Consider the following 72089-nt stretch of genomic DNA (forward strand, 5'->3'; position numbering starts at 1 on the left):
AACTTCCTTCATCTCTAAATACTTCTACCTTTTAAGAAAAGTTACTCTATGAATCCCATAAACTCTACAATAGAGTGATTTTCTAAATGCAGTCTCTCCTACTAACAGGATTTAAAATTTTTCCAAGCGTTTGTTTTTCAGCTTGTTGATGGTTAAATGGAGTCTCATGGCCTTTTCTGCCCGAGTTGGTTTTAAACCTCAATCCTCAGATCTCAGCCCCAGGAGTAGCTAGGATTTCAGTTGAAAAAGCCAAGTGAAGAGTATAAAGCTCAAAGTTCAAGTTCCTGTGCTAGCAAATAAAACCAAAATAACCTAAAATCCTCCTGTAATTATAGTTTAACTAGTTTTAAAACTTTTCAGGCCAAGTGATACAATCTGCCTTTAATTACCACAGCAGGGTGAGGAAGAGCAGGAATGGTAGGCAGATGCAAGGGGAAGCTGAAACTAGAATAAGTGCAGCATGACAGCTGTTGAAGCTGGGTGATGTGTGAGCGTTCACTATTTCCTTCATATTTGAAAAACTCTACAATAAAAAGAAGTGAATTTTTAAAAGCTTCTAAAACTTAACTGCAAAACAAATCCAAGTGGTCTACTGTTTGTGGTTTCTTTTTTTTTTTTTTAAGCTCAAATTAAAAGATGAATGATCTGGTCGAGAGTTTGGCCTAGTGGTAGAGTGCTTGCTTAGCATGCACGAAGACCTGGGTTCGATTCCTCAGGACCCCGCATACATAGCAAAAAAGCCGGAAGTGGTGCTGAGGCTCAAGTGGTAGAGCTCTAGCCTTGAAAAAGTCCAAGGACAGTGCTGAGGCCCTGAGCTCAAGCCCAAGACTGGCAAAAAAAAAAAAAAAAAGAATGATCTACCAGTAAATACTTAACAATTCAAAAGTTGTAGGAAAGACTATTATCGCCACCTACTGGACATTATGATTGACTGCTTGCTAGGGGGGGAATTTTTTTAACTGATGCTGGTCTCAAAGTCAGGATGGTTATATTACAGCCAGGGTTAAAATCGGTATATAAGTGTCCTCAAAGTGTAGAAATGTAGCCAACTTCATCATCATCATCACCTGGTTGGAAAAGCCAAGCTTCAAGGTCCACCAAACATTTCTGTGTAAAGACCAACATTTGTGTTTTGAAGGCTTCCAGTTTATTTGACTCAAACTAAAGTTTCAGAATCACTAGTATTTACTATAAAAATGTTAAGCTCTTGATTTGAACATGACTTAATCACTATTCTCTATGAAACATAATAAAAGTTTTGTATGAAGAATGATATATAGTACAATTCTACTATTTTTTCATAAGTATACCATTATAACATTTAACCATTGAGGGGGGCTGGGGGGGAAGAGTGGAGAGTAATTTACTGATAGATTAGTTAATAAGATTTTGGAATATTCCTGCCCAGAACAACTTTTTCACCTGCATTTTTGTATTTTGGTTTGTTCTTTTAGCCATATTTCAATAAAAATTTTTTGTTGTTGTTATGCCGGGTGCAGTGGCTCAGGCCTATAATCCTAGCTATTCAAGAGGCTGAGAGCTAAGAATCAAGGCTCAAAGCCAGCCTGGGGCACTAAAGTCCTTGAGTCTTGTATCTCCAATTATTCACTAGAAAATGGGAAGTGGTGCTGTGGCTCAAGAGATGGGTGGGAGCCTTGAGCTGAAGAGCTCAAGGACAGCACCCAGGCCCAGCGTTCAAGCCCCATAACTCATACAAAAATGTTAATTATGAATCCAGGATGATCATAAACCTGCTACAAATCCCAAGCTGACTTTCAATTTATGATCTTCTTGCTTCAGTCTTTCAAGTAGTTGGGATTACAGTCAGCTTGCTTCTGCCCTACTTGGTTAAATGTTAACTTTTGACTCTGGAATGCAATTTCTAGAAATAAAGAGGAAAATAAATTATGCTACAAATAGCATATAATAAAAATTATTATAACATATATAAAACATTAAAAATGAGGAAGAACTTGAAAGAGGTTAAATGCCCAAAAATTGGAGGAATAACAACATAAATGTAAACCTCAAGGATAGAATGCCACCAATAAAATGGTACTTTGTATATTAGATTTTTTTTTTTGCCAGTCCTGGGCTTAAACTCAGGGCCTGAGCACTGTCCTTGGATTTTTCTCAGGGCTAGAACTCTACCACTTGAGCCTCAGCACCACTTCTGGCTTTTTCTAAGTATGTGGTACCAAGGAATCAAACCCGGGTCTTCGTGCATACTAGGCAAGCACTCTACCAGTAGGCCAAACTCCCGGCCCATAGATTTTTAATAATACCTTTAGATTAGTATCTACACATGCTTTCCATTTCTTTCAAATGGAAACAACAAAGGAAAAATACTGAACTACTATTAGTCTGAGCAGTAAGATTGAGTTAATCATACCAGTGTTTATGTAACTGTAACAGCATATTATGTAGGTACTCACGCACAGGGAAATGCTGTTACTGTTTTATATGATGTACTGCTGTATTTGGTAAACAGCCTCTAATTTTTTTTATTAAAGAATTTATTAACATTGATTTTTACATCATATTTCAAGTGACAAGTTTAACAAACAAGTGTTCAAGAAGGGAATCTCTATATACAATCACTGGGACTTTGTTTTTAGAACTTAATCAAAATTAGGCTAAGAGTTGGTATGTCATAGAAACATATTAATTTATGAAATAAAACATTGTCTATAAAGTCACAGGTTTTTATGTCTATATAGTTACATTTATATTTCCATTACTATGCCCATAACATTGGGTATGCAAATATTGAGTCCTCGCTCTTGTACTCTTTGGATTTAATAGCCACATATTAAGGATACCATGCGCCTTTTGTTCCTTTGGTCTTGTCTCACTCAACTTGATTCGCTCTACATTCATCCACTTCCAGCCTCTAATTTTTGATTTTTCAATGGGAACAAAAACTTACTAGGGATGTTCACAGTTATTTGGACTTCCCAGACAAGTAAAATTTCAAAACCAATTTGGGAGACATACACACAACTTTCTAAATGTTCCTTACAAATGAGGGTTAGTAAAACTACATCAACTAATTTACTATTACTACTATTTTGTTTAAAAAGAAAAGAAAAGAAAAAAGATGGCCAGGAGTTTGGCCTAATAGTAGAATGCTTGCCTAGCATGCACAAAGGCCTGGGTTCGATTCCTCCGTACCACATACATAGAAAAAAGCCGGAAGTGGTGCTGAGGCTTAAGTGGTAGAACTCTAGCCTGGAGAAAGTCCAAGGCTAGCGCTCAAGCCCTGAGCACTGGTCTGGCCCAGGTCTGGCAAAAAAAGAAAAGAGCACTTAAATACTCAATGAAAAGCAGAAGACAGTCTTACAGTGAATAAAGCTATTCCCAAGAATGGACAATTGGCCATTACATGTGAAAATCATTTGTACCTTTCTTTATTTTTCATACACCAGTAAACACTTAAGGACCAAACCAGTTGGGAACAGCACTTGTTAGAAGACAACTTGTTAGCCTCATTCTTCAACCATGCAGTTTTTCTAGTTTCCTCATGGGATGTTTCACAGATATCACACATGCACTACATTCATTAACAAAGAAATCTAGGATCAAATGATCACAAATATGAAAGCACTACACCCAGGGTCTTGTATACATTTAGAAGCATAATAAGAAAAAATTATTACAAAATGTATTATCATTATAAGTTGATTTCTAAAAGAATATTACCCACCACATATTTTAATGTGGAGGTATTTTCTATATTCAAGCTGTCATAAATGGATTTATAATTCCTTAAACATCTTATGCATTAAAATACAGTCAGCTTGTGATACAACCTACAGTGCCACTTGCCCTGTAGGAACTGAGGGTACTTCTATACTCTCAGGTACTATGGCTCTCGAGAGAAAGTCACAAAGCTAGAGACTGTCACTGGATCTATAGTCTACCTTCTACCAATATGTAAAATCTGGATACTGGAAGAAGATGTGGCAGGATTTAAGAGAAATCCAGTCATAGAGAATTTTTTTTTTCTTAATCTTGAAATGAAAAACTTTCAGTGTTAGAATTCACTTTCACATGTAATGATCACGAAGTCACCAGACCCCAAATGTAGAAATGACAGTTTTATAATTTTATTTGTTGTTTCTTAATCCACTGAAAAGAATTTCAAATTTCAGCTCTTATAGGCAACTTCTTTGTCACATTTTTCTTTTTTTTTTTTGGTCAGGTATGTGGCTTGCACTCAGGGTCTAGGCTCGGTCCCTGATTTTTTCAAGTCTAGTGCTCTACTACTTTGGGCCATAGTTCCCCTCATTTTTGTGGTGGTTAACTGAAGATAAGAGTTTCACAGACTTTCCTGGTCTGGCTGATTTTGAATCGAGAACCTCGTATCTCAGCCTCCTGAGTAGCTAGGATTATAGGCGTGAGCTACCAGTGTCCAGCTTGTTGTGAGTTGCTTCAGCTTCAACTTCTTTAGGCTCTTTGTCACTTTCTTCAGCTTCAACTTCTTTAGGCTCTTTGCCACTTTCTTCAGCTTCAGCTTCTTTAGGCAACAGTGGATCAATCTTCAGCAGCAGGCCCTCACTTGTTGAACTACGAATGAAAGCACGCACCACAACAGGACCTGGGAACAAAGACAAGAGCCAACTCTGCTTACTCCACAGATTCCTGAGAATACTAATAATTTAACTTATAACAAAGGGAAGATAATCCCACCTCCAGAATAGAAAATAAATTACTTGTACTAGAGGTTTACCCTTAAAACTGAACACTCGCTAATATAATCCATTTCCTTCTCCCAAAAGATCAACTAGAATTCGTTTTATTGCATAGTCAACAGTGAAGAAGCAGGTGGTAATATTTACATTTGACAAAAATACCTAAAATATTTAAATTTAAGGGCTAAAATATTTTTATATGTAAACATATAAAATTTATATTTAAATATGTTGGCATTTAAGTATTAATTTTAATATTTACTTAAAACAGCCAACACAGAAGGTACTTTTAGATTACCAAAAGGCTGATAAAATTCTCTAAAAATTAGAAGTTTTTCATAAGAATTCATTGAAAATGGTAGATTTTATTTAAAATGCCAAAAAAAAGAGAATAGCTGTTTTGCTTAGGGGACTTTCGGTCCAACACTCCTCATATCTCACAGGATCCTCTATGGCAATCTTGTGTGACATACATATGAAGTCATACATATGAACTGACTACAAGCTATGGTCATATACTGAAGAAAATCATGAACAAGTTACTTAACCAACAGTGTTTTAAATTCCCAAGGAGAAGAAAGATAGCTTCATTATTTATTAACATAGTTATAAAACTAAGCCTGACAAAAGTTCTATCATGGTAAGCCCATAAGTGAAAAGACAATCATTCACAAGTAAGTTGATCTGAAGAAGGAATTTGAATGGTATATAATGCAATAATAAAGGCATTGGACTGGCTTGTAATCTAGTCTACTACACAGTTTACATATCTTGATTGGGTTTGCTCTTTCTCCATGTCTATAAGAAGTCAATGTCATAGCACTGGTGTCTCACTGCTATTATCCAGCTATCAGAAGGCTGAAATCTGAGGAAGCCAGGCAGATAAATCCAAGAAATTCTAATCTTCAATTAACCAATGTGGTATATACACACAATGCGATTGTATGCTTCCATCAGAAAGAATGATATTGTACCATTCATAAGGAAATGGAAAAACTTGGAAAAAATTATATTAAGTGAAATAAGCCATACCCAAAGAATAATGTAGAAATTTAGAAAGCTCAGAATATATACCTTATTAGTGATAGAGAAGTCCTTCTCTAAAAACTATGACTCATTAAAAAACTAGAAATCCTTCGGATAATTAAATTTTATTTATTTCTTGGAAATATTCTTACTATTGTACTTTCATGTTAACTTACTTTCTTAATTTTTTGCATTATTTTGGTAATCTATATCTGCACGCCACTTACCCAAATTCAGTGGTCTATGCCTACAGACTTCATTAATAACTGTTCTCAGATTGGCAGCTATCTGGTCATTTGACATGTCCAACTGAAAGAAAAGAATACATATAACATTAATGATAAAAGTAAAAAGAAATACAATTTGGACAATTCCATCAGTATTCTTCATAGTTGCTTTTCAAATATATACACAAATATACACAAACACACACACACACACACACACACACACACACACACACACAATTTGCCAGTCCTGGGGATTGAACTAAGGGCCTGGGCACTGTACCACTTGAGCCACAGCACTACTTCTGGCTTTTTCTGTGCATGTGGTATCAAAAAAATAGAATCCAGGGCTTTGTGCATGTTAAGCAAGCACTCTACCACTAGGCCATACTAGCCCTGATGCAATATTTAAGAGACTCTACTATGAAGACTTTCTAAAACTCCCTAACACTTCTTTTGCAATGCTACATTTACATGACTTTACATGTCAAGATTTCATTACCTTGAAGAACATATTTTATCAGAGTGCTTTAAAGTCCTTCCACTTGAAGTTCCCTAATTTCTAAATGTCTGTTCCAAAGCAAATCTTGGCTATACATACCATACCTCATATTCACTCCCCGTAATTAAATAAAGCAACCTGACTAAATGCACTCAGACATTACAGAGGCAATTTCATGATGCTGGGCTAATATTCTAATTTTTTGCTGGGTGCTCATGGCTCATACTTGTATTTCTAGCTACTCAGAAGGCTGAGATATAAGAATCTTAGTTCACAGCCAGCTGGGGCAGAAAAGTCCCCATGAGACTCATCTCCAAGTAACTACTCAAAAACCTGGAAGTGAGGCTGTGCCTCAAAGTGACAGAGCAAAAGGGCTTTGGGACAGCACCAAGGCCTTAAATTCAAGCTCTTCAACCAACCCCCCCCCAAAAAAAAAATCTAATTTTTCAAACACTCTAGGCAATACCAATCATACTGCAATTGATCAAAAACTATATATGATGAGCAGTCTTTTTTTTTTTTTTTTTGCCAGACCTGGACTTGAGCTCAGGACCTGAGGATGAGCAAGTCTTATTCATAAAAATACCCAAACCTTAAATTCTTTTAAAAAGTCCTGCTGTTTGTTAATCAAATCAGTGAATATTAGAATATTAGTCTTCTTAAATATACTAAATTCCATTATATTTTATGCAAATGTTTAGAGAATTTTATACTGTGCCAAATGAACCAATTTCTAATAATTCAATACAACTTGTAATAGTATAATTGGCAAAAAAAAAAGGTTTTGGGGGGGTTTGTTTTTGTTTTTATCATTTTTATCTTCTTACTTTATGTCATTCCACTGGTGGGGGTTTTCAGAGGTAAAAAAAAGTCAAAGTAAAGCTGAAGACATGGTACAAAACCAAGGCTGAAGTTATTATAGCTCAATGACAAAACACTTGTCTAGAATGTGCAAGGTTCTGAATTCAATCTCTAAATCTATCTCTAAATAAAAAAAAATCAAATCTCTAAATAAAACCAGCCCTTGTAAGATGATATATATATATATATATATAAACAAATGTTATTTTTCATGAACAAAACACATTTACTTAGGAGGCTGATATTAGAAGCATAACAGTCTGAGGCCAGCTTGAGTGAAAACTATACAAGATTCTTTCCCATGAAAAGAAGCTGAGTGAGGACATATGTCTGTCATCATATCTATGAAAGTAAGCCTAAGATAGGCAGATCACAGTTCAAGCATACACCAGGGTAGAAAGTGAAACTCTATCTCAGAAATAACCAGAGCAGAATAGTGTTGGGAGTTGTGGCACAGAAGAATGCCTACTTAGTTTGGTGGGAGAGTGGAGGAAGCTCCGGTCATGTGACTCACATCAACCACAGATACCATATATTCTTAACCTCTTGCAAACAATAATCCATTATTGGAGTTTTGTTTTAAAAAACAGTCACTCTCTACTTCCCCTGCCAACTACCATTCTACTTTCTATCTCTATGAATTTCGTTCCTCTAGCTACCTAATAAAAATGGAGTTTTTGGCCACATGCTGGTAGCCTGTGCATAGTAACCTAGCTACCCAAGAGTCTGAGATCTGAGGATCTCAGCTCAAAGCCAGTCTAGCTAGACAAAGCCAGACAAAGACATGGACTCTTATTTCCAATTAACCAACAAAAAGAGCAGTAGTCATGAGCAAAGAGAGTCCCAACACCAGCACAAATAAAAATAATGGAATAATTCATTTATCCTTGGATAATGGCTCATTTTACTTAATAGAATGACCTCAACATTCAATCATATTCTGGCACTCTTCAGAACTTTCATTCTTACACTTGTTACACCAATCTATGTATATCACATATATTGCATTCTGTTTATCCACTCTGCAGATGGACATTTAAAGTTGCTTCCACCTTTTGACTACTGACACAAAGTTGCTAAGAACATGGATATACTCATGTCTTCTTGGGTTTTTGCTTTCCATTCCTTTGGGCATATATCTAGAAGTAGAATTGCTGGATCATATGGTAACTTTGTTTAGTTTTTAAGGAACTCTCATATTTCCAGTGATGGTTACATAAATTTACATTCCCAACAACAATGCATGAGAGTTTCCAATTTGTATATATACTTACCACTACTTAATATTCTACATACTTGTATAAACAATGGTTATCCTAAATGATGTGAAGTATCTCACTGTGATTTTAATTTGCACTTTCCTAATGCCTTGATAATGAGTATCTCTTCATTTGTTTATTGGCCATTTATATATCTCCTTTGGAGAAATAATGGGTTCTGATGTTTTGCTCATTTTTAAAATTGAATTGCTTTTCTATTTCTGACTTGTAAAAGTTCTTTATATTCTAGCTGTGAATATATACGTACATATGTAATATTTTCTTTTCTTTTCTTTTTTTTTTTTTTTTGCCAGTCCTGGGCTTGAGCTTAGGGCCTGAACACTGTCCTTGGACTTTCTCAAGGCTAGAGCTCTACCACTTGAGCCTCAGCACCACTTCTGGCTTTTTTCTATGTATATGGTACCGAGGAATCGAACCCGGGTCTTCATGCATGCTAGGCAAGCACTTTAACCACTAGGCCAAACTCCCGGCCCCCATATGTAATATTTTCTTTGTACTCCATTCACAGTATCCTTTGAAGCACAAAAGTTTAAATCTTAATTAAATCCAACCTGTCTTTCTTTCTTCTTATGCCTATGCTTTTGAGTCAGATTTATCTAGCTAGTTCTATCTACCAACAATTCATATTTTTTATATTAGCATAGCATTTCATTGCACAGATGCACTAGGAACTTTTTTCTTCTATTCACATGCAAAAAGACAACAGGGTTTTTATCTCCTTGTAAATTTTAATAGGTTTATAGGTTGAGCATCTCTAATGTGAAAATCAAAAGTCCAACTGCTCCAAAAGCGAAAGGTTTTATCAACATTATTCCTAGAAGTCTCAGGTTTTGAAGCATTTCTGATTTTTAGATTAAGAAAGCTCATTTGGTAACATTTTTTTCAAATACCCCCAAATCTGAAAAAAACCAATACTTCAGGCTCTGTTTATATTTTTTAAATCATGTGTTCTATCAGTGATAACTATATTCTGAGTTGATGTAGTGGATTAATAAGCAAAGCTACATGTGTCACAAATGGTATGACCTTATTTATATCAGATAAAAGAGAAAAAGCATGTCATTTCTTGTTCCTTTATTTTCTAACTTATTTCCCCCCCTTATAATTCCTTCATTAATGACACCACTGTAGCGCAATGAAAATATGCAAAAGAAAAGTTAATCATTATATCGAAAGAATGAGGGAAAGAAGGGAAGTGGCAATGAGGTATAACCAAGGGTCCATCTTACCTAGCTGTTAACTGTGTCTCATGATTTAAACAATATTCCTTGCTAGCTCCTATTTCAACTTTTATACTCAATTGTTCTAAAATAAAGCCACAAATTATAGATCCTATAATATCTACATCTTATTGTTCAACGAAACTCCAACATAGTCACTTGTCCTGTTCTAACATGTTCACTAAAACTAATATAGTGATTTCAACACAAGGTTTTACTATGATTATATTCCCTTGCCCTGAACTTGTTTATTTTTGTTACAATATACTTTAGCTTTCACCAGCTGCCAGACTGACAATATTCTTGACTCAAAACAACACACTGTGACACAAGTAAAGCATACTTCATAGTGAGTGACACCTACAAATGGACCATGTCTACAACATTAAAAAGAAGGGGAAAGAACACTTCAAAATTGCTGAATCTCTATTAAGTAGCTCCAAGTTCCAAATTTATATTTTCAACTCAAGACAGGAAACTTACCAGTTAATTCAGGTCTTGTCATTATTTGTTTTGTTTTTTTTTTTCCTTTTTAGAAAATGAACTTATTAGCTAAGTGCCAGTGGTTCATGCCTATAATCCTAGCTACTCATGAAACTGAGATGTGAGGATCATGGTTCAAAGCCAGCCCAGGAAGAAAAGTTTGTGAGATTCTTATCTCCAATAAATTTCTCCAAAAAAAGCTGTAAGTAGAGCTGTGGTTAAGTGGTAGTGCTAGCCTTGGGCACAAAGAGGTTCAGGGGCGGTGCCCAAGCCCTGAGTTCAAATACCAGGACTAGCAAAAAAAAAAAAAAAAAAAAGAAAGAAACAATGGGGGATAGATGAGCTGGGGCTGGGAATGTAGCTTAGTGGTAGAGTACTTACATAAGGCCCTGGGTTCAATTTCTCAGTACCATATAAACAGAAAAGCCAGAGTGGAACTGTGGCTCAGGTGGTAGAGTACTAGCCTTGAGCACAAAGAGGCTCAGGGACAGTGTCCAGGCTCTGAGTTCAGGCCTAGGACTGGCAAAAAAGGAAAAAGAAAAAGAACACAAACTTATTAAAAGGCTAAGTAGCTCACTGGTAAAGCATTTATCTGACATATATATGGCTCTGGGATTGATCCCCAGCACCACAAAAAAGGAAGTTTCATTTGATTTACCAATACCATTTTGTTTACAAGTTTCAACATCAGGACATTCACATTACTATAAAGGGCTAAAGTTGTTTTAACTTCAATGTTATGACAACTTAATGTCAAGGTAGCTGAGTGTATAACGACACTTAGAGTATTTTAAAATAATGTTCCTTATAATTTCAATCATAGCTAGTAAATTTTAACTCCCAATTTATGTTATGCTTTAATTAAATTAGTAAAGTAAAATAATTAAGTAATAATTCTCAAAAGTTTTAAAGTAGAATAAAAGTATTTTAACAATATTTTATCCTGTTATTGACTTGATTTAATAGCATACCAGGAGAAATCTGTCCTGTGATATAAAAAAATAAATGGGAAAAGTAGGACAGTATTGGCTCACCAGGAGAATCAATGCTTCAGAATAAACTTACTAATGCTACTACTTTGAAATTGGTAAAAATTCACAACTGCAGCAAGTATATCTTAAAAATTTCATGACATAGTGAATGAAGTAAGATTACAGGAAAACATTTCAATACCTTTACAAATATATCTGTCAAAATATGTTTTAAGGGCCCGGAGTTTGGCTTAGTGATAAAGAGCTTGCCTAGCATGCATGAAGACCCGGGTTTGATTCTTCAGTACCACATACATAGGAAAAAGCCAGAAGTAGTGCTGTGGCTCAAGTGGTAGAGCTCTAGCTTTGTAAAAATCCAAGGACAGTGCTCAGGCCCTGAGCCCAAGCCCAGGACTGGCAAAAAACAAAAACAAAATATGTTTTAAAAAGGTTTAATACAAATAACTCATTTGTTCATTAAGAACCATTAACTAGAATTCTGTAGTTAAAATTCTATAATCAAAATTGTTACACATAATTGAAAAATGATTCTTTGATACACAGTTCACATTAATTTTTCCCTAAACAATTCTATTTTTGTATCTTTCTGATGTGGTAATGAGCAAGGAAGGAGAAAAGACAATGAAAGAGAAAAAAGATTCAGCAAAACAGAAAAGGAAAACTGCAAAAAGTTATTAAAAGGAAGAAAGAAAACCTAAACGTAAGTATCAAAAAACAAAGTACATATTATAAAAATTATTTTTTAATGTCAAATAACTCTCACAGAATACTGGAAACAAATGACTATTTTATAATCCAGATTAAATGCTTTAAAAAAAAGTAAAGCCAGCTCAAATGCGCATTATTACTACTCTTGAACTAAACCTCTTCTTTTCTCCCCTGTCTAGAAAATGTAGCCTGACTAGGTGTTTTGGTAGCCAACTCAAATAATGATAGGGAATAAAAGAAGTTTCTCGGGCCGGGAGTTTGGCCTAGTGGTTAAAGTGCTTGCCTAGCATGCATGAAGACCCGGGTTCGATTCCTCGGTACCACATATATAGAAAAAAGCCGGAAGTGGTGCTGAGGCTCAAGTGGTAGAGCTCTAGCCTTGAGAAAATCCAAGGACAGTGCTCAGGCCCTGAGCTCAAGCCCAGGACTGGCAAAAAAAAAAAAAAAAAAGAAGTTTCTCAAAATTTAATACACATGTATTTATTTAATCTTTCTGATCAACTCATCTTTCCTCCACTCCTGATACTACACCCCAGCAACCTACAGATCCTATGCATTAATCCCTTTAGTAGTCACCTGATAAACACTATGCACATGTCTATTCCATGAAGACGGAAAACTATTGTCTGTCTTGTTGATGAATATACCGTACTACATATATGTCTGACATACAGTATGCACTCAACAAGTATTCACTGAGTCTTAAATCTTTTTTTAATACAATCAGTTGTACTCAAGAAAAATATATGAATGCATATACACAAATACTTTGCATATACTTTGAAACAGTTCATAAAATCTTGGAGTCTACTGAAGCCCCATTAAAAGTTTAAGGATCTCTGAACAAAAAGTTTTTCTATTAAAATAATAGCAAGTCAATACTTTTATTACGTCCAATTATTCAGGAGTACTAATAATATGCATAATTCAATGATCTCCTATGTCAAAATAGTTGTGATAAACTCTGTGTACTTTATCTCTTCTCTCAAAATGTTTTCAGTATATACTAATTCTACCACCCAGAAGAAACAAATATCCCAATTCTTTTTTTATTTTTTATTGTAATTAATAAAAGGGTTACATGATATTTGCCATAGAGAAGGTGCATTTATTCACATACATTGATACCCTTTCACATGTCTTGGTACCCTTTACCCTCCCGCCGCACCGCGCTGCCCCCCGTCTTGGTTTTCCCCCCTTCCCTATCAAATTTCAAATAACCAAATACAAATAAATTCAATATATCAGATAACAAAGTGAGGTACTGTAACAATATGAGATACCCAAGGGACAGCAAAGGAGATGAGAGATAACATAGTACATTAAGGACAACAATCATTCATTATATGGCTTTTGTTTCAATATCCTGGAGGTCCTTTCAATTAGCTTCACACTATATGGCCTTATATATCAAGGTTTTGCTCTATTGCAGATCTCTGCTAGGAGAGCCCAAGGTTTCTACTGATTATGACAAATGAGGGAAACCATTGAGCCTATGTTCCTTTGAGTCTGGCTTACTTCACTTAATATGATTTTTTCTAAGTCTTTCCATTTCCTAACAAATGGGTTGATGTCGTTTTTTCTGACAGCAGCATAGAATTCCATTGTGTACAAATACCACATCTTGTTGATCCACTCATCAACTGAGGGACATCTGGGTTGGTTTCATATCTTTGATATGGTGAATAATGCTGCAATGAACATTATTGTGCTAGTGGATTTAGTATGCCCGAGATTCTGGATAGTTGTAAATGCCAAGTAGTGGAATTGCTGGGTCATAGGGGGAGCTCTATGTTTAGCGTTTTGAGGCACTGCCATACTGCTTTCCATAGTGGTTGAACGAGTTTGCACTCCCACCAACAGTGTAGTAGTGATCCCTCCTGGCCACATCCCCTCCAGCATCTGTTATTATTCGTTTTCCTGATCCTGGCCATTCTAACTGGAGTGAGGTGGAATCTTAAGAGTTGTTTTGATTTGCATTTCTTTTATGACCAGAGATGTTGAGCATTTCTTCATGTGTCTATAGGCCATTTTTGTTTCTTCTTCAGAGAAGACTCTCTTTAAGTCTTTGGCCCATTTTTTAATGGGATGGTTGTTACTTTGGAGATTAGTTTTGGAGTGATTCAATTTTTTGAGTTGTTGATATATTTTAGATATGAGGCCTTTGTCCATTGTTTGGTTGGTGAAGATCTTCTCCCACTCTGTAGGCTTCCTAATTAATTTACTAGCTATGTCCTTTGCCATACAAAAGCTCTGCAGTTTAATGCAGTCCCACTTATCCAGCCTTTCTCTTACTTGTTGTGATTTTTGGTCCTTATTAAGAAAGTTTCGACCGGTGCCAAGGAGGCCTAGTGTAGCTCCTATTCCTTCCTGTAAAGTTTTCAGTGTGTCAGCTTTTACCTCCAGGTCTTTGATCCATTTGGAGTTAATTCTAGTGCAGGGTGACAAAGAAGGATCCAACTTAGTTTTTTGCAGGTGCTTAACCAGTTCTGCCAGCACAACTTGTTGAAGAGGCTGTCTTTCTTCTATTCTATTTTTTTGGCTCCCTTGTCAAAGATTAGGTGGCCACAGGTCTGTGGTTTAATATCTGGGTCCTCAGTTCTATTCCATTGGTCTTCAGGCTTGTTCTTATGCCAGTACCAAGCTGAAAGTGTTTTTGCTATATGGGGTCTTTTATTATTCCATATGAAATTTTGAATTGCCTCTTCTATTTCTTTAAAGAATGCCATTGGGATCAAATAGCCCAATTCTATAATATATCAAACACTTTTCTTCCTCAGTGCCTCTGTACTTAATGCTCACTTTTCCCCAGTTAGCTCCACAACTTGTCCCTTTATCATTCAGCTTCCTTTTTAGCATCCTTAGAGAAGGCTTTACTGACCAAACCTGTCTAAAACAGCCACCCCAGCCCTACTCTGACACTTCTTAAATAAAATATTATCTATATTCCCAAATGGAAAGCAAAGCATTTCAGAACAAGGATTCGGTCTTTATTAGGAAGCGGTGTGCTTTCTAATAGGGAGAGGCTTAAAATAGGTGTGCACCCTTTGAGGACCACTAGGAAGATTCTTTTACTAGTTTTAGTGTACACTACTAAATGGAAGACAAAGGTTGTAAAGAGGGAGGAAAAACAAAACAAAAAAGAGGAAGAATGTAGAATATTTGTCTTGGATACAACAGAAGTATGTAGGGTTTTTTTTTCTTTTTTAAGCAAAAGGCATATTTTCTGCATTTATACATCAAGTACTTACTCAAAAAAAAAAAAAATCAAGCCCAGGTGCTCTCACAGCCAGCTGCCTATTTTCTCTGTTGCTGAACAATTTTCCTTTGTAGGGGACACAGCCTAACTAGAGTTATGGCTTTCTGAAGCAACAGATTCCAAGCAACATTTGATGTTTTGTTAGAATACCTTACCTGAAATGTTTTGACCTGGGTTAACTCCTCTTTAGATGTTCTTTTGAAAAGTACTATGAACACAAAAATTCCCAATGTTCTAAGATGAAATGAAGATAATGTCAAGACTTGTGGTTTCATTCTTTTAAAAAAAATTTTACTAAAAAGTTCTTGTTAAAACCTTTACTTGTGTGTAAACATATACTTGAAAAGAATTTCTTTGATTAAAGATTAGCTCTGGAAAAATGTTAATAACAAATACAGTAGTCTAGCACTCAACAGTTTTATGAAGGGCATTTTTATAGTGTGGAAAATTCTACCGAGTTGCTGTGCTTTTATAGAAAAACCCTTATTAAAAAAAAAAATGCTGTGGGCCAGGCACTGGTGGCTCATACCTATAATCCTAGCTACTCAGGAAGTTGAGATCTGAGGATTGTGGTTCAAAGCCAACCTGGATAAGAAAGTCCATGGACTCTTATTTCCAATTAACCATCAGAAAACAGGAAGTGGTGCAGTGGCTCAAGTGGCAGAGCGCCAGCCTTGAGCAAAGGAGCTCAGGGACAGGGCCCAGGCCCAGAGTTTAACCCCTATAAGTAACCCCCCCCAAAAAAGCCCTGAAACTAAGTAAACGCACAGTACACCCTTAAAGGATCTACTGAACACTATCAATGCAAATCTATTTTTTTCATATATTTTTTATTGTAATTAATAGAAGGGTTACATGATATTTGCCAGACACATGGTACATTAATTCCCATACATTGATACCCTTTCACATGTCTTGGTCCCCATTTCCCTCTCTCCCACCCCCACTCCTCATCTTGTTTTCCCCCGTTCCCTTTCCAATTTCAAATAAACAAATACAAGTATATCCGATATATCAGGTAACAAAGTGAGATACTGTAACAATCTCAATCTTTTTCTAAATTTTGTAATCCCATAGACTTTCTAATCAGAATTAATCTGAAAATCAAAATCTAAAACCCACTACTGGACACTTGTGACTCATGCTTGTAATCCTAGCTACTCAGGAGACGGAGAAAAGGGTTATCTCTAATGAGCAAAAGGCAGGAAATGGAAGTGTGGCTCAAGTGATAGAGTGATAGCCTTGAAAAAGATCTACACAAGAGCCCAAAGCTCTGAGTTCAAGCCGCAGAACCAGCAATAAATCAATAAGAAAATAAATAAGGAATTAAAATCTATTAAAAAAGAAAAACTAGGCATTGTATTGCTACTCAGGCAGCTGAGGACAGTGGTTCGAAGCCAGCCCAGGCAGGAAAGTCCACGAGACTCTTCATCTCCAATTAAACACCAGAAACCAGAAAGGAGTGCTATGGCTCAAAGTGGTAGAGGATTAGCATTGAGCATAAAAGCTCAGAGACAGCAGCACCAAGTTTTCCTTTAATTTACTATTCATGCCTTTTTAAATGCTTCTTACCACTAGCTCTAATATACCATTATTTTATTTTCTCCAACTGACCTCCTGTTCTCAGCAAATGAGACCTCAACTACAATGCTATCATGATTGTTAAGTATGTGAGGTAGTCAAAATTCACAAAGTGAGAGACAAAAAAAATGGAGAGAGAAGGAGAAAGAGGGAGGGGAGAGAGAGAAAGAAAAGGAGAGAGAAAGGAAGGATCAGAGGGAGGGAAGGAGGAAAAAAGACAGTATAGGAGAAAAGGAGGGAACTGCAATATGGCAGTTCCTCAAAAGACTAAACATAGAGCTCCCCTATGACCCAGCAATTCCACGACTTGGCATTTACCCAATTGTCCAGAAACAAGGACATACTAAATCCACTAGCAAAATGATGTTCATTGCAGCACTATTTACCATAGCAAAGATATGGAACCAACCTATATGTCCCTCAGTTGATGAGTGGATCAACAAGATGTGGTATTTGTACACAATGGAATTCTATGCTGCTGTCAGAAAGAATGACATCGCCCCATTTGTTAGGAAATGGAAAGACTTAGAAAAAATCATATTAAGTGAAGTAAGCCAGACCCAAAGGAACATAGGCTCAATGGTTTCCCTCATTTGTCATAATCAGTAGAAACCTCAGGCTCTCCTAGCAGAGATCTGCAATAGAGCAAAACCTAAATACATAAGGCCATATAGTGTGATGCTAAATGAAAGGACCTCTAGGATATAGAAACAAAAGCCATATAATGAGTGATTGTTGTCCTTAATATACTATGTTATCTCTCATCTCTTTTGCTGTCCCTTGGTTATCTCACATTGTTACAGTACCTCACTTTGTTATCTGATATATCAGATACATTTGTATTTGGTTATTTGAAATTGGATAGGGAAGGGGGGAAAACAAGATGGGGGGGGGGAAATGGGGACCAAGGCATGAGAAAGGGTATCAATGTATGTGAATTAATGCACCTTCTATCTGGCCAATATAATGAAACCCTTCTATTAATTACAATAAAAAAAGATGAAAAAAAACACTTTTCACAAATATAAAGGTACTATGTGTGTCTCTGTGAAATGGGACAGTAAATACCAACAAAAAATTAGAACTTTTACCTTACAATAAAGCATCAATAGACCCAATCAACAATGCAAATGGCCTTAATTACACTTTAAAGTGTTATGGAAGATTAGGTTGAACTTATTCTTTGTAAGAAAAAACAAAGCATGTTCTGAGAGTCTCACAACTAAGATAAAACAGATTTGTGGTATATTATAAAATACTAAGTACTTTGAAAAGTACTCCAAAGTCTGACGTGTTTACGCCTCAGTATGTAGACAGTTTAATTTTGTTATATAACATCAAAGTACAACTAGCTGAGCATTTCTGTGATGAACAGTGGACAAGATTCCTGATTCTGACTTTCATCTTGTTAAATTCTAGCAAGTACAATTATTACTTCATTCACATTATCTACAAGAACAATTTGAAAAGTTTGGGGTGAATCTATAAAACAAAATATTTTCCCACTGATTCATGATTTACATTAAAATAACTTAATGATTTTTGTGTTGACCTTCAATTGACAGATTTTGCTCATGCAGACTAACTCACTTGACAATTATTGAGTACTTTTTGTTCTCTTTAGGAGTTAGGCATACAATTTAAAAAATAAATAAAACTTTTCTCCTTTTATGTTTTTATTCTTTTAGATTTCTTAGTTCCTGTTCAGCTGTAGTAAAACCTTAACTTTTACTTCTTTTGGGGGGGCCAGTCCTGGGTAACCATGGTAATACTAGTCATTACTATCATTTAATGTATAAGGGAAATTGGAAACAAAGGCAAAGAAAAAAAAGGGTGGCCTTATGAAAAGGATTTAAACCATAAATCTAAAATCAAGCTTATTAATTTTCCATTATAATACCTAAGTAGTAGTCAGAAAGATTCTCCTAAAACAAATACATTAACTTCTTTTCACCAAGATAAAACATTTGTCCCCCAAAGATCCATGCAATCTGATTTAGAGCCTGTGACTTAATCACTACAGTATATGTTGAAATTATGAATAAAGTACATGGTTTCTTATACTACAAAGATCTATGTAGACTCTCAACTACTGAATATGTTGAAAATAAAATAAAGCAGACTTAATCCTGCTTAGAGGGGTCTTTTGGTTCCCAAGTATTCCTTGGTTCCCAAAAGGCCAACCAGAACAATGCACTAGCATTTTTAAATTTATTGCATCTTCAAATACCAAATGCTATAGGTCTCCTTATACATTTTCAACAGATGAGGAAATTTGAGACACAGCATTAAAAGCTTGCTTCAAGTATCCATCCCTTAAGTAGCAGGACAGGTATTCAAACTCAAGTCTCTGCAGCTCTAGGATAATCCCTTAAAATTTGTTCTTAGTTATTTGTTTACTTTTTAGATGATAATATTGTCAACATTAAGAACCAAGAAAAACTGCCAAGGGCTTCTGAGCTCAAGAAAATTTCAACATCAGATTCCAACAGAGCTCAAGCCAAGTAAACTAGAGCCACCTTTGATGATAATGTAGCAAGTAGGAATTTCCTAATCCCTGAGTCATTAAATCTACTTTGCTCCCTTCTAAGGAGTTTCCCCACAATTACACAAACTAGCTGAGAGTTTTATTATATTTTATTTCTCATGGTCTACAATGAACATAGATAGCTCCATTAGCTGGAACTGAACTGTCAGCAGCAATTTATTAAGAGAAAATGAGAAGAAGAAAAAAAAGAGCAATAGGTATACCAATAATTCCAACATGAGGCAAGATGGTACAGGTATAAAGAGCCTGGATCTGCAGGTACGCTTTCCCCTGGCTCAAACGCTGAACCTATTCTGCTTGATTTACCTGTGAGACCTAGGATACGTCTTTAAGCTCTCTGAGTGCCCATGCTTTCATCTATCAAATGAGGATGATACCTTTACCTTTCATATGCTGAGGACTACAAGACAGAATATATACAAGGAGTATTTAGAACTGTACCAGATACCAGGAAGCACTGTTTAAATTTACCTGTCAATATCATCATTATTCCTAGATTCGTACAAGAAAAAAATTACATGTTAATATATAGACACTTAAGAGATTCTTAACTTTTTTTTTTTTACCTTTGTGACATTATTAGAGTTTAAATTCTAGGCTTCCTGCTATTTCTTGGCTTTTCTGCTCTACTACTTGTACCACATCTTCACTTCCGGCTTTTTGCTAGTTAAATCAAATTAAGAATTCACTGATTTGTCTCTTGTGCTGGCTTCAAACTGTAAGTAGCCGGGATTATGAGCATAGCTGTTAAGAATCAAGTGAGAGATCCTTTAGTAAAAAGAATATATTTGCAATTACTTTTTTTTTTTTTTGCCAGTTCTGGGGCTTGAACTCAGGTCTTGAGCACTGTCCTTGGGCTTTCCAAGGATAGAGCTCTCTCACTTGAGCCAAAACACCACTTCTAGCTTTTTCTATGTATGTGGTACCAAGGAATCAAACCTGGGTCTATATGCATGCTAGGCAAGCACTCTACCACTAGGCCAAACTCCTGGCCCCTGTAATTACATTTAATGTTCCTAATGGTGTATATTTTAAAATGCAGTCCCATAATTCTGACATATCTATATTAGTGTCATAGATTGTTTCTGGAAACTGACATCCAACATCTTCTGAAGGTAGATAAACAATTTTGAAAACAATTAGCCATAACTTGCTAAAATGAAATAAATCAATACTCCATCAGATAGTATCAAATACCTACTATGCAGTCAGCACTATGCAATATTCTGGAAGATATATAAAGGATCTTAATCCTATTACTCTCAGTAAAAGTGAAACAAAAGACAACAAAAAACATGTATCTTACAATAGATAAATACAGTAAAAACACAAGTAAATATCAGTGAACAGCATGTAATCCTGGAAGAAATTTCCGATATCATAAAAATTTATGAGATAAATCTAAAAAATAAAAGTTTCTCTGTATAGTGTCACTATTAATGCTAATATCAAGAGCATACTGTAGTATGTAAAACTATTAACAAATTTTAACAAAAAAGTAAATAGAATTATTTGATAATTTTCATTATTACTTACTGTGGCTATTTTGGTGCTGAGAAAATGCTCCCTTTCTTCATCTACCATAATTTCATGTCCAGTTTTAAATAATTCAAGCATTCTAGGAATGTCTCGGCCAACAGAATCTGGTTGGAAAGATAAAATATCCAAAATCATCACATCTCAACAAGTAGCAAAACTTACCGAATGCGATAAACATGTATACAGTAAGTGAGTTGTGGCAGCTTATTACTGCAGAGACAGCCAAAGAAACTGGCACACACACACACAAACAAAAAGAGCTAGGAACTGAAATCAAGTCTCCTGGAGCTAAATTCAGACTATTCAATTACCATTGTAATGCTGCTGCCCCTGCTGAATTTGAAAGATAAGAAACATGGTGGGGAATGTTTCACTAAGGAGGTACTATACCTATGACCGCCCCAGCAAGACTGCCTTCCACGAGACAATGTGAATCTGGCATTGTACAGAGCATAGTACAAAACAGCAGTTATTCAGATGGCCTCAGAGGCAAAACAGCCAAAAAGAAAAGCAACTGCCCACATAAGCTTAGTATCTAACACTGTATTTCCAGTATCATATCCCAATATAGCTACTATTAAACAGTACGTCACAGTACAACAAACACTAAAATGCTGGAAGTGAGACAACTGATTAAATTACTCACATACCAACTTATTTATTTTGTTGTAAAGTGATGTACAGAGGGGTTATAGTTACATAAGTAAGGTAGTAAGTACATTTCTTGTCATACATTGTTATATCCTCCCTCATTTTTCTCCCACTATCAATCCTCCCTGACTCAGAGGGGTTATAGTTACATAAGTAAGGTAGTAAGTACATTTCTTGTCAGACATTGTTATATCCTCCCTCATTTTTCTCCCATTATCAATCCTCCCTGACTCCCCCGACTCCAAAGTTGTAAAGTTTATTTCCAGTCTAGTGTCTTGTATTGTATTGGTTTACCCTTTGTACTTGTTTCATCATTTTGTTGTTCCTCTTCCCTTTCCCAAATCAGACACAGGGTACCAGAATCAAAAACAGTTGAGCTCAGGGGATAAACCGGAAGGGGGGGGTAGGGAGAAAGAATGAACTTTATACAGTACCTTAAATACAACAACATCGAAGACGACAACAACAAAAAACTTATTTTCATACCTTAGAGTTCATTTCAATTAGCATCATTCTATATGGGCATAGGTACATAGCTACTGAACTATTGTGATCCTCTGCTAGAACTATCATAGACATATACTAATTACTACAAATGAGGGACAATTGGAAAAAATCATATTAAATGAAGTAAGCCAAACACAAAGAAACATAGGCTCCATAGTTTCCCTCATTTGTAGTAATTAGTATGTGTCTACTTACTGGAACTCATAATCCTCCTGCCTCTACCTCCCAAGTGCTAGGATTATCAGTATGTATCACCATGCCTGGCCCACAGATGTATTTTTTCAGTTACATTTTCATATAAACAGTGTGTGTACTTAAGCTTGAGTTATTTGGTGACATTTAAGTACATCTACAAATAAAGTCTATTTGCTTCTAACAACTCTCATTGTGCATGAAAACTATCTCTACTTACTTATGAAGAGACACTGCTTCTTCTCTTGTCTACACTACCAATTTTTCTTGCTTTCCTAATATTCCACATTAGCTTACAAAGTTTCTATAAGATGTCAGTTGAACCTACTATCTGGCGAATATAACTGTAACCTCTCTATACAATAAAAAAAATGTCAGCTCAAAATACAGTAAAGTAAATGTGTAGTCATTACAATACCTTGCATTTCCTTTCAGTTACCATAGAATACACTTTTGAAGTGCATTAGGTTTAAAAATAAAATAAAAAGTACGGCCAGGAGCATAGCCTAGAGGTAGAGTGCTCACCTAGCATGCAGGAAGCCCTGGGTTTGATTCCTCAGTATCACATGCACAGAAAAAAGCTGGGAGTGGTGCTGAGGCTTAAGTGGCAGAGTGCTAGCCTTGAGCAAAAAGTACCCAAAGATAGGGCCCAGGTCCTAAATTCAAGCCCCAAGACTAGCCAAAAAAAAAAAAAAAAAAGTAATCCTTTCTGTCTCTCTTCCTTTCTCCCATTTTTTCTTATACCTATTTTATTTTTGGCTGGTCAGAAGGTTTGAAATCAGGGGCTGGGTGCTGTCCCTGATCTTTTTTCCACTCAAAGCTAGTGCTCTACCACTTTGAGACACAGTACCACTTCCTCTTACACCTACTTTAATCAGATTGTCATTTCCAATACTTCACTGAAAACAAGTGCCAAGACTATAAATGCAATAGTCATTTCTCAGTGTTTGAGTGACTTGTTCATCAACAGCAGTTCACATTCTGAAACATTCTCACTGGCTATCCCACTGCATTCTCATTGACTGCCTTCATTTAGCTGACTCCCACAGTTTTACCACCTCAAGATCTATCATTTGACCTCTTCTACTGTATCCTTGTGTATTTCCCTAAGTGACCTCACCTGGACACATGGCTTTAATGCCAAGGAGCCATTCATAACTGCTAAACATACATCCTAGTCTCTCTCTCTCTCTCTCTCTCTCTCTCTCTCTCTCTCTCTCTCTCTCTCTCTCTCTCTCTCTCTCTCTCTCTCTGTTTCCAACACCACCTACTTGATTATCTCTATCTAGACGCAGACAGATAATTAGTAAAGGTGTAAATGTGACATGTACTTGCTAGAAAAAATGAACCAGTAAATAAGCTCATACTTTTAAATTTAATATCATAGTAATAATGTATACATTATAATGTGTACATTTATCATAACCTATTTTGTGCTAATACATGATAACTTTGGACCAGCTGAATCTCTCCTCTGCTGTCCCCTTCATTTGCTTTCCTACTTGTATCACTACCTTTAAAATAATACTCAGTAGGCTATTCAAAACCACCAAAATTAGGAAATCATCCAAGATTCTTTCCACAATTTCTCCTGCTAACCCTACCTCTTCATTATCTTAATCTCTAACTTCATTGCCTAGCTAGCCTATTGTAGTAGGCACCCTCACTGGACTCAGTTCAAGCCTCACTCCACCACTTATTACTAGGCCAGAATAGTCAGGCTAGTAAAGAAATCTTATCTTTCCCTCCAGAGCAAAGGTTTTCAATGGCTTCTATCTACACAGAGAATAAAATCTAATCTCCAAAGAAAGGTATGCAAAGTTCCCTTGAATTGGCCAGCAGCCTATCACTGTCTAATCCCATTAACCACTGTTATCTGATAACACTTTAAATACCAAATGATAGGAGGCTACATACAATTTCCTGAACATAAACAGCTCTCTCTTAATTTTTTTACATTAATGAAAAGCCATTTGCTTTCTCTGGAATGTAGTCCCCACGTATGCTAGGAAAACAAACGCCTATTCATGCTTCACCTCACAATTTAATGGCTATCTTCTCTGATTCTACAAACTAGTTCCTCATTCCTCTTGGTAATTTGTATATTTTCTATTTGCATTTTAGCACCACAGTTTGTCCTATCTCTCCTCTGTCAATGTGTACCTTCCAAAAACTAGAAAATGTTTTTAAATCTTTCAATATTCAGTACTAAGTACAGTGCCTGATAATTGTCCACTTATTTGACACATGAGTTTTCCAGGTAGAAATGAGATATAGATATGAAAAAAGTAAATTTTTCTAAGGTAACTGTGAAGAATGAAAAGCTACTTTAGGAATTCTAAGGTGCTAATCATGTTTAACAGTAGTTAACATAGAGTCTGAACTTTTTATACACTCAATTTATATTGTTTTGCATACACTATCATAGAACTAATATGGGGGAATATATAGATGAGCAATACATTAGAAATATTAAAAGTTTGCTTAAGGTCACAGTAAGAAATACAGTAAAGGTTGAGAGGTCTATGTTAATCATATTTCCATTCTGTTTTACAATGTAACCAAATGTTAAGTTGTCATTGTGACTCTAGAACTTTGCTCTCCTTTAGGGCTATGTAGTTGCTATCCTCTCTTAACTCTGTGTGGTTTTTTTTTGTTTTGTTTTGTTTTGTTTTGCCAGTCCTGGGGCTTTAACTCAGGGCCTGGACACTGTCCTTTTTTGACACTTTTGCTCAAGGCTAGTGTTCTGCCACTTGAGTCACAGCATCAATTCTGGCTTTTTCTGAGTATGTAGTACAGAGGAATCAAACCTAGGGCTTTGTGCGTGCTAGGCAAGCACTTTACCACTAGGCCAAACTCCTGGCCCATTTTTTTTTTCACTAGATAAATCAGAGAATGAATAATTGCTAATATAACAAAAGTCTATTCAAGAAAAGGAAACAGAGACAGATGCTTGTGGCTCAAGCCTGTAAACCTAGCCACCCAGGAGGCTGAGATCTGAGGATCATTGTTCAAAGCTAGCCCAGCCAGGAAAGTCTGAGAGACTTTTGATCCCCAATTACCCACCAGAAAATGGGAAGTGGTGCTCTGACTCAAAGTGGGATAGTGCCAGCCTTGATCAAAAGTAGCTCAGGGACAGCACTAAGGCATCAAGTTGAAGCTCCACAACTGATAGAAGAAAAGAAAATGGATAGCCTTATGATATTAAAGACCTCATGTGTCATGTTCACAGCCATCACCATCACATCCAAAGTGTGGCACTAAGTAGATATTCAATTAGTACAACTATTCCCCAAAATTCTAAGTTACAATTAACCACATTTCACGGTAAGATTAGTCCTATCTACAAATTGAATACTGCATTAAATATTCACTTACTATAGAAATAATCTAAATTACCTACTATGGATCAGGTACTATTTGAGGCCATGAAAATACGAAAACAGATAAAATTATAGCACATTTTGGCTGGGAACTAGTGTTCATGGCAATTATCCTATCTATTCAACAGGCTGAGATTTGAGGATTGTAGTTCAAAGCATGGGCAAAAAAGGCTACAAGACTTTTGCCTCCAATTAACCACCAAAAAGCCGGATGTAAAAGTATGAATCAGATGATAGAGCAATCAGCCTTGAACAAAAAAGCTAAGAGAGAGAGCTCAGACCCCGAGTGCAAGCCCTTGCATTGGCATAAAGACAAAACCAAAAAGAACACTTGGTTCTAATAGGGAAAACTAAGCACACATCACAAGTAAAGAAGATGGAAGGGTAAGTTCTAAGTACCAAGATACAATAATGAAACATTAATCTCCACTTCCCAATTAGTATTTTACATTGGGAGATCTCTGTTTAAGATATTTGACTGAGAAAGGCAAATAAGCAGGGAATAGTGAGGTGGACTTTAGAAAAGGAGGGAAGAAGAAAGAAAGAGAGACAGACAGACAAAGTAATCCCTACAATTACTAAAGGAAACACACAACACACACACACAGAGTAAATGAGGCCAGCTGGAAGATCCTCTAGTTCATCTGGAGTATAGAACAATACATAATCACTAATAGACTCCTTCCCACATAGCTTTTAAACTAATACATGAGGGGAAATACTAGAAAACTTTCAAACAGATTCCATGCAAAAATTCTGTTTCTGTATTTTTTTCTTTGGAAGTAAACAGTTGTTTTAATAATACAAGCAGTACTCTGAAGTACAGCATGCTATTTTAGAAAGTATTTTAAATCTGGACGGTTTTACCATCCGTGAGTCTAATTCCTCACAGAAGGCAGTCTGTGAATATCCACTGGACAACACTCCAACTAAAATGCTGTGCTTGGTTCTAAAAGCCACATGTTATGAGATATACATTAGTTCAATTCACATCTTCTAATCATCTCCCTTTTTTTACCAGCTAATAACTTTGCATGAGTTCAAATAACTCAACCGAGCTGGAGGTATAGCTCAGTGGTAGAGTGCAAGGCCCTGGAATCAATTCCAGCAACAATAAACTAAAAAACAAACAAAGGATTTCTATATATACACTAATACTTATCATAGGTTAAAATGCATTATAGAAAACTGACATCATTAAGTCCAAGGTATGTGCTAGCACTTTTATTTAGCAAATGTTAAATAATTAAGATCAGAAATAAAATCTTTTAGAAGATCAAGAGAGCGTATCTACATTAGAAATGAAACATTTTTCAGAGGATACTTGCAGATGGTAAATAAGGTGATTAGCAAAACGAGACCAAATTTCTTTCAAATATAGTTTTAAAAACAATCTTTAAATTAGTTCTTATGAAACCAAAAATATTAAGAAAATAAGCCAGATGTGAGCTTGAAAAATACAGAACTTGACTACAGTTACATAAGCAATTATAAGAAAATGAATAAAATCACAGCATTAAACACACTGCAAAATATACACATTCAACCCAGCCAATCTGGCTATGCCCATTCCTGTTAGGAAAATGAGACAAGATGAGAAACTAATGAGCTCAGCTGCACAGGCTTGTTTATTTGTTTTCCATTTCAGCTACTTGCTCAAAATGTAATTTCTATTTTACCCAAATGTCTTTTGCTGGCTTTAAGGGAATCAAATGTTCCTAAACAAGAATCTGAATAATCTCTAAAATGCACAATACAACCTTGATTTGTTCTAATGCACATCTGGTGTATTGTTTCAACAATTCTGACAGGTTGTTTTTCTTCACATTTAAAGAACAGAAATATTTTGCTATTTGCAGTTAAACAGATTATGTAGGGGTAAAAAGAAAAGGTTAGAGAAGGGAAATGATCTGTTTTCACAAGTTTCTTTCTTAAGCAAATGAGGGGACACATGAGTCATTATGAGAGTAAAAAAAAAGTGAAACCCACAGATAAGAATTAAAGTTTCATGAGAAAGGGTATCAATGTGTGAGAAGTAATGCACCTACTACCTGACAAATATAACTGCAACCCCTCTATACATTATCCCAACAATAAAATTAAAAAAAAGAATTAAAATTATAGCACATTTGGCTGGAAACTAGTGTTCATGGCAATTATCCTATCTATTCAACAGGCTGAGATTTGAGGATTGTAGTTCAAAGCATGGGCAAAAAAGGCTACAAGACTTTTGCCTCCAATTAACCACCAAAAAGCCGGATGTAAAAGTATGAATCAGATGATAGAGCAATCAGCCTTGAACAAAAAAGCTAAGAGAGAGAGCTCAGACCCCGAGTGCAAGCCCTTGCATTGGCATAAAGACAAAACCAAAAAGAACACTTGGTTCTAATAGGGAAAACTAAGCACACATCACAAGTAAAGAAAAAAAATACAGAAGATGTCATTTGGAATAAACTATTTATTTAAAACATTGCAGACAAAAAAGGAAGTCTCAAATTTTGTGCTGACCCTGGTAAATAAATAAATAAATAAATTTGTAAAAAGGAAGACTAGAATCTAAAAGGATGTGCAAAGTAGCAAAGGTAACAAAATTAATGTTTGTAACAATTCAGTTCATCAAACAAATCAAGGAACTAGATGAACACAGATAAATTTATATTCATTTCAGCTTTAACTGACTGTATTTAGAACTGTTTGTTTTGCTCTGATGGGAGCTTGAATTTAATTAGAAACAAAAATACAAAAATTACTTTTCATCATATCTAACCACAGTTCTGGGGGAGTTTGTTGTTGGTTTTGCTTGTTTTTGTGCCAGCCCTGAGATTTTTTTGTTCAAGTTTAGTGCTATCACTTGAGCCACAGCTTCACTTCTGGCTTTTTGGTGGTTAACTGGATGGACTTTCTTGCCAGTGCTGAATTCAAACAGCAATCCCCAGATCTCAACCATCAAATAGCTAGGAGCATGAGACACCAGAACCTGGCCTGCAAATCCAGTTTAATTCTTAAATAAGGTTCAATTTCAGGTCTTATGAAAGGCTATAAGACTGATTTCATGATAACCAACACTATGGTAATGAAAATCTTACTAAATGTCTAAAGCCTCAAGGCAATTACAAATAAGCCAAAGTTTATTTGTAAAGCAAAAAAAAAAAAATGCTTACCTAAATTTACTTTTGGTACAAGTTATCTACAACTTCAGAAAAGTGTTTGTGGCTAGTATTAGCTCAGAGTTGGAGTTTGAAGACAAATCTATTTAAACAAATTCTAAAATACTTGTTCTGTACATACCACAAAGTTGTATTCAAAATAATCCCTAGCTACACCAAATATTCACTACCATGTAAAGCAAGTGAACCCATTCTCCACGTGAACTTACTTTTCCTTCCAAATGTACATGTTTCCATTAATGATACCATTTATTAAAAGAACTCCCGGGCCAGGAGTTTGGCCCAGTGTAGAGTGTTTGCTCGCCTCCCATGCACGAAGACCCAGGTTCAATTCCTCGGTACCACATACATAGAAAAAAAAATAGTAATAATAAAGCTGGTAGTAGTGCTGTGGCTCAAGTGGTAAATCTCTAACCTTGAAGAAAAAGCCCAAGGACAGTGCTCAGGCCCTGAGTTCAGTCTCCAGCACTGGCAAAAAAAAAAGAAGTCGTCCCTAGTCTCAATATTATCATTCAATTCTTCCTTTCTTCCCACCTACCAGTCCATTACTACTTTGTCAAAAGTCATGATATCTCTAGTCTCATGAAGAACTTCGTTTAAACATGGCCTTTACCAAAAGTCTCTTGCAATTACCCTCTAAAATGACTCCCTACTTCTAGCTGTAATCTACACCAATGCATCTTGGACTCTTGCCAGACTGAAGCTCAAAAGAACAGTTCTACTGGGCACTAGTGGCTCCTGCCTATAATCCTACCTACTCAGGAGGCTGAGATCTGAGGATCCCAGGTCAAATCCATCCCAGGCACTAAAGTTCGAGAGACTCTTACCACCAAGTAACCACCAGAAAACCGGAAGTGGACTGTGACTCAAGGGACAGAGTGGTATCCTTGAGTTAAGAGCTCAGGGACAGCACCCAGGCCCATGACCAAGTGGGGGTATGGGGAGAAACCAAGAACAGATCATGGCACACCAAACCTCAAAATTTCTAAGGGATTCCTGCTAAATACAGAAAAAAGAAAGACCAGGTTTACTAGTTCAGCCTTCAAAGTCCTTCATAGCGCATCAACATCATTTCCCACTATTCTTTTCCATCACAAGGTAGAGGTAATACTCCCTATAGTCAAAAAGAACTTACTGAGAACTGGCATACAATAATTTACTTCTATGATCAATGTATGATTGATATATTCCTTCTACTTAAAGTAATATTCCCTTTAAACAATTCATCTAGTTACTCAGGCTACAGTTTAAATGGCACATCCTGTATACCTACCTTCCTTGTTCTTCAACTATGTGCAAACTCTTCTTCTACTGAACAACCACAGCACCTTGTGAACTTGTCAAATATTATCTCACATTTCATTACATGATTCTTCTATAGTAACTGTACCTGTCTTATTGAATTTCATAAAGATGAAATATTCTTTTCTTTTTTTTTGGTCAGTCATGTGGCTTGAACTCTGGTACTGTCCCTGAGTGCTCTTCAGCTCAAGGCTACTGCCCTAACCCTTGTACGACAGTACCACTTCTGGTTTTCTAGTGGTTAATTGGAGATAAGAGTCTCAGGTTCTTTAGTGCCCAGGCTGACTTTGAAAAGAATCCTCAGATCTCAGCCTTCTGAGTAGCTAGGATTACAGGCAAAGATGAAATATTCTTAAGGGTAAATAATTCCAGAGCCATACATTCATAAATACATTCATACACAAGTTGTGTGCTTAAGTAAATGACTATATACTTTATATAGATAAAGCAGTATAAATAAAATATTTTGATATATCTAGCAAATACAGTTCGATTAATTTAGATTTAGATTATGATTTAAAAACTTACTATTATAAAGTAACCAGAACCTCAAATTCTTTTAAGAGAAAAATTCAGGTGCATATTTCTGTAACAGAGAACTCACCTAGTAGGATACATTATTTTTTTCTGCATGCAAGTAAACAACTTTGTTTTCTAACTAAATAGAATTGAAAGGAAATTTGGTGGTAGCATAGTGAAATAAGAATTTCCTCTTACTTCTATTAAACTTTGGAAATCGTTTCTTCAATTTCTTCCTTAATGGATTAAGCTCAGGCATTATCTCAGGAACAGCTACATAAAAGTCTGCATGAATTTCATCATCTAAAATCTAAAAATGAGAGGAAGGGGAAAAGATAATCTTAGATTATATGAAACAAAAATAAGTAATTTCCATTTTATTCAAAAGTCATGAAGCACAAATACTTTTCATCCAACAAAGAACCATATGAGTACATTTACATATTATTAAAAAAAAACATCATAAGGAGCTGCAAGTTTGGCCTAGTGGTATAGTACTTGCCTAGCATGCACAAAGACCTGGGTTTGATTCCTCGGTACCACATACATAGAAAACCCAGATGCCCCTCAGTAGATGAATGGATCAAGAAGATGTGGTACTTATACACAATGGAATGACATCACACCATTTGTAAGGAAATGCAAAGACCTGGAAAAAATCATACTAAGTGAAGTAAGCCATACCCAAAGAAGCATAGGCTCAATGGTTTCCCTCATTTGTAATAATTAGTACATACCTGGGACTCTCCTAGCAGAGGATTACAATAGCTCAAAATCTATGTACATATGGTCATACAGGATGAGACTAAACGAAATAAACTCTAAGTTATGGAAACAAGAGGTTTATCTTTGTAATTATTTTTAATGTACTATGTGAAGTTATTTCTTTTCTCTTTTTTTTTTTCCACTTACGGTTAATCTCATATGATTACTGTATCTGACTTTGTTACGTGGTATACTGTATATACACTTACTTGTTTATTTGAAATAGGGAAGGGAAAGAAGAAAACAAGATGATTGGGAGGGGGTAAGGGAGGGAAAGGGGAACAAAAACATAAGGTATTAAGGTTCCAGAAGTACCTATTACTTGACAAATGTAATTGTAACGCCTCTATACATTATCTTGACAATAAAACACAATTAAAAGAAAAAAAGCCAGAAGTGGTACTGTAGCTAAAGTGGTAGAGCTCTAGACTTGAAAAAACACATGAGTTCAAGCCTCAAGACTGGCGGGGGGGGGAGGTGGATCAGAAGCAAAACATTCTTTAATTTTTAAAAATAGTCCCATCCATTTAAAAGAAAACACATAGTTGTTAAATTCTTGCATGGGACTGTAGGCAGAAAGGTTATACAAGTTAGAACAGCACTAATTGAACACAACTCCTACAAGGTCTTAAAGCTGAATTCATTAGAACCATTAAAACATAAGAAACAAACTGAAAATTGTGTAACAGTTCACATGCAAACTTAATAATCACTGGGTGGCAACCTCACTAGCTACCAATAGCTTTCTAAATTTAAGGCATCAAGAGAACGGAATCTATCATTATTTTTACAAGAAACTGAACTAAAATTATCCTTGCCACCAATAAGTAAAAATAAAAGATGAGACAAAGACAAGTTTACTTATAATTCGCTATCATACTCTATTCTCAGAACAAATGGATTAAGTTTGTAAAGAATTGATTTGTCAGGCACTGGTGGTTCACATTTGTAATCCTTGCTACTTTAGGAGGCTAAGATCTGAGGACTGTGGTTTAAAGAAGGCCAGACCAAAAAAAGTCTGTGAGACTTCAACTGACCAGAGAGGAGGGGAGAGGAGAGGAAGCTGAGATGTGTATACCAGACTTGAGAGAAAAAGCTAAGGGACAGCATCAGCGCTATATTGTCAGAAGGGGGTGGGGAGGGGGGGGAAACTCGATTATTTCAAGCAAGCATCCCAATAATTATTATACGGCTGCACTTTATTCCATTTAAAAGTTTGATCAGGGACTGGAATTGTAGCCTAATGGTAGAGTGCTCGCGTAGCATGCATGAAGCCTTGGGTTGGATTCCTTGGTACCACATATACAGAAAAAACTGAAAGTGGTGCTGTGGCTCAGGTGGCAGAGCCCTGGTCTTGAGCAAAAAGTATCTAAGGACAGGCCCTAAGTTCAAGCCCCGGGACTGAGGAAAAAAAAAACAAAACTTTGACCAATTATGAAATGAAACAAAATTTTACAATACTGCCTAAGAAATAATTTCACTAACCTCTTGATTGCTTTAGAATAGTTTGATTTTGCAGTCTTACCAAAAGATGCTAATCAAATTACTGGTGTGGGTTACACAGTGACTTCTAAAAACGTGAAATATTCACAAAATTAAAAAATGATCCTGGAATTTTATCTTCCAATTTCTTATTTTTTCCTACAAATTCCTTTTTACTTTAATGCCATGCTCTCCTTAAAAAATACAACTTACATTAAATGAGTGCTTTCCTTGTGCCACGAAGTCTGCTAAATATTTTAAATGGTTTAATTCATTCAGTCTTCACGACAATCTTGCAAGGCAGGCGCGCTAACAGTGACCATCCACTGTAGGTATGGAGTGAGTGCTCAGGAAAGACAAGTCAGTATGTATATTCCTGAGAAACAGAGCCAGAACTCAAATATAAGTTCTGTGGTATAGAGCTAGGGCTCTCATCCTCAGAAATGGGAAAGTTAAGACAATTTGGAAATGCCAAAGAACTGTGTGAGATTGCTATTCAAGGATCTAAAAGTAATTCTAAGTCATGTTCCTTTATTAAATTAAAAATTATGTTTCAATGGTATGCTATAATTAACCGTAAGATCGTGTCCTGGAATAATACAAGTCTGTGGATGGAAATTATGCTTTTATAGACAACTAAAAACATGAAAGTGCTTTTAAATCTGAACCAAGTTGGTCTGTAATATTTCAAAATACCAAAAATTTAATAAATTAAACTTCTATTCTAAGAACCAACTGAATGTCCAGTAATACTATCCTACTTTACATTAGGGCTAAATAAAATAGCCCATCACAAAAATAAATGAATGGGAGCTCAGGGATAACTCAATAAGAAAGCTCTTGCCTAGCATATACAACACTGTAGGTACAATCTCCAGCACCATAAAAATAAAATGAAAATTAAACAAAAATACAGGGGTGTACTTTTCCAATTGTAGCCACAGTACTATTTACAAACTTTTATTGAAGCTGGGTATTCTTGTATCACATCTGTAATTCTAGCTACTCAAAAGGGTTAGATCTGAGAATCACGGTTTGAAAAGTAAAGTAAGGAAGAAAAGCTTATAAGATTCTTATCTCCAATTAACCACCAAAAAGCTAAAAGTGGAGGTGTGGCCCAAGTAAACCTTGAGTGAAAAAGCTAAAGCAAGGCACTCAGGCCCTAAATTCAAGTCTCAGTACTGGTACACAACAATATATTTATGTAACCTGAATTTCTTTCAGCATTAGAACAGAAAGCTTTCAAAGAAATCACTGAGTAACTTGGAGGAATACACAAATAATTTATACAGTCCCAAGCACAGTTATGGGGGCCCTAAGGAGAAATTCTGTTCTGGGGATATCTTATGTAGAACACACTTCAAAGTATATTTAATTTCCTTAGTTGGATTACTTCTTCAAATATATTTCCTTTATTGCACTGAAGGTTTTATAACATTTTCTGCTCCATTACCTTTTCTTCTTTGAGAAGTAACTTCTTAACACGATTGTCCAAGCCAATCCTACAGCTTCAAGCTACTCCTTTTTTTGGGGGGGGGGCAATCCTGGGGCTTGAACTCAAGGCCTGGGCACTATTCTTGGATACTTCTGCTCGAGGCTAGTGCTCTGCCATATGAGCCACAGCACCACTCCCAGCTTTTTCCGAGTATGTGGTACCAAGGAATCAAACCCACAGTTTTGTGAATGCTAGGTGAGCACTCTACCACAAGGCCATGCTCCCAGCCCCTAAAGATACTCTTATGGTTTCACTAAGAAAATAGATACAAAGCAATCTATAGATTTCCTAAATGTAGTTGGTTTCCTTGTTCCAAAAACCAAGCAGTAATTCCAAATTCCCAAGCATTTGTTTCTTTAATAATTAAAATTTTTCAGTAATTCTTTAAAAACCCAAATAATATGCCAGAAAGAATTGGATACTATCCCAGACTTGTCCTAGGACCTGTGCTAACTTAATCCCTTCCTGCCTCCCACTAGTTTAGATCCCAAAACTCATTTTGGAGATTCTCTTTAAAATTGATTCCCAAGCCTCCAGGAAGTTTAAAATCTTACTGGAGCAAAAGGAATAAACAAAGTACCAGCATTGCTGGTTCTCCTGGAAAGATAAACAAAATTATAAGTTTCCCCAGATAACAATCTGGTCAGGTGCCAAAAGATACATTTTTAAGACATATTTCCCTGTTCCCTCTTCCAAAATCCAGAATCTAAACGATTATGTTTAGAAGAAGATCTTATGAAGAATGTTAAGAAATGCCTTTTTTAATATTCTGGGGAATAACTATGTGTCTATTCTTCTCCTCTCTTAAAAAAGATGTTAATCTTTACAACAGGGGGTCCACAGACCTATTTTCTGCAGACAAGCAACATTTGTCAACAACCATGGTTGAGCCTGTGCTTTTCTGGCCAAATAGATATTAAATTCTCAGAAAAGAGCCGAGAGCATGGCTTTGTGGTAGAGTGCTTGCCTCGCATGCATGAAGCCCTGGGTTCAATTTCTTGGTATCACATATACAGAAAAAGCCAGAAGTGGTGCTAAGGCTAGTGGTAGAGCTCTAGCTTTGAGAAAGCCCAAGGACAGTGCCCAGGCCCTGAGTTCAAGCACCAGGACTAGAAAAAAAAAAATGCTCAGAAGAACCAAAGGATTCTCTATGCAGAGGTCAGGAGTTTGTGACTTCAAGGAAGCAAAACAAATACTTGCTCTTGAAACCATGAGCAACCACGTGAGCCATTTTTTAGCTTATTTTAAATCTAACACAGAATGACATTTTCTTAGCTTGATTTTGAGACTCAAAAAAGTAGAAAGGTACACTATTTATAAAATAATGTAAGCCCAGTGATTCATTTGCAAATGAAATAAGTGGATGGCAAAGATAACTGAAAAATCTCTCTAACTAATAAGTATGAAAACATAGTACCTTCTGAATCAGATCATTTCCTCCAGCAAACACAGCTCCATGTTCCTCTGCAATTTTAATCTCCGATGCATTCTACCAAAACATAGTGAACATCAATATTTAGTTTTAAACAAATTCAGCAACTTTCAAGTATTTTGTAAGAAATATTATATTTTAGAAAAAAACATAGCAGTAGCCATGTTATTTCAGAACAAATTCCATTTATAAGTAAAGTGTTTCCTACCTAACAGAAAACCAAAATGGCATTACAACATGATGCCTTCAAAAGATATTGGATATCAAAGTGCCACAGTTCCACTTTCAGGGTTTTTTGGTGGCTAATTGCAAACAAAGAGTCTTGAAGACCTTCCTTCCTGGGCTAATTTTGAACTGCAACCCTCAGATCTCAGCCTCCAAAGTAACTAAAAATATAGGCATGAGCCACTGGCAGCCAGCAAAGATAGTTTTTAGTTGTGGCTTCTGAGGTGCCACACACTATGTGGTGCCACTGCTGTAAAATAACTCTTCTGCTATTTGAGCAAAGAAATTTGGCTAGGAAGCAGAAATTCCATAGGACTAATCCATACTTTTCTTTCTTTTCTTTTGAGAAATATAATGCAGTGGCCCAGCAGTGACCAGAGTCCTGTTCTTTTTTTTTTTGCCAGTCCTGGGCTTGAGCTCAGGGCCTGAGCACTGTCCTTGGACTTTCTCAAGGCTAGAGCTCTACCACTTGAGCCTCAGCACTATTTCCGTTTTTTTTTTCTTCTAGGTATGTGGTACCGAGGAATCGAACCCAGGTCTTCGTGCATGCTAGACAAGCACTTTACCACAAGGCCAAACTCCTGGCCTACCAGAGTCCTATTCTATGTAAGCTTATTTTCATCTGTGTTGAGTTCCAAATGGAGAAAACAGATGAATATAAAAATTTTCTCTAATTCTATTCAGTTATTCTAATCAATAATATGACTTCAAAACAAATTACATAAATAGTTGACCGAAGTTACTTACCCCTGTAAATACAGCAACTTTATTCATCTCTGAAGCAAATGGGTATGGAAAACTGATAACACTCGAAAATGGCTCCACTTTTTTCTAAACATTCAATAGAGGAAAAACAAAAGTTTAACTTTCTTTTCTTTTTTTTTGCCAGTCCTGGGGCTTAAATTCAGGGCCTGAGCACTATCCTTGGGCTTTCTCCAGGCTAGAGCTCTACCACTTGAGCACCAATTCCAGCTTTAAAAAAAAACAATGTATGTTATTAAGGAATTTAACCTGGGTCTTTCAGCATGCTAGGCAAGCACTTTACCACTAGGCCAAACTCCCTGTCGCAAGCTTAACTTTTCTATTATTTCTCACAGTCATAAAACAACAACAACAAAAACCCAGAACTGACACATTTCAGTTTCGGGGGGGTGGGGGGGTTTCTGGGGTTTTTTGGCAGGATGTCACTCTTTCAGTAGCCTCCTGCCTCAGCCTCCTAGTGTTGGGATTACAGGTATATACCATCACACTTGACTCATGTTTACGGTTCTGTAATTACATACCAGGTCTTCATATTAGCACTGATTACAATTTGAAGCTCAAAATATTGTCTTTCTTTTTAGGAAACCAAAATTAGAATCTAAATGGCTTTCCAGCCCAAACTGCCAGGGTACTTGATCCAGCTTATACCAGTCATCATGGAGTCTCAAATGTCAACAGGTATGTTTACACATCTATATCTGCCTAGCACTGCTACAATGTCTTTCATTTGTATGGATGTCAACACATTTGCATCCTTGAATTAATTTTTTGAAAAGCATTTCTAAATTTGAAATACATTAAAGGAAAATGTGAGTAGTATGGCTATGTACATCAAACAACAGACAATATGCAGTTGATTTGCTCGTATGTCACCCTCAAGGGCCATGACTGCTCTAAATAATGAAACAATAAAAACACTATATTTATAACAATACCAGGTTGGAAAGGTTCTTCTAGTAGGTCTATTTTGAAATATCCTGAGTCATAATCAGTTTCAGATATGTTTGGGAAGTGAACTGGAAAATCCAAAATAGGTAATAAAATACAGTATTAGTTATCCTAATACAGGTAAAAATGGCCTCAAAACTAAAATGCTCACTTATTTTGACCAAGAAGCTATATCCCTTAGGGAAATTTCATTCATTCACTAATCAATTCATTTGTTCAGATAGTTATTTACAGGCACTCTACCACATGAGCAATTATACCAGTCAAAGATTTCTTTTTTTTTCTTTTTTGGTGGTACTAGGATTTCAACATAGGGCCTTGAGTTTCTAGGCAGGCGAGTTTCTATTGAACTCTGCCTTCAAGCCTTCTTAGAAATTTCCTGTGAAAATAAGTCCTAGGCTCTACATAGTTTTGAGTGGCCTTAGGATTTGAAAGAAAGGGGCCTTTTTCTCTCCTAAAACATTGAGAGATTGTATTTTTAGACAAGAAAAACTAATTTTAAAGGGAGACATCCTCCTAAAGATTACTCAGACAAAAAACACAATCTCTTAGGCATATTTTTATATCAGCCATGCAACTTAGTTATTATTGATAGGTATTGCTTTGCTATGAACATATCACAATTGGCTAGTCATTTCCAATGGTAAGCAATCACTTTAACAGCATCCTCTGGGAAAAAACTCACCTGCTTTACAGGCTAAATAACAAAAGCGAAGGTAAAATGTTTTTAGACAAGGAAAGTATTTTTCCAGTGTCATTGGTTTAAAAGAGATTTCCAGATGAAGTCATACTTTAGTGTAGGTCCACTGATAACCATGGACAACTACATGATCATTTTGGACACTACAAGTGTTTTAAATAATAGAAGTAACAGTAACACCGAGGTAAAAAATAAAAGTTAACAGGGCCAGTATAAACTGTTACCAATAAACTAAACTAAAAAGCCAGCCCAGGTAGGAGAGTTTTTGTTTATCTACAACAAATCACTAAAAAGCCAGAAGTGGACATGCAGCTCAAGTTGTAGAACACTAGCCTTGCGCAGAAAAGCTCAAGACAGTGCCCAGGTCCAAAGTTCAAGCCCCAGGACCAGCACAAAATAAAATTAAAAATTAGTGGGCAGGAGTTTGGCCTAGTTGGTAGAGTGCTTGCCTAGCATGCATGAAGACTCAGGTTCAATTCCTAGGTACAACATACACAGAAAAAAGCCGGAAGTGTTGCTGTGGCTCAAGTGGTAGAGTGCTATCCTTGAGAAAGTCCAAGGATAGTGCTGAGTTAAAGCCCCAAGACTCGCAAAAAAAAAAAAAAAAAATTAGATGTCTCATGGGAGAAATTTAGGGCTCAATAGTATTTTAAGACTTCAGTAATAATGTAGTATTGTTAATTTCATGTTTCATGAAGAAAAATCTTCTGAAGAAACCCAATATAAAAAGATAAAACAGAGGAGCTCTGATTGTGGTTAAGAGTGATGAGCTTACAACCTCACCCATGACAACTTATTTCAATTTAAGACTCCAAGGAACACAATAGGACTAATCCAAAGCCCTCTTTTACAAATGAACAAAACTGAATAGCTTAGGTCTTATTTCTACAACCACAATGACAACTACTTTTGTTGAAATTTACACTAGTGATGTTCAGGAGATATACGTGTATCAATTCTCCAGTGTTTTCAGTATTCTATTTGGAAAACTTTTTTTTTTGCCAGTACTGGGGCTTGGATTCAGGGCATGAGCACTGTCCTTGGGTTTTCCTCAAGGCTAGCGCTCTACCACTTGGGCCACAGCACCACTTCTGGTTTTTTTCTGTGTATGTGGCACTGAGGAATCAAACCCAGGTCTTCATACATGCTAGGCAAGCACTCTACCACTAGACCACGTTCATGGCCCCTGAAAAACTTTTAATAAGCAAATATATCCATGCTGAGGCACAAAAAGAGCATGATTTTTTTTTAAAAAATTAGGGAAAGTAGGATTTTATAAGTTAAGAACATTCATACAAATAAATATATTTTAATAAAGCCTACATACCTTTTTCCCAAGTGCCATATCCACTGTCAAATCAAGAAAAACACCTTGCTTTGGATTAGTAAAGTCCAGAATTTGAAATTTCCTCAGTAACTGGACAGCTTTCTCCAACTCATATATCTGCCTTGGGTATAAGCGTTTTAAATAGACATCATCCTCAGGTTCACCTTCCATGTAGCAGTATGATTTAAATTTTTCTATCTCATTTATTTTTTCAGCAGGTGTTTTTTCTTTGGCACCTTTTTTTGTTTTCTTTTCATGCCTTAAAAAAAGATACATTCAAGATCAATTACAAGAACATATAGTCCAGGAATGTTTTTTAATTGACTGTTGCCAACTGATGTAAGAAAGCAAATAACAAAGATACTATTATGTCTATAGAGTATATAGCTCGTCATATACTCTATAGACATAATATTTTATTACATAGATTAATTATTATCTATGACATACAAACCCTCAGCTTAATTTCAATTATGCTCTAAAATCTAAGTGCCAGTGATTGTGTATAGAGATTCCTTCCTGAATACTTGTTTGTTAAACATGACATTTGAAATATGATGTAAAAATCAATGTTAATAAATTCTTTAATAAAAAGATACTATTTCTTTTCATTCAAGAGCATAGATTGCTTTTCTTCTCACTCAACAAATATTAAATAAACTTTGGTACAGTCAATAGAAGTTCAATAAGACACTGAAGTACCAGGAGCTGGTAGCTCACGCCTGTAATCCTAGCTACTCAGGAGGCTGAAATCTGAGGATTGCCGTTCAAAGCCAGACCAGACACTAAAGTCCACAAGACTCTTATCTCCAATTAACCACCAGAAAACTGAAAGTGGCACTGTGGCTCAAAGTGATAGAGTGCTAGCCTTGAGCTAAAGAGCTCAGGGACAGTACCCAGGCCCCACAACTAACACACACACACACACACACACACACACACACACACACAAACACACACAAAACACACACAAAACACACACACACACACACACACACACACACACACACAAAAGATACTGATGCTGTTGTTCAATATAATGCCATGAATACTATGAGAGTCTTATGAAGAAATTTAACACATGTAGCAGATTACAAAAGATCATGTCTTCCAGAATTGACATGATTTTCATCATCAATTTTGAAGTATGTGAACTTAGCCTTGATATGTACCCAAAAGAAATAAAACACATATCCACATAAAAACTCCTAAATGTTCATGATAGTATTATTTATAGTAGCCAAAAGATAATACAAATGTTCACTAATCAATGAATGGCTACAAAAATGTGGCATATGCATACGATGGAATATTAATCAGCCACAAACAAAAAGAACAAAGTACTGATGCATGCTACAACATCAACATCTATTTACCTTACCAACAATATGCTAAGTAAAAGACACCAGTCACAATAAAGACAAAACATACTATATTATCCCATTTATGTAAATTATCAAGAATGACAAATCTGCCTATAATCTTTGATATTTAAGAAGCAGAAATCAGAAGAACTGCCAACAAGGCAGAAAGCTAACAAGATCAATCAATAAACTGAGTATGGTTGTTGTGCCTATAATCCCAAACAAAGAAGAGTATAATTCCAGTCTAGCCTCTAGGCAAAAATGTAATCCTCTATCCAAAAGATAGCTTGAGTAAAAATGGATTCAAGTGGTAGACCATCTCCTTGACAGCACATGGTCTGAGTTAAAATTCTAGCACCAGAAATGTGCTAGTGTGACTAAAAGTAAATGTAGTGGTTTAGACTGGGGCTAGGAAAAAGGTTGGAGGAATGAAAAGTAATACCTAATGAGGACAGAATATTTTGGAAGAATGTTCTAAATAAAGTTTTGTGGTGATGGTTGCAAAAGTCCATGAATATATTAAGGCTACTCAATTGTATTCTTTCAGTGCCTGAACTATACAGTATATAAGTTATATTTTAATGAAACTGTTACACACACACACACACACACACACACACACACACACACACACACACAAACTGGAGTAAAACCAGATGCCAGTGGCTTACATCTGTAATCCTAGCTACTAAGAGGCTGAGACTTGTGGGTCATGGATCATCCCAGCCCAGGCAAGAAAGTCTGAGACTTTTATCTCCAGTTATCTACCCAAAAAGCCAAAAATAGAGCTATAGCTCAAAGTTGTAGAGTGCTAACTTTGAGCAAAAGAACTTAAGTGATAGCCCCCAGGCCCTGACTTTAAACCTAGGACCCACACACACAGACACAGACACAGACATACACAGACACAGACACACACACACACACACACACACACACACACACACACACACAGAAACAACATAATAAAAAGTATTCAACATGAAATGAAATCAAATGGTATTCAAGAGAAGCTATTTTAAGTTCTGTATGACTGAACAGCAGTTGAACAGCTTTTTCTATATAGAATGGGACAGTAAATGCTTTACCTCTGAGTCACATGATCTCTACTGTAATGACTCAACCCTGCTACTGTAGTGTGAAAGCAGCCACGGGCAATACAGAAATAAATAAACATAGCTGTGTTCCAGTAAAACTGTATTAATAGACACTAAATTTGAATTTCCTATTTCCTACATGACAAAATATAGGGAACTCTCAACATTTAAAATTGTAAATATTCTTCTTATAGAGCAGATGTGACCCAGAAAAACTAGAAAGCAGGAAAGAGGGGACGATGGAATTAGAAAATCTGGATCGTGAATGGCCTCCTCTAGCGGCAAAGAGAAGCAAGTGACCAGGAGTAGACATCTAAATTTTAAGTGCAGATCTGGATGCAATAGAGGAGCTAGATCCCAAGAAAGTAGGAATGGAGACAATTAAGAGGTGACTCCTTTCTTTTCATATCAGGGAGATATGAGAGACTGAACAAGTGATGGTAATAAATACTGGACAAGATGATTAAAATATTCCTAACAGAGACTGTAGGAAAAAGAAAGAATAGACTAAAATATTTCTAAGGTTTCTGGCTTGAGGGACTAGGCACAGATTAATATCATTAGCTATGATCAAAAATAAAGAAAGCAAAAAAGTTTTCCAGTGAAGGAGGTAGTTACAGAGGTAAGTTCAGTTTGGGCTTTATAGAGTGAGAGTTCTTTACCCTCTTTCTCCCCATTCAAGTGATTGCACTTCCTCTTCTTCCTAAAAGGATACCCTGCCATATGACTGGGCTAACAGAATAAAGTTTCTCCGCTGTAAACTGAAGCCTGAAGAAGCTTCCTAATTCTCTACTTTCATGCTTGTATTTCAGCTACTTTCATTAAGAACATGCCTCAGCGAGCTCAAAGGTAGGAGGATGAAAGACATGTAAAACAAAACTGCCCCCATGAAGCTCCAGGCCATGTAAGACAATTATTTTCAACTGACCTACAAACTCATAAAAGAATATCAAGTCCAAACGGTTATCAGGGACACTCATCTGAATCCTACCTAGGTCAGTTGACCCACTGGTGCATAAGTAATTGTAAGGAATTGTGGTGAAGTTTGTCATGTGGAAAAACTCACAAAGTACTTAAGAATACCTAAGATAATATGTACAACAGGTTAAATGCAGGTATCTGAAGTTAAGGAAAACAGGTAGAACTAGAGCAATGTGACTTTTCAGCATTTATTCAAACCATAAAATCTTAGGTTAGTAAAACAGTATTGTAGAAAGATACTTAAAGTCTGTGGTGAGCAGATTAATATCCCCCACAAAGATATAATATCTAATTCCCATATCCTGTGAATGTGTAATTGTGCCAGTAGCTCACACCTGTAATCCTAACTATTCAGGAGACTGAGATCTGGGGTTCGTGGTTTGAAGCCAGCTGAAACAGTATAGTCCATGACACTCATCCCTAATTAATTACCAAAAAAAAAAATAATGATCTACAAGTACACTGTGGCTCCAGTGGTAAAGCACTAACCCTGAACATATAAACTCAGGGATAGTGTGCAGGCCCTGAGTTCAAGCCCCAGGACCGGCACAAAAAAACAATACCAAGAAAAGAAAAAGAAAAAGAAAACCCAAAAACTCACACTGTAAAATTATCCTAGATTCTCTAAGATTCTCCATATGAACCCAATCTAATCATGAGTCCTTGGAACTGAGACTATTTCCTTTTCCACTTGCATCAGACAGAGATGGAAAGATGACACTGGGGAAATTCAAGCATGAATGGATTCAAACAGAATTGTTTTGAAAGAAAGAGAAGTGAAGGTAGCTTCTCAGCCAGCCATGAAAAGACTCCAGAAAAAAAACAAATTACAATTTGTGTCAGACTTCTAATCTACAGACTACTAAAATAAACAAGAACCTTCTGCTGGGAGAGTGCTTAACTTGTATGCCCAACACCCTGGGTTTGGTCACCAGCGTCACAATAGTTTTCTTTAAGTGTGTTGTTTTAGGCCCCAATTTGTGGACATTTGTTATGGCAACAACAGGAAAAAAAAAATTGAGCCAGCTATCAAAGGCTCATATTTGTTCATTTGTTCTCATCCTCAGAAGGCTGAGATCTGAGAATTGCAGTTCAAAGTGTAGGAGTTAGAATCTTTCTGTCAAATTGGCTCCTGACATAGCATTGCCATTTTAAGAGTAGCCACATCCTGTTACAAGAATTCTCTATGGACTGAAGGCATAGCTCAACTACCGAGAAGCAGCTCAGTAAAAACTATTGTCAGACAAGTTTTGGCCATGTATCCTGGCTTTGGTTGATTCTTTAGGTAGACCTTTTAACCCCTTTCAAACTAGTCAAGATTGTGAACCTAAGTTGTGACCAAGCAGAATGATGGGCAGAAAAACATTTAGGATATAACAAAGGTGGACTGCCTATCTAGAGCACTTGCTTACTTAGCTTCCGGTAGGCAGCACTCTTCTGAAGTAAACTTTGCCTTGCCAAATTCCTTTTGAGTTGGTGTGCTTATTCCTACATTACACCCTATATCCTAAAACAGCTGTAACAGAAGCTAGCCCAGACAGAAATCTGTGAGACTCTTGTCTCCAATTAACCACCAAGAAAGAAAGCCAGAAGTGGAGTTGTGGCTCAAGTAATAAAGCTAGTGGTAAAGTACTAGCTTTATGAGGAAAAAGCTGGGAGTTGTCCCTACAGCTCCCAGACCTAGCTGGTAATTAGTTCAAGCCTCATCACCAGCACAAAAAAAAATAACTGTAAAACATTTTTTTTCAACTCAAAGCCATCTAACATAATTCCATTCTTGCTTTCAGCACTTAATATATCCTTATTACCACCACTAATAACAGTATCCTCCCAGCTAATTAGCAATTCAACAGAATAGCAGATAATGACAAGCCTCATTTTGATGAGGTGCAGATGTCCTTTTGGATCAGTAGGCTAAGTAGAGTCAAGTGAATGGATGTCACAGATCTCAGTAGCTATCTTGGAAGTAATCCACAAATTCCCAACCCTTCCAAACTGGAGAAACCACATTTTCACCTTATATTTAGAAGAGGGGAACAAAGCCAGTAGGAATGAAGCCTTCTGCACAAACGAAATGTCCTAGTGAAGCCTCCAAACTTACTTTGCATAAATGCATTTAATATGTAAGTAGCATGAAATTCCTAATAGGCTAAAATATAACTTTTTAAATGATTAAATCTCAGTAACACCCCAAAAAGTCTGATACATAGTAAATTTAAGATGGTTATATAGTAGCTTATTGACATTTTCAAAAAATATTTGAGTTGGTTCAGTGAAAACATTTTCAAGTTGCAAATAGAACACCGTTTTAATAAAAACAAAAAAGTAAAATATAGCATTATTATAATATAGATCTAATAAAACTCTCTGGACGGGCATAGTGCTAATGGCTTGCCATCTCAATAGTGAAAGATAAAGGCAGGAACTACACAGTGAGTTTCAAGCCAGCCTAGCTATACAGAGACCCTGTCTGAAACACACACACACACACACACACACACACACACACACACACACACCTACCTACCTACCTACCTACCTACCTACCTCAGGAAAGCGTATTCAGGCAAAAGGTGTAAAGATACTTACATGCCTAGAATGAACTAGATTCCATTTCCAGTTCAGAGAAGGAAGGAAGGAAGGGAGGGAGGGAGGGAAAGAACGAAAATGCATTATTCAGAAAATAAAACAAGTCATCTGTGCACCATGGCTCATGCCTGTAATCCTAGCTACTCAAGAGACTGAGATCTGAGGACCAAGGTTCAAAGCTAGCCCCAGCACAAAAGGACCAGACTCTTATCTCCAATTAACCTCTAGAAAAAAAAAAAAAAACAGAAAATAAGGCTTGACACAAGGGTAGGGTGGTAGCCTTGAGCTAAAGAGCTCAAGGACAATGCCCAGGCCAGGGGTAGGGTGGTAGCCTTGAGCTGAAGAGCTGAGGGACAGTGCCCAGGCCGAGTTCAAGCCCTGTGACCCACCAAAAAAATAGAAATAAATAAATAAAATTTTAAGAAAATAAAATATCAGTTGAGCACATGGTAGCTCAAGTCTATAATCCTAACTTCTCAGAAGGCTGAGTCCAAGGATCATAATTTGATGTCTGCCCAGGCAGGGAAGTCTGTAAGACTCTTATCAGCAATTAACCACCAAAAAAATGGGAAGTAGAAAAACAGAACAAATGGAAGAGTGCTAGCCTTGAGCATAAAAGCTCAGGAACAATACCCAGGACCTGAGTTCAAGCCCTAACAAATAAATAGCACAAATAAATAAATAGTCTTGAAATTGAACAAATTTCTAGTACAATAATCTCAGGCTTACTACCGTTTTTCATAGGATTCCAAAATTCTCTCCCTTCATTCTTAAGAATCATATTTAAAAGGTCTCTGCTGTTCATGAAAGGCTTAAAATACTGTGGCTTTCACAATAAATCCATCATTCTAGAAAAGTTTTGTGGAGAGTGGAGGAGAAACACCTGATCAAAGAAACAAACATCAGCTACAGTTACCTGGGTAACTAAAACACAGTTTAAATGAGTAACAAGACCACACTCAGCTAATACCTTTCTTCCAGTTTCATCTGTCCTCTAACTCCAAAAACCTAAATGGAAAAATAATTCTAATGGTCAAAGGCAGTAAAGCAATAAATAAATAAACTGTTATAATGAAATTCTCTCCAAAACCTTTGAAAATCTGTGACCAAGGGACAAATCCAGGTCCTCCCAAAGCTAAAGGATCCTTTACACTGAGGAGCTAGGAAATTTGGAGAAGACATGAAATTAAACTGAACTAAATAGTATTAAACAGAGAATGCACAGGGCATATTAATAAACTCATATCACTGGTGCTGATTTACCTATTGCCTTTGCAACTAAAAGCAGTTCTGCTTCAACTTAAAATGAAAACAAAACAAAACAAAACCCATAAGAGTTGGTCCAATCCCAGAGCTAAGATCACAAAGCTAAAGCTGTAGAAACCAAGAAGTCGAAATTCCAAGAAGTTAGCCCCCAACCTACAGTGACCTCCACCATGACTGAGCTAGAAAGGCAAACAGGAAGGAAGACTGGTGAGGCTAGTATGATAACATAAATCCCCTAAGTGGGGACACACAGGGAGATTGCACTCAACTCATAGAGCCTTTTTGCTCCACAAGGCGCTCCCAGGAAAGACTTGGGACAGGACTGAAAACTAAAACAACTCCCCATGCTACAGGCAGGAGGAAAAGGCCCAGGCAAACACACATCCTGTCTCCTCTAAAAAAGGAAAACAGAGAGAGAGAGACAGAGACAGAAAGAGAGAGACTGAGACAGACAGAGAGACAGAGACAGACAGACAGAGAGACAGAGAGAGAGAGAGACGCATAGAGACAGAGACACAAAGAGAGAAAGGAAGAGGAGGAAAAGGACGAGGAAAAGGAGGAGGAGGAGAGACTGAGACAGAGAGAGAGACAGACAGACAGAGACAGACAGACAGAGACAGACAGACAGACAGAGAGACAGAGAGAGAGACGCAGAGAGAGACAGAGACACAAAGAGAGAAAGGAAGAGGAGGAGGAGGAGGAGGAGGAGGAGGAGGAGGAGGAGGAGGGGGGGGGGGGGAGAATACCAAAATTTCTTCTATCCCTGGAGGCAGAGCAAGAAGGACCTATACTTAGTATCCTATACCAATACTTCTGAAGGAAGGGGAGGCAACTTCCTTTCAGAACCTGTAACAGATACCATGAAGAAAAAGGAACTGAAATGCTGAAATCACTTCCAAGAGCCAGCCACACTGGTGGACTAAACAAACTAGATCTATCCATCACTCTCTCCGCCACACACAACCCTGAGAAATAAGCAACAGCAGCCTATGATGATCAAGGGGCCATGGTGTTCAAGTGACCATCCTCTAAGTAACAAGCTGCACAGGGAAAACATAATACTGGGAAAAATTCTCCAGCCTCCAGTCTAAGCACAAGGTAACCATAGCAACCCCGAAACCAAAACCTAGCTCAACCCTTACTAGAAAAACAACACGGACAGATGTAGAAGCATGCCCATTTGCTGTTGTAATTACTACTCCAGTCTCTTCTGCACAAGATATTCAGCCTTCAATACAAATTTTTGTGACATACAAGGGAAAAGAAAACCTGCTGTCAAGAGACACATGGAACCAGACCCAGATGACCGCAAAAAACAGGATCTGCTACTGCTAAACAGAAGCTATATGCTTGTGCATACAGAGCTGGAAGAGGACCAGAATGACTCCCTACCCTGTCTGTATCCTGATTTAAAAACAAAATAAAACAAAACAAAAACCTAGCCATAAAAAATTTAGTACATTATAAAACCAGTACATTAAAAATATAAATATTACAGGGTCGGGAGTTTAAGTATAGTGGTAGAGTGCTTGCCTAGCATGCACAAAGACCAGGGTTCCTCAGTATCACATCCACAGAAAATGCTGGAAGTGGTCTTTTAGCTCAAGTGGTAGAGCTCTAGCCTTGAGAAAGCCCAAAGACTGTGCCCAAAAACAGTTCAAGCCCCAGGACTGGCAAAATAAATAAATAAATACAACTAAAATTATGAACAATGATTCCAAACAAGCTGATGAATAACCTATTGGCAGACATGAAAAAAAATGAGCTGCTTCTAAATTTTTGTAGCTTTTTTATACATTTTAGGTTAATAAAAGTATTTCTAAAATTGTACTGAAATATACTTTGAGGGCAACCTGCAATAATTTCCTACAGAATACACAGAAAACTAAAGACAAAATAATCTCAAAATAACTACTATTCCCAATAAACAAATACTTGCACAAAGCTGAAAGGAAAAGGCAGCCCATAAGAAAAGAAGGCAGAAAACATATACGAGGAATACACTAGAAACAAACTGCCAGTTTCCAAGGACGTTAGGAACGTGGGAAACTGGACACTTGATGCACTGCTGAGTGCAGATGTAAATTGGTACAAACAGTACTCCTCAAACTTCTCAACAGAATCCAGGCAGCATTCACACCCAAAGAAAGCTTTTTTGCCAGTTGCCTATTCATCTTCTATGTAAGCCAAATCAGACAAACGGTTTTTATATATCCATTATCATTCACCTTCATGCCTCAGTAGCACTAAAATACTTTCCTCCTAATACTCCTGCAAGGTTCTTTCAAGATGCAGATCAAATACTCTTCTCCCTACTCTCTCACTCCAAGTGAATCAATTGAGCTTTCATCTATAATCACATAGTAAGCACTTGCTCTATTTATCTAATAAGGCAATTCAAACACTGAAGTAAACTTGCAACAGAGATCTATGCTAATTTATAATATAAGATACCTCCTACTCATCAAGAACAAAAAATAGGACATAAACAGAAAAGTCACAGTGAAGAAAATATAAATGGTTCTTAAACAGAGCACAAGAAGTATATACATTTAATAAAAATGGAAGAAACAGCCAGGAGCCAATGGCTCATGCCTGCAATCCTAGCTACTCAGAGGTTAAGATGTGATGAGGATCATAGTTTGAAGCCAGTCCAGGCAGGAAAGTCCATGAGACTCTTATTTTCAATTAACCATAAGAAAACTAAAAGTGGAGTTGAGGATCAAAGAACTAGCCTTGAGGAAAAAGAAAAAAAAAAAAGCTCAAGAATAGCACTCTGGCCCTAGGTTCAGCCCTATGATGGACTCAAAAAAAAAAGAAAAATTCTATCCAAAGAGTACAAGAGCGAGGACTCAATATCTGCATACCCAATGCTATAGACATGGTAATGGAAATATAAACATAACTATATAGACATAAAAACCTATGACTCTATAGACACAATGTTTTATTTCATAAATTAATATGTTTCTATGACATACAAACCCTTAGCCTAATTTTGATTAAGTTCTAAATACTAATTCCCAGTGATTGTAAATAGATTCCCTTCTTGAACACTTGTTTGTTAAACTTGTCATTTAAAATATGATGTAAAAATCAACGTTAATAAATTCTTTACTAAAAAAATTCTAATAAAACTTGTTGCTGCTGGGCACTGTGGCTCATGCCTGTAATCCTAGCTACTCAGGAGGCTGAGATCTGAGGATCAAGGTCCAAAACCACCCCAGGAACTAAAGTCTATGAGACTCATCTCCAATTAACTACTAGAAAACTGGAAATGGTGCTGTGGATCCAGGGGTAGGGCGGTAGCCTTGAACTAAAGAGCTCAGGGACAATGCCCAGGCCCAGAGTTCAAGCCCCACTATGCACAAAAAAACAAAAACATAAACAACTTGTTGCTAAGGATATAAATTGGCCATATAACTAGAAGGAAAATTGGTATAAAGATTATAAATGCACACATCCACATCTTTTCTCCCAACAATCATATTCCTCAGAGCTTGTACTATAAATACTTCTATTATATTTGGACAAGATACGTGATTATTCACTTCATTTAATAGCAAAAGACTGAAAAGATAAATTTGCATTCATAGGGAATAGTTATATAAATTGTGGTAATTCACACGAAAATTATACAGATAAAAGGACCAGAAAGACTCATATTTCCAAAATATACTGCTAAAAGCAAATGAGATGTAAAACAGGATACGTAGTATATGTAAAAAAAATAACATGTTCGTGTAAATGCACACACCATTACAAACGATAGCCCAGAAAAAAAAAAATGACCTACTTGTCACTCCATAATCTTTACAGTTTTTAACTTTCTATTAGTATTCATTTGTTCACCATTAATTCCTTCATCTTAAATAATTTTTTCAAATAAAAGAAACAATTAGGTGGAATTCCCTTTATACAATCCACAAACCTGCAGTGTGCCTAACACATGTAGGATAGACCTCAACAAAAAATGTCAAATAAGAGACTATTGTGGCTAAGTTTATAGCAATAAGAATACACATTGCTGGTTCATGTCTGCAATCCCAGATACTCTGATGGCTAAGATCCAAGGATGGTGGTTCAAAGCCAGCCCGGGCAAGAAAGCTTCTCTTACTTCTAATTAACAGCAAAAAGTTAGAAGTGGAACTGTAGCTCAATTGGTATAGTGCTAGCCTTGAGCAAAAGAGTTAGGGATAGCACCCAGGCTCTGAGTTCAAGCCCTAGAACCCACACACACGCATGCATGTGAGTGTGCATGCACACACACACACACACAGCAACTAGGAATTTACAATTTTACCAAAAACTTCTCACAATTCAGTTCTTATTTTAGGCACTGCATTCTATTAAATTTCATCATAATGTAAGATTTTATAAATTGAATCCTGTTTTCTTTTCAGACTATATCCTCCAAATTTACCAATTCTATTATTTTACACATCATAAAAAAATAACTCTCTAGTTAGACAATTTGGACTAAATTCTTCCCTCCAACATATTTAAGTCATCTAGCTCTGGATATATTAGTGGATCTCTGGGCTTCCATTCCTCCATCTGTGAAATGTTCATCAGAATATCTGTACTTCATAGAGCTGTTGTGAACATTAAAGAACAACATATAAATGTGCTTTATTTAGTCTCTAGCCCAAAGTAAGCCGCTACAAAGTTTAACTACTAAACTCAGCATCTTATAACTCTCTTCACTTCTTTAATGATTAAAAAACAGTGACATTAATAAGTTTTATCAGAAGATGGCACTGAAAGAAAATAGCTTCTTTCAGGAAGCTGGTGGCTTACATCTGCAATCCTACCTACTTAAGAGGCAATCACTGAAATCTCAACTTGATAAATATTATGAGCAAAATTATTCATTGGTATATCAGTCCAGTTTAGAGTCTATTTACTTCATACAAGAGCTTCAAGCAAGGTACTATTATTGATCATTAAACCTATACAATTTATAATCTTGCACTTCGTGGGATAATACATTGTAAAATAAATATACGGTTTCAGATTTAGTTTTAGTTCTTCAAGTAACACTAAAATAAAGACTGAAAGCATCATAAATGAAGAAATAATAGTTTTGAGAAAAAAACAGAAGAGCTGGAGTGCAATATTTTTTTTTTTACAGAATGCCTTATTTTAATACTTCCTGGAGTTAAGAAGATATTTTCATGATTCCTAGTTTCATTTGTGACTGATGCATTGCTGAGCCTATTAAATTGCCAATTAAGGTTAATAGTTACCTCTAAGTGAGCAGCCTCTTAGACAATATCAGTAGTTTTCATTTCTAAGATAGTAGTTTACAAATCTTTAAATGATTCATTTATAAAACCCTATGAAATACAATATATGACTAAACTTCAAATGATCAGAATCCCTTCCAAGTTACTGAATATCTGAGTACCAATTTTATACTAACATTCTTTAGGAAGTGGGTAAAAGCTAAGTGTTCACTATTATGTCATAATGTCCTTAAGCTTTCAAAAGAGGCTCAGGAACAAATACAATTAAATTTGTACTTATTCAGCATTTTTCTACATTGGATGTACAAATAAAAACATAAGTAAAAAAGCCACTCAGGAGCTACTCAGGAGGCTGAGATCTGAGGATCCAGGTTCAGAGCCAGCTTGGGCACAAAAAAGACCTGAGACTTATCTCCAATTAACCCCTAGAAAGAGGGAAGTGGAGCTTGGCTCAAGGGTAGGGTGGTAGCCTTGAGCTGAAGAGCTCAGGGACAGTGCCCAGGCAAGTTCAAGCCACATGACCCACAAAAAACATAAGTAAAATTGAAATACCTAGTTGCTGTTATGGCACAATTTCTTAACCTACAGATAAAAGTATGATTTCAATGGAATATTTAGAAATGCTAAACCAGATACTCTGAAACCTAATTAAATAAGAATGTAAATGCCACAGTGACAACCTGATAAAGAATCCCATCAGATACCCATCAAGAAAAAAAAAGAAAAACAAAACAACAACAAAAACAGTGACATTAAGAAGAAGGCAAAGGGCTGGGAGTTTGGCTTAGTGATAGAATGCTTGCCAAGCATGCACAAAGACCTGGGTTCGATTCCTCAGTACCACAGATATAGAAAAAAGCCGGAAGTGGTGCTGTGGCTCAAGTGGCAGAGCACTAGCCTTGAGAAAGTCCAAGGACAGTGCTCAGGCCCTGAGCTCAAGCCCAGGCCTGACCAAAAAAAAAGTGGCTTATCTCTTTAGCTGGTGTGGTGGCTCACACCTGTAATTCTAGCTACTTAGGAGGCTGATATCTGAGGATCAAGGTTCAAAGCTAGCCTGGGCACAAAATAATCTGGGCATAAAATAGCTGGAGACTCTTATCTCCAATTAACCTCTAGAAACAGGAAGTGGGGTTTGGCTCAAGGGTAGGGCAGTAGCCTTGAGCTGAAGAGCTCAGGGACCGCGCCTAGGCCAAGTTCAAGCCCCATGACCCACAAAAAAAAAAAAAAAAAAAGACAAATTCAGAAAAGGATAACTACTATCCTCAGTTTTTATACTTCATTCTCATCTGTGTCACTTGGAAAAAGAAACTATTAGTGCTAGGCTCTATAACCAGAAGACAAGTTTGAGAATGTAACCAACCTCTGCCTCAGTCCCTTCCTTAGCAGACAGCAAAGCAGTGGGCTATTAGCTCTCACATCAATGTTTAGCTTAACAAGATCGTGGCAGTATCAGAAGAGACAAAGACTGAGTTCTAATTCCAACATGAAACTACTTTTTGCTCTTGGAAATCAAAACACTGGGAAAATAAATTTCATTACTTTAGATTTCTACATGTTCAAATCCTACATAACACAATATAAATTACATAGATATAGATACAGATATAATAAAAAGCTGTACTGATAATCCTATAATACCTAACTTAAAAATCACCCAAGAGTCTGGGAGAGTGGCCTGGCATGCACAAAGCCCTGGGTTAGATTCCTTAGTGCCTCATACACCAAAAAAAGGCAGAAGTGGTGTTGTGGCTCAAATGGTAGAGTGCTAGCCTTGAGAAAGCCCAAGGACAGTGCCCAGTTCCTGAGTTCAAGCTCCAGGACTGGCCAAAAAAAAAAAAAAAAAAAATCACCTAAGAGGAAAGAATGCTAAGAGTAGAAAAAATATTCTCTGTCACACACACACACACACACACAGTAGACTCTGTTCTGAAAAAGCAATAGGAGTATACTTTTTAAAGGCTAGATTCCAGAACTAAAGTCCTTGAGTTCAAATCCTTGTTCCAACATATACTGACTCTCTGAACTTGTTAGTTATATAAGCTATCAGTGCCTTGATTTTCTTATCTAACATGAACAAGATGCAAGAATTACATTTTAGTAATGAATGACAATGCTCAGTAAATGTTACATATTATTATAATAAAAGCTCTTATTTTTCCAAAGTTATAATGCTGGGCTGGGAGTGTGACCTACTGGTAGAGTGCTTGCCTATCATGCATGAAGCCCTGGGTTCCATTCCTTGTTACCACATACACAGAAAAAGCCAGAAGTGTTGCCGTAGTTCAAGTGGTAGAGTGCTAGTCTTCAGAAAGCTCAAGGTCAATGCCCAGGCCCTGAGTTCAAACCCCAGGACTGGCAAAACAAAAAACAAAACAAAACATTAAAAGGCCAAAGAAGCAGAGATGATAAACATTTACAACCATATGCTACTGTAAGTCTTTAAGGAACTTACCAAGCTTTTTCATCAAAAAATAACAGTAAATAAAATAACTTAAGCATGAACAACAACAATACTTACTTTTTAGCACGAGCAGCAGCAGCGAAATGTCTGTTGGAAACCAGAACATTTACAGAACAAGGGCAGAGAGATGTTTGATAAACCATCTTGAAAAGGCTATGCCTTTGATGATGTAGCCAGACTTGAAAGGAAAAATATAAACATTGATATTGAATAATCACATTCATAATTATTTGCATTCTGAAATTCAGTATTTTCAAAACAAAAATACTATTTTGTGACTCATAACCATTATTTTTAAAGTGCAATAATAGGAATAGGGACAAACATTAGTATTAGAACATTGCCTAGAATGTTCAAGGCTCAGTATTCCATGAACAGGTACTACCACCAAAAAAAAAAAAAAGTGTAATAATGGAAACTGCACATCTGGAAACATCCAAAATTTGAATGAATTTTTTCTCTTTTAATTTAATCTACCTCAGGCTCAATGGAGTATTATTATAAGGGAATATGTATATGTCTGTTTTAAAAATAAAAAATTTTATTGATTCATTAGTTTAACCAATACATTCATAGGATTTTCAAGTTCTTCTGAATAGTAAAGTGGGGCACTTGTCCTATTATAGAGCAAGACTTTCATTAGAAGGCCCCAGTATGGTGATTCACAATTGTGAGCCCGGTTGCTTGAGAGGTAGTGATCAGGAGGATCACAGTTTGAGGTCATCATAGACAAAGCATTAACAAGAGATCACCTTAACAAATAAGACATTGTATGCAGAGGCAGAGATAAGGGTATCTATCTCAGTCCCTGGCCCTAAGCAAAATGTAAAATGTTATTGAAAATAACTAACACACAAAAGTGACTCAGGTCATAGATCAATAGATCTCCTTCAAAGTAACTACAAGGCACTAAAATCATACCTAGTACCACTAAAAGATGAAAAATAAAAATAAAAATAGGACTTACTCTACAGTCATACTTTACAAGGTTGTATTATAAAGTTTACTGAAGTGTAAACTCAAGACATTTTAGTTGGTAAAGGAGTATAAAAACACTTAAACAGGGGCCAGGAGTTTGGCCTAGTGGTAGAGTGCTTGCCTAGGATGCACGGTCAGGGTTCGATTCCTCAGTACCACATACATAGCAAAAAGCTGGAGATGGTGTTGTGGCTCAAGTGGTAGAGCTCTAGCCTTGAGAAAAGTCCAAGGATAGATCTCAGGCCCTGAGTTTAAGCCCCACGATTGGCCAAAAAAAAAAAAAAAAAGACTTAAACAGCAAATGATTCAACAACAGATCTACATATATACATGGGTACTTGAAACAAGACAGTGATATTACTGTGAATAACCATACAAAGAATTCAATGAACTGTTTGGAGATAGATATCATAGATATCACCCACTGGGAAAGAAGTATATTCAGATCCTATCTACAAACTTAGACAACTTAAAAGATTTTCACGTAAATGACAAAACCAGGCCTTTCATGAAAAAATATTTTAAAGAAAGCATCTTTATAACCATTTAGAAAAATATATCACATACAAAACTAAAAAAGTATGAATAGTGGCTGCATTAGAATTAAAAACTTCTGTTTATCAAATGTAAAGAAAATGATGAGATAAACCAAGTAATACCATTGCCAACATCAGATTGGTAACCTTTTCAAAAAGTCACTCACAGTTGAGGTTCAGGCTAAACTTTTAGCTACTCAGAAGGCTGAAGCCTGCAAGATCTCAGTTTGAGGCTAACTCAAGTAGAAAAGTACTTGAGACTCTTATCTCCAATTAACCAGCAAAAAAATCAGAACTGGAAATGGGCAGTGGAAGAGTGCTAAGCCCATAATCTAGAAAGCTGACCAAGAGTACACCACATATGCACACATATGCACTCAATGATAATGTCAAATAGGGGCAAATTATATACACTACACCAACTGAATATCATTATGGAAAACATTGCAGCTTTGCCCAATGAAGCAGCAATTCCACTCCTACATAAGTACCCTGCAGGTAAGTGCTAACAAACTGAGACTGCACAACAAGATTGACATTGTTTCTAATAGCAACACGACAGACCAGAACTCAAACATTTATCAACAGTAGACCAATTCATATGTAGTCCATTCTTATGAAAGAAAGAATACAACTGAAAAAAAAGCTATGCTACATGAGTGTTTTGAGTAAATAATAATAATAATAATAATAATAATAATAATAATAAAAGTGGTAGACTCACTATTTAGAATTTCCAGTAGTGATAACTGAACATTAATTTTTCAGCAAACATCTATCAAATAGCTACAGAGAAAAAGAAAGCAAATTGCCAACATATCACCATTCAGGTAAAACTAGACCATGATCTCTGGTTTTTCCATCAGGATCCCTGTAGTCATATCACCATTCAGGCAGAACTAGACCATGATCTCTGATTTTTCCATCAGGATCCCTGTAGTCATTGTGTCTCGATTATACTCATTCATTCTTAGCTCATGTGCTGCTCAGAAGACAGCCTTCAGAACTTCCTTTGAGCAATCTCAAATTTACTGAGTAAACATTCTCTAAAGCCATACCCACACTCACCAAACTTGGCTAGGAGATGGAAACTACTCTACTTTTGAAATTGTTGGTTAGTGGAAAGGTTAGTGGTCCTCAGGTATTAGTCCCTGAGCTAGGAGCTTTCATCCATTTAGCATTTGCCTTCCCTTTCCACCAGCAACACACACAGGCCACCATTACCTCCTATTACTGTTGTTCCTCTTTATTCTCTTTTTTCACCTACGATTGGTAAGAAGAATCATTTAAAAATGGACATCACCAGCCAGGTAAGATGGCACACACCTGTAATCCTAGCTACTCAGGAGGCTGAGATCTGACGATCAAGGTTTAGAGCCAGCCAGGGCACAAAAGGACCTGAGACTCTTATCTCCAATTAACCTCTAGAAAACAGGAAGTGGGGCTTGGTTCAAGGTAGGGGGGTAGCCTTGAGCTGAAGAGCTCAGGGACAGTGCCCAGGCCAACTTCAAGCCCCATGACCCACAAAACAACAACAACAACAACAACAACAAAATGGACATCAAGGATTAGGCATGCGGCTCAGTGGTAGGATAACTGCCTAGCCTGCATGAAGTCCTGTGTTGGATTTCTCAGCACCATACAAATAGAAAAAGCCAGAACTGGCGGTGTAGCTCAAGTGGTAAAGTAGGAGCCTTGAGCCAAAGAAAACCTCAGGGACAGTGCCCAGGCCCTGAATGAGAGCCCCAGGACTTGGGGGGACATCACATCATGTCACTTGGCTTACCCCTAGCTCTCTGAATTTAGTACATTCTTAACAAAGTATTCCATGAGATCCTTCTATCCTATGTTATGTAGCTTGATCTAATGTCACCCCACATCCTCAATAGATTTCAAACACATTTACCTTTTTTCAGTTACCTGAGCACATCCGGTTGTTCTGGTGTTATATTATCTCCCTTCCACCTCTGGCATTCTACTTTACCACTCTCCCTTCACACTGCTCATTCATAATGGTCCAGGCATATTTCAAGTACTCTATTTAAACATCACTTCTTCAGAACACTTTGACAAAGACTTAAGAATGAGCTCCACCACATAACATGCACAGTAGCTCATACTGTTCCCTATTAGCAATAAGGACACTTGTAATTAAACAGTCTAATGTCTGTTCCTCATTAGCTGTACAACTATGCACCACAGTTTTCACCTAGCTCAGTGTTGGTCAAGTATGCAAAGACTCAGTAAATCTGTTGAATGAACAAATTAGATTAAAACTTAAGTTTCAAACTGCTTGAAACATCCATTACAGTACATGAAGAAAGTGTTTTCTGCATATGTTTAAGATGTGGATGCTCCACTGGACGTATGCAGAACAACCCACCTAAGCTGTACCTTCCAGCCAGATTCACTCCTAAATAAGACACCGGCCGCGTTGACATGAACCATATTGAAAAGGTACACACTGTTCCTAAAGCCAGAAGTACAACAGACAGCAGAGCTGTCCTCCAGCCATGCTTTACCTGCACCGAGGCGTCCCACGGCCGCCGCCATGTTGGCCACTCCGGATGGTGTCGGCGAAAGGGGTCCGACGCCTCGACGGGGCAGGACGGAGCAGAAGGTTCCGCTCTGGACGCGATGGGCGGGGGAAGGAGTTCGAAGAAGCAACGGACGGAACAAGGCGGAGACCCGCCGAGGCCTGGCTGCCGGCGTGGCGGACGTGTCCCCGTCCGGTCCGGTCCCGGGGTGGTCTGGGACCCTTTGTCTCGTGGTTCCGGCTCACCGGCTGAGCCTCCTCCCGCAGAGGCGGGTCTCCTCCCATTCCTGGCGGCCTCCTGTCCTTTTCCCTCCTGTTCTTTTGGTCCTGCGCCCGGGCTCCGCGCGGTGGCTTGAACAGGTCGTGAAAGTCGGAAGCGTCCTCTGCCCCAGGGCAGGCTTTGTCGAGACATTTGTCAAGATCCATCGGGTTGGGCAGGGTGTTCAGTAGTCCCGAGAAGGCCGGGGTTCGAGTCCTAACGCTGCAAAGATGACCCGGTGCAGGGACTGAGCACTGTCCTTCACTTCTGCAAAGATGACCCGGTGCAGGGACTGAGCACTGTCCTTCACTTCCTGCTTTTTGCTATGTATGTGGTACCGAGGAATCGAACCCGGGTCTTCATGCATGCTAGGCAAGCACTTTAACCACTAGGCCAAACTCCCGGCCCCTCTCCACCACGTTTTATATTACCCTTACTTTCATCTGTCTCATATTTGCCACCCAGCTGTGGCATTAGAATTCAGTGGACAAGTCATAGAATGCGTGGCATTTATATAATTTATATAACACGTTCTAAAATAGTAGATAGGAGACCCAAGCACAAGTTGTGCTGACCAAAAAAAAAAAAAAACATAAACAAAAACAAAACTTTTTTTTTTAATGTTCTTTCCATGATGTCACTCTGCTGCCGGTGTGGTTTATCTAAAACAAATCTGCTGACGGATTATATCACTTCCCGATTTAAATAAAACACAACAATGATCGGCCCTTTCTAAAGCCTCAAATGTGGCTTTGTGCCAGCACCTCCCCTAGCCAACATCCTTCCCAGCACACACACACTTCTCATTCTCACCTCCATGACTTCGTAAATTCTGTTGCCTCTCCTTAAAATATCTTGTTTCACTTTACTAGGTAATTTAATATTTCCTTATGATTTCAGACCAGGCTTTACTCAGTGATGTCACCTCCTTTCTTAAGAGGCTGAGTTGTTGGTAGTACCCTGTAATTATATCTGGTTAAGTTTGTTTGTTTGCTTTCTTTGTTGTAAACAATGTCAAGGTATAATTTGTATCTCATACAATTAATTCACCAATCTAAGTTGTACAATTCATTGGGGGGGGGTTAATATAAATTCAGAGTTGTACATTTATCACAATATTTTCCCACTAATCTGAGCACTTTATAAGCAAAATCATGTCACTTATTTTTGTAACCTTAGTACACATTATGAATGCATAGACTAGCCAAAAGCAAGCCAACAAAATTAACTTGCTCCCACAAAGTTCCTCATAGAAGATGGGCTAAATCAAAGTAGGAATTTCTCAAGTGCTGCATTTTATACTTATATATAGTACTCATGTACTTGAATAAGATTTCTGATAGGATCTGTTAACATCTAAGCAAGTTTCACAATCATTCATAAGTGCTAATTAAGGAAAAACGCAAAGAAATTGAATCTACCTTTATAACTCTCTTCCTGTAGCACTCCTTGACTGATATAGATGGGCTCAAATTGGCAGTCATGTCTCTCATGATACCTGACAACTAATGTAGCAAGCTATGTACAAATTCATCTCATCCTTATCAACCAAACACCTAGGAGTGCTGATTCTCAGTCTCGTTCCTTCATTTTTCACAGTTGGGTTAGTTGGCCCCATCCATACAGCTCTTTGTATCTTCTGTTCTGGCAAAATAATGTATTTTTTCCATATTGAGAATCTTACATGCTTACTATCATAAACTGGTACTGTAGTGCCATCATTAAAGCAACACATAGCTGGTGTGACTGCCCTTTTTTTGGTCACCAGAACCTGATAGCATTCATTAATCAGGTGGTTATCATACAGTCCAGTTATCATGACAAAACAGTACATAGGAGGTTATTTAGCCTGAAACTGTATAAAAACTGAAAATTATTTTTATTCAAAGCAACAGAAGGGGCCAGGAGTTTGTCCTAGTGGCAGAGTGCTTGCCTAGCATGCACAAAAACCCGTGTTTGATTCCTCCATACCACATACATAGTAAAAAGCCAGAAATGGTGCTGTGGCTCAAGTGATAGAGCTCTAGCCTTGAGAAAGCCCAAGGACAGTGCTCAGGCTCTGAGTTCAAGCCCCAGGACTGGCAAAATAAATAAATAAAAGCTATAGAAACCCAGTGCCTATGGCTCATGCCATAATCCTAGCTGAGATCTGAGGATCATGTTTCAAAGCCAAGCCAGGCAAGAAAGCCCATGAGACTCTTATCTCCAATTAGCTAACAAAAGAAACCAGAAGTGTAACTGTAGATCAAGTAGTAGAATGCTAGCCTTGACTAAAAAAAACAAAAAACAAAAAAAAACAAAAACAAAAAAAAAACTTTCAGGGACAAGCACCCAGTTCCTAAACTCTCTCAGGAATAATAATAATGATGATAATAATAAAAATAATGATGATGATGATGCTACAGAAATTAATACTATGAAATGGGAACTCCAAGTGCCTAAATCCTTGATACATTATGAAATTCTTATTAAAGAGAAGCAATAGAATGGTTTAGGTGGTGATACTCTGAAACCAGACTTACTGGTTTTGAATCCTAGTATTACCACTTACTACTTGTGTGACATATGATGAATTACTACACCTTTCAGAACTTTTGGTTCTTTAAGTTTGTTATGGGACCAATAATGAGATCATTTATAGATATTGTGATATCTTTCACAGAGTAAGCACTTAATAAATATTAAATACCATTATTAGAGCCAAAGTTCTTAACCAAAGAGGTAACATGAAATGCCTACTTATTTATCAATATGATCTGTACTATTCCTTTCCCTGTGCATACCAGACTGTCACTTTATAACAGATTTTTATTAGTATCTGCAGAAAGTATTTAGTCTATGTTTATACACAGCTTCTCCCAGCTGATTTCTAGGAAGGTTTAGACTCTCCAGGAGTCTTGGCAAAATGCCAAGCTGTTTGCCTGCTTGGCAAACTTCCCTGGGGAAAAAGAAAGCTTTCAAACATGTGCTTAGCTGGGCAGTTGTCTTGATCTGTGTTCTCTGAATTCTTCAAGCATCTGCCAGTTGAACTGGAAATTCCTTTACTTTTAGAAAGATCACTAACCATCTGAGGTTCAAATTTATACCAAAATTCAAAAGAAATTTTTATCTCAGTAGTGTGCATCAGAATCATTCAGAAGTCTTGTTAAACTCATACTGGTGATTTCCAAATGAAGACTTCCTGACTCTAATTCTGAAGAAGTAACCTGTGGGTGTGCATTTATACGAGGCTCTCAGGGATCCAGATATACTTACATAGAGACCATACATTGAATACCACTCATTGCATAATAGCAAGAAACATTTCATCCATACCTTACATTAACATGGGTAGGAATTACATTGTATGACAATTTTATCCTCAATATAATATAGACTCTAATGTTTCCCATATGCCTCTAAAACCATAATTCTTTTCAACTTTATGAAGAAACTGCTAGCTTATGTCTGACTTTCCACTCCAGAACTGCATACTGTCAACTGGTAGATATAATCCTGTAATCCTACTCTGGAGAATAAGATCTGGAAGATTTTGGTTCAAAGCCAATCCAGGCAGAAAAGACTTTAAGATGCTATCCCCAAAATAACTAGGAAGAGACAGGGTTGGACGTGTGGCTCAAATATCAGAGGGCTAGCCAAGTAAGTAAGCTAAGACCATGAGGCCTTAAATCTAAAAGCCCTCTCTAGTGGAACTGCTACCCCCAGTAGATGGTCACTGTCAACAAGGAGAATGTCTGTCTACATAGCTAGATTATTAATGTTGCCAATTCCTATTTTCACTTCTCTCCTTTGTGCTTGCTTAAAATCAGATTAGGATTTCATAAAGCAATTAATAGTCTCTTAGTTGTAAGAACAAAAGTTCTGAATGACCCATAGGAACTAATTTTGCTGAATCCTAGTAGTGTTCCTATTTCCCCAGGAAACTAACTCAATTCCAGATTGAATTAGGAGATCTAGAACTATACAGTTGTTTCCTGGTAACATCTTAACAACTTGTTCTAGAATGCATAGTATTTGCTATGAATACTATCGCAGTAATTAATTTCAGGTTGCTACACACAAAATTCACTAGCTCACGACATTCCTGATAGCTTATCACTTGGATATCATGTGGCCATAATATATAACTGGAAGTTTCCTAATAGAAGCCTTAGGTAACTTTTCTTTTTGCCAGTCCTGGGGTTTGAACTCAGTGCCTGGGCACTGGCCTTGAGCTTTCTCATTTTGCGCAAAGTAGGCAAGCACTCTACCACTAGGCCATACTCTCGGCTTCTTAGGTAACTTTTAAGAGGTCGAAACCAAACTAATTATTCCAAAATCTACCCTTCTCAAAATGTACTTTAATAGAAATTACCTAGAACTCTTATTTAAATGCAGATTCTGACCTGACAGATGACATACTGTCTGAAATTCTATTTTCGAATGGGATTCTGGGTGATGTTACTACATGACATAACTAGTTTATAAAATAAATCCAAGACTATAATCTACATTTTCTATTAAGTCTTTTTGAAGAAATTCTCTTCAAATAGGGAGTACCCTTAACTGTACTTCTGAATTTCTGAATTTTAAGCTTCATAGCCTCCATCTTTCAGAGTAGATCCTAGAAATGCCAATAATATCCCTATTTGCTTCGCATGGGAACTTTCCTTCTCACACAAATTAAACTCTCCACCCCCAGTTATTTGCATCAGTAGAAACCATCTGCTAGAACTTGAAGTGGTTAGTCTCCACCAAAGCTTATATTGAGATTTAATTTCTCAATGCCACACAATTGGGAGGTGTTTGAGTCTCTCATGGATTCAGAAACCACATGAATGTGCTAGATAGTACAGGAATTCAAACCCCCTTTTCTTTTCACATATATACCTTGTCTCCCCCTTTTCTCTCTCATTTTTTAAAGTACAGTCTCACTTAGCCTTCTGCCATAAGGCAAATACCATCTTCTTACACTGCCCAGTGCCATTTAATGAGAAATGTCTATCCATACTGTGGCCAGTAACCAGATACAGGTAAGAAAGCAAGCCAGGGGTGTGGGACTGGAGAAAGAAGGAGGAAAGGAGGGAGGGAAGGAAGGAGGGAGTGGGGAGGGAGAGAAAGAAAAGAGGAGGGATGGAAGAAGGCAAAAGGGCTAATCATTCCTTTCATGATTCTGGAATTAAGAAAGTGATATCTTACCCTTATAACCCTTTTTGCCTCTTTTATCTGCTCTGCTTCCCAACTGCCATAGGTAAATAGCTCTAACCCACCATCTCCTTTTTCCATGATGTTCTGCCTCACCACAGGCCAGAAACAATGGATCCAGCTGAGACTAGACTGTAATCTATGAAACTGTGAGCCAAAACAAACCTTTCCTTACTTATCTCAGGCATTTGTCACAGTGGCCAATAGTTTGATGTTAGTGTGCTAACTCCATAGTTATTAAGCAATAGGCAAAGAATGGTAGGTACTAGAGGAAATTGGAAGGGAGTGAAATAAAGAGACACCATACTTGTGGGACCTTTTATAATCAGAGAGCTAGAGGTTAAAATCAGACTTTTCTGGCATGGTCAACCCCTGAAAATTATGCCCATGCTCAGTCTCTCAGATGTTCCACTGTGAAACAGGGAGGATAATGTTTCTGTGGCACATGATTCTCTTTTTCATATCCTCAGGCTTAATGATTTTGTGATAATTTTGTCTTAACAACTCTGGGCACTTATGAAGAATTACTGTTTAGTAAATAAATAAATAAATAAATGCTTTTCTGGCTTCTCTGAGGTAGATTACAAAGCTCTATGTCCTAGCCCAAAACAAACCAAAGAAATACTCAAACATCAGAAAAAAACTGAATGAGGATGGTAAGCCAGCAGAAAAGCAGGTTGTAATTTATTTAAAAAAATAAATAAACAACAACAACAATGAATTTCTCCAAAGTGCAAAGCAAAAATGAAAGTATTTTTTTTCTTTTTCTTTTTTTTTTGTGGTTCATGGGGCTTGAACTCCAATTGGGTGCTGTTCCTGCCCTACCCTTGAGCCAAGCCTCACTTCCCATTTTCTAGGGGTTAATTGAATATAAGAGTCTCGGGTTCTTTTGTGACAGGGCTGGCTTTGAACCTTGATCCTCAGATCTCAGCTTCCTGAGTAGCTAGGATTACAGGCGTGAGCCACCACTGCCCAACAAAAAAAAAAAAGGAAAATATTTATCACCAGGATAGGCAGATGAAATAATTTAGGCTCTAACTTATGTAGTAATACTTCTTTCATTTTGTAGCATGATAAATGATATGTGATAAACTTCTTTAAGAAAAACTAAAAGAGCATTGCTCTCTTTAATCCACATTAGTAAGATGACTACAGAAAGCTGGGAAGAGAAGCCTGATTTGCTGTAGAAAGAGACCAGATGCCTTCATAGTAAACGAGAAGGATATTTTTCCAGAATTACCATAATTTACCAAGTATACAACACCCAGAAGGAATAAGTACTGTATAAATGAAAGGCTCCACTAAAAGTAAGCCATGTACACCTGAGTTGTAGATATAACCTGAACACACAAAGAGTGACTTGACATGCACAAGGAATTTTTTCTTGGCTACACAGAGACTATTTGAAGGGAACAGACCCAGGAGGGAAAGGAAGACAAATCCGTTTTGCTCAGGACAACATACTGCTTCTGCCCCATGTCTTCCAAGGATGAAAATTAGAACCTTCCAATGATGAATATATAGAAAAATATATTAAAAGGACTTGATTCATTGAAAAATTTAAGAGACTTATATGCAGCAGGCTTATTTTATTTTATGGCAGTCCTGAGGCTTGAACCCAGGGGCTAGTTTCGTAGCTTTATTTTGCCCAAGACAACAACTCAACTTTCTGCTTTTTTTTTTTTAGTGTCTCTTTACTGCCCAGGCTGATGTTGAACAATGATCCTCACATTTCAGCCTCCTGAGTTAGCTGGGATTACAGGCATGAACCCCAGTGCCTAGCCAAGCACACAAGACTTTTTGTTCGGGGAATCAAGGTCACAAATAGAACATGAAAGACACTCAGCAGCCTTGGATACACTTGGGTAAGTGACAGTGTCCCTGGCTTTGGCACCTTTCCTACAGACAGAAGGTAACAAATGGCAGCTGAAGAGGACAGAAAGGGCCAATACCATGTGGTAAGAACACTTAATGAAATACTCCCTTAGTTTATCTATCAGGATCAAAGAAGCCTTTGAAGGTGACATGCAGAGCCAATAATTATTAGTGATGTTCCAAAAATAGAGAGAAACATTTGGTTTGCGAAAGAGAGGCATACAGGGAAGAGCCATACAGTAATATAAGAAAGTATGATTATTATAGTAATTATGATGTTTCGTAGGTCTTATTCAGTGTCTAATTTCCCTAAGTGTTTTTCATTAAGTATAGTAGTTTTCCCCTGCATCTTTTTATAAACTATTTAATTTCGGTTATGAGTTAGAATGACACAAAAATGCTGGAAATGGAACTTTAGCTCAAGAGTAGAGTGCTATCCCTGAGCATGAAGCTTAAGACACAGACACAGACACAGATACAGACAGACAGACAGACAGACACACACACACACACACACACACACACACACACACACACAGAGGTAGGGCCTACCTGGAGGAAACTAAGGGCTATATTTTGCATATATATATATATATATATATATGTCTCCCCTTTCTTGATTGTCCTTTTTTTTTTATCTTGACTACAAGAATAAGAGTTTCACGGGCTTTCCTTCTCTGGGCTAGCTTTCAACTGTGTCTCTCAAAGCTCAGTCTCCTGAGTAGCTAAGATTACAGGCATGTACCACAAGAGCTCAGCCCTCCTTTAAGTTTTCATATTGTTTTGTCACAACAATGCAAAACTAACCAGTATAGAAGGGAACAATTTTTACAGAACCATCCTGTCCTTACCATTTTACTATAATTTCACCTGCTTTGTTATCCTTCCTTTTCCCTAAGAGATTCTGCTATTTTTCCTCTATTCTAATAAATTACTGATATTTTCTCATTATAAAGAGTACTAATGGCCAGGAGTTTGGCCTACTGGTAGAGTGCTTGCCTAGCATGCGCAAAGACATGGGTTGGATTCTTCAGTACCACATAACATAAGGTGGGAAAAGCCAGAAGGGGTGTTGTAGCTCAAGTGCTAGAGCTGTGGCTTGAGAAAGCCCAAAGACAGTGTTCAGACCCTGAGTTCAAGCCCCAGGACTGGAAAAAAAATAAAGAAAAAGAAAAAAAAAGAAATGTATTGGGCTAGAAGTGTGACCTAGTCGTAGACGACCTGCCTAGCATGTACAAAGCTCTGGATTCAAGTCCTTGGTACCACATACACAGAAAAAGCCCAAAGTGAGAAAGCCCAAGGACAGTGCCCCGGCCCTGAGTTCAAGGCTCAGGACCAACCAAAAAAACAAAAGGTACTATAAGGCTAGGGATTGAGCCTATATGAGAGCGAGTCGCTGCATTTAATCCCAAGCATCATATAAAGAGGAGACACTGTACAAGTCATATCCTAGTTATATCCATTCTTCAACCTTGTCCATTCTGTCTGGTATACTCCTGGAGACTGATTCATTATAATTTTACCTCTCAGGGTCCCTTATCTTCTGGCTTCTCATTGGGATTAGTCATATGAAATGCCAGCAGATAAAATGCAGTAAAGAACCAGGCTCAGTGGCTTACACCTATAATCATAGCTACTCTGGAGGCTGAGCTCTGAGGATCAAGGTTCAAAGCCAGCCCGGGGAACAAAAGGACCTGAGATTCTTATCTCCAAATAAACTCTAGGAAACAGGAAGTGGGGCTTGACTCAAGGGTAGGGTGGTAGCCTTGAGCTGAAGAGCTCAGGGACATTATCTAGGCCTAGTTCAAGCCCCATGATCCCCCCCCCCCCAAAAAAAAATGCAGGAAGGTGAGGCTAGGTTGTTACCCAGGTCCTTCTTGCTGAGACACAGTCCCAGATGTGTGTCAGCCCCTCAGTGGTCACTGTTTCTGCCAGATGACCCTCCTTCCATAGCTCTAATTCCAATAATGCAATATTTACTTTTGTTCTTATTGACTAAGTATGATAGTATTTCCCACATTTAGTTACTAGTCCACGTTTATACCAACATTCCTTATGATGTCCTTAACCCTGCTTACCACTCTATAAATACTTTTTAAACATTCTTGTGTTAAATTATTTTTATTTGGTATCTGTTTCCCACTGAGTTTCTGGTTAGTAGAGGCATCTAGTAAATATATCACTAAATCAAACTTTAACCTAAAGGATGGAATCACAAAAAGAAGTATTTATGTTGGCCAAAATATTTAACCCTATGCTAATAGCCAGAATTTCCATAGTCCAAAAGATATGAAGTCAGGAAATCAAATTACTGTGTGTGTGTGTGTGTGTGTGTGTGTGTGTGTGTGTGTGTGTGTGTCTGGGGGTTTGAACTCAGGGTCTGAGTGCTGTTCCTGAGCATATTTTCTCAAGGCTAGCACTCTACCACTTGAGCCATAGCTCTACTTTGGGCTTTTTGGTAGTTAATTTGAGATAAGAGTCTTGTATTTTCCTGCCTGGGTCGACTTCAATCCACAATCCTCAAATCTCAGCCTCATGTGTATTTAGGTTTTCAGGAGTGAGCCACCAATGCCTAGCTCTTCTTAATTTTACTATTATTACTATTTTATTTTTTGTGCTGGTCCTGGGGCTTGAAGTCAAATCATTTTTAAGAATTCCTCTTAGATTTGACTATGGCTTTTAAATCTACACTTAAGTCCACATCTTATAGTAAGAACATCATGTTCATTTTACTGCTGATGTACAATGTTATAACTAGTGTTTGCTGTAAACTTTTTCTTTCCATAGAGAAAATAGCCTCACCTCTTGATTTATATCTCTTCCAGCATAGCACACAGCTAATCTTCAAAGTTGTTCAGTCATGAATAATGCCTTGGAAACTCCTAATGAGATAGTTCTTTATGTCCATTAGTACTTTCCAAGTGTGACAGTGACAGTGGCTGCCCCTTTGTGAGTTTGTCCTTGGCAGAGGTACTTTTGCTTACCCTTCCTCTGCCAAGCATTCAAAAGAAAATGACACAAGCCTTGGGTAACTGTATTAATTAGCTTTTAGATCATTGTGACCAAGGACCTGAGAAAAGCTACTTAAGAGAGGAAGAATTTATTTTACTCACGGTTTCTATCCATCATGTCAGGGAGGATGTGGTTCAAAACACAGGAGCCAGGAAACAAAGCAAAGACAGGAAGGGACCAGGCCAGGAAATTCCCTTCAAAGACAAGCCAGGACTGATCTTGTTTCTCCAAATGGGCCCACTTTTTACAGTATCAGCACGCACCAATAATCTACTCAATTTCTGAAACTTTTGATGGATCGCCATTCATTGGGTTTGAGCCTGAATGGTCTCTGGAAGAGCCTTCACAGATACATTCAAATGTGTGATATACTTATCTCCTGGGCATCTCAATCCAGTCCAATGCCAATCCAGATGCCCATAGCCCATGCTGGAATGGGCTTCCATTAGTAGCTAGCTTCCTTAGCTACTAAGCTGAGACTGGATTTGAGACCAGTCCCACCAGAAGAGCTCCCTAGACACCTTCTCAACACATAGATGAGGTGGCTTGTACCTGAGGAGGCTGAGATTGGGAGAATTATAGTTTCAGACTAGCTTGGATAGAAAATTCCTTAAGACTTCTTCTCCACAGAGGAAAGCTGGACGTGGTGTGTACCTGTACTCCCAGGAACAATGAGACGCATCACAACTCACGTGCATGTCTGCATGAGAAACAAGACTCTCAATTCAAAACAGCCTGTCTCTGACAAAATATCAAAAAAGTGTAGCTCAGTGGTAGAGTTTCAGTCTAGCACATGTAAGGAGACACACACACACACACACACACACACACATACTTAACCATCATAATGATGAAGACCCCACTAGCAGTCTTCTTGCTCAGACACTTCCACTCCTTCCCTAAAAAAAGCCCTTTCTTGTGCCTCAGTCTCCCAAAGATGATGTGTTTTGGAGGAAATGTTAACTTCCTCTCCCTAATTGACTTCTCAAGATGCTAACCCTTGAATTAACCTGATTTCCTTTCTACCAACTTGCTCCTTAGTGTTGAATGTTAAGCTGAGAGAAGATAGATTTTGGTCTGATAACAAATGACTAGAACAATCCCAGAGGATATAGCCAATACAGTTAAATCATTTGCAATGTTTTTCCTCCAGCATGCATTTCAAAAATACCATCTTTTTGTTTCAGTTTTCTAGCACATAAATACAGAGCTAATTATGTTGGATGCAATGACTCATCCTGTAATTGTACCTATGCAGATCTGAAGACTGTGGTTTAAAGCCAGGCCAAGAAAAATATCATTGGATACTTATCTCCAATGAATCTATGGCTCAAGCAGTAGAATACTAGCCTTGAGCAAATGAACTGAGGAACAGCACCCAAACCTTGAGTTTGAGCCCTAGGACTGGTATAAGTTTTTTTTCGATCATGGGGCTTGAACTCAGGGTCAGAGCTCAAGTGCTGAGCTCTTATGCTAAAGACTAGAGCTCTACCACTTTGAGCTACAGCACCGCTTTTCTGGTTTGTTGGTGGTTAATTGGAGATAAGGGTTTCACAGGGACTTTTCAGCCTGGTCTGGCTTTAAATCATTCTGATCCCCAGATCCCAGCCTCTTAAGTAGCCAAGATTACAAGCATGGAAAAAGAAAATACACACACATACAGACTCACATACACACACACACACACACACACACACACATTAGATCAGACACAATACACACATGTGCATACACTGGCATATATATATATTTCCTAAAATAAAATATGAATTACCAGAGTATACTTTATTCAATACTATCATCCTGCATCATTATTATTATACAAAGGGGTTTCCATTTAACATGTCTATTTATGTGTATACTGCATCTTGATTTGTCATCCCTTCCATCGTTCTCTTCTTCACTTCCCACATATCCTACCCCAAACCTCTCTTCCAATTTCCTAGTTCCATTCTAGCATATGAACATCATTAGCAAGAAAAGTAGATTCTTATGTTCTTTTGAAAATAATCAAGATACCAAGCCAAATTGGGTTCACATTTCAGATAGTCACAACCCACTGGAGGTAAGTAGACATTGCACATTTCAGATGAGCCATCCATTTCTCATGTACCACAATCCTCCTCATTGCATGGGATAGCCTCTCTACACACTCATTCATGTTATCTGCCTAGATTCTGTGACATTTAAGTTTGCAACCTCTTACCCCAATTCTTTTAAAATTATGAGTCTTACATAATAAAAAAGTAAGCCTATTGCTGAAGAATAAACTTTGTAACAGTTGTTCCAATAGTCAAAAAACACTGGGTCAAGGTTAAAGCTTAAAACTACCATCTGAAAGCCCTGATGAAATTCTTAGATGAGACCTACCTGCCTTTCATATTTTAGTCAATTTGTCTACTAGTTCATCTGAACCTTGTATAATTAGTCATTATTTCTATATTTGGATTTGGTTTGTTTTTGTGTCTAATTAGATGTTATGTTTGGTATCCCAATGGTGTCATATTTTATTTTATTTGTAATAAGCTGGCAGGCTTAGCTGCCAGGTTGTTTTGTAGGAATGATAACCTGCTCAGCCACCTGCAAGTGGTTAGGACCACCTGCGTGTGGTTTCATTCTTGTGATTATTGACTATGAGCATCGAAAGGTGACATCTTCAGGTGACTATCACCTGTGTGTGGTGTTTACCTTTAAAAACAGCCCCACTGATGCTAGTGGCTGCTCTCTGTCAGGTGAAGAGTAACCCTGTGCTGCTATTAAAATGACTCCTAGGGCCGGGAGTTTGGCCTAGTGGTTAAAGTGCTTGCCTAGCATGCCCGAAGACCCGGGTTCGATTCCTTGGTACCACATACACAGAAAAAAGCCGGAAGTGGTGCTGAGGCTCAAGTGGTAGAGCTCTAGCCTTGAGAAAGTCCAAGGACAGTG

General features: G+C 37.2%; 1 protein-coding gene across 2 annotated transcripts; it reads right to left on the bottom strand.

Annotated features, from left to right (window-relative positions):
* Positions 1-3386: 3386 nt before the first annotated feature.
* On the bottom strand, positions 3387-58879 carry Mrpl1 (mitochondrial ribosomal protein L1). Of its 2 annotated transcripts, XM_090343371.1 has the most exons (10): positions 58821-58879; positions 54842-54962; positions 39778-40036; positions 36788-36871; positions 35801-35872; positions 30840-30951; positions 20918-21024; positions 5948-6029; positions 4490-4600; positions 3387-4453 (listed from the first exon to the last, which is right to left on the bottom strand). In XM_090343371.1, the coding sequence occupies exons 1-10, from the start codon at positions 58849-58851 to the stop codon at positions 4392-4394; spliced, it is 1041 nt and encodes a 346-aa protein (XP_090199497.1). In that variant the 5' UTR covers positions 58852-58879; the 3' UTR covers positions 3387-4391. The 2 variants fall into 2 exon arrangements, with proteins under 2 accessions (XP_090199497.1, XP_090199496.1); XM_090343370.1 differs by having other exon boundaries at positions 3387-4600.
* Between the last annotated feature and the right edge of the window lie 13210 nt (positions 58880-72089).

The sequence above is a fragment of the Megascapheus bottae genome, chromosome 13 (genome assembly GCF_031878675.1).
Source record: "Megascapheus bottae isolate mThoBot1 chromosome 13, mThoBot2.hap1, whole genome shotgun sequence".
Taxonomy (NCBI): Eukaryota; Metazoa; Chordata; class Mammalia; order Rodentia; family Geomyidae; genus Megascapheus; species Megascapheus bottae.

Bases quoted from the DNA above. Each gene is read 5' to 3' on its own strand.
- Mrpl1 (XM_090343370.1), bottom strand. From the start codon at position 58,851: ATGGCGGCGGCCGTGGGACGCCTCGGTGCAG. The intron at 35,873-36,787 runs GTAAGTAACTTC...ATGTTTTGGTAG, and splicing joins AAGTTGCTGTATTTACAGGG to AATGCATCGGAGATTAAAAT. The intron at 4,601-5,947 runs GTAAGTGGCGTG...CTTTGTTCCCAG, and splicing joins GCATAGACCACTGAATTTGG to GTCCTGTTGTGGTGCGTGCT.